Below are 71,681 nucleotides of genomic sequence, written 5' to 3'. Positions count from 1 at the left end.
TCTCCCTCACATACCATATGCTCTCCCCTGCACACCATGTAATCTTGTTCACTCACTAGAGGCCAAATAGATGGGACCACCCAATCTTAGACTTTTAACTTCCAAAACTGTTACCTAAATAAGCCTCTTTTCTTTATAAAGTATCCAACCTCAGAGATACTTTATTATAGCAAAAAAAAAAAAAGAGTATAACACTGCTCTTAATAAAATCTGTTTAAAATTCTGAAAATAGGGGCTAGCACTGTGGCACAGTGGGTTAAAGCCCTGGCCTGCAGTGCCAGCATCCCATATAGGTGCTGGTTTGAGTCCCGGCTGCTCCACTTCCAATCCAGCTCTCTGCTATGGCCTGGGAAAGCAGTAGAAGATGGCCCAAATCTTTGGGCCCCTGCACCCACTTGGGAAACCTGGAAGAAGCTCTTGGCTCCTGGCTTCGGATTGACTCAGCTTCAACCGTAGTGGCCATTTGGGGAGTGAACCAGCGGATGGAAGACCTCTTTCTTATCTCTACCTCTCTCTGTAACTCTTTCAAATAAATAAAATTTTTAAAAATTATGAAAATAAAATATGAAAATAGGATAATTAATTTACCTATTAACTACTTAGAAATACTATTCATGTCCATGCTGAACATGATTCCTCACTTTTCTAAGTGGCATTGCATGTGCTAGCCAAAGAGGGGTGCTGAAGTAGATGACACGAGTTCAGATCAGTTCTTGGTCTTGCCACTTGTAGTTGCATGATCCTGGGCCAGTTGTTTTATCTGTCTGTGACTTCTTTATTTTCACTTATAAAATGTTTCCACTTGTTATTTATGTACTACTGCATGATAAATCATTCCCCAACTTTGTGGTGTGAAACAATAAACATATTATCTCACAGTTTCTTTGCGTATTGAATTCAGAAGTGACTTAGCTGGGTGATTCTGGTTTGGGGTCTTTTATGATGATGTACTCCCGGTGTGGCTGAGCGTAACTCATCTGAAGGCTTCTCAGGGATGAGTTTCCATGGTGGCTCGCTCAGGAGGTACATGCTGTGGGCAGAAAGCCTCTCTGCCTATGCGCACGAGCTTCTTGATGGGTTGCTTGAGTGTCCTCAAACTGGCTTCCTCCAGAGTGAGAAACTCCAGACAGCAAGGTGGAAACCACAGAATTTCATATTATCTGGACTTGGAAGTCATATTCAATTGCTTGTGTGATATCCTATTGGTTAGGCACATCATTTCTCCTCACTGTGAGAGGGGATGATACAGGAGCATGAATACCAGAAGGTGGAGATAGCTGAGGCTTTCTCGAAGTCTAACTACCAAATGGGGATAATAATAATGTATGTATCTGCTAATGTGGTTTATAATATATTCACTAATCTAATTTATAGATCATGCAGGGCTTATTTAATATGTAAGGCACTCACTAACTATTACCTAGTATTGTAATTTTTACTTTCTTATTTTTCATTTTTTTAGAGCTAAGCATTTGCAGTCAGAAAACCAATTATATTTACCATTAATTAATTACAACAAAACAGTGTGCTATACTTATTATTAAATGTCATTCACTTCTGATCAAGTATCTTATTTTTTTAAGACTTTTTTTATTTGAAAGGCATAGTCATATACATACACATACACACGCAGATCCTCTATCCACTGGCTCATTCCCCAAATGGCCACTACAGCCAGAGATGGATCAGGCTGAAGCCAAGGGAGGGGAGCTCCATCCAGGTCTCCATGTAGATGGCAGGGTCCCAAGCACTTGAACTATCTTCTGCTGCCCTCCCAGGCTGATTATCAGAAGGCTGAACAGGAAGATAGGCTACCAAGTCTTGAACTAGCACTCTGGTATAGGATGCAGGCACATCCCAAGTGGTAGTTTAACCCCAGTGACCTTATTTAGCATTTCACCTTCATGTAGCAAACAAACAAACAAAAAACTGTAAACTCAGCCAAACCACACCAAGATCATGATATTTAAATCTGAAATGCCAGTGTTCCCTTTCACCAGAAAAGGGAGCACTCTCTACTGTTACACATGTGTGAAATCCAGTGTCACCTTAACTCTTTCCTCTCTCTCTGCTCCTTAGCTACCCAGAACAATGCTATCAATTCATGTAGTAAATATCTTCTACCCTGTCTTCTTCTAAACCAGTAGTAATCACCTTTGTTCAAGCAATAGTCATCTCTCTTGATTCATGCAAAGACCTTTATGTTCTGTTTCTTCTCCTGGCTCCTTCTAAGCCATTTTCCACTCTGAAACCAGATCAATATTTATGTATTTTGCATAGCCTTCCCAGATTAGGTTTAGTCTGCTTATTCTATGCTTTTATAGCACATGCTACCTACATCAATGTGTATGACTTTTAGGATAATGTCATTATGTTAGGTTTTCCAGAGAAACAGAATTTGTTGGCAGGTGTGTGTGTAAAGAAAATTGATTCACAGAATTATGGAGGCTGACAAGTTCCAAGATGAGCTGCAGACCCAGGAGGGCTAATAATACAGTTCTAGTTTAAGTCCACAAGTCTAAGACCCAGGAGAGTTGATGGTATAAGTTCCAGTTCAGCAGGCTCAAGACCCAAGAGAAGTCATTATTTCAGATCATCTAAATCCAAAGGCAAGCAAAAAACTGAATGTTTCAACACAAGTAATAAAACATGAATAAGTTCCTCTTACTCAACTTTTTGTTCTGTTCAGATCCTCAATTGATCGGTTGATGCCCAACCACATTAAGGAGAACAATTTGCTTTACTGAGTCTACTAATTTAAATGTTAATATCAAACAGAATATACTTAGAATAATGCTCCCCATTGCCAACTCAAGTTGACTCATGAAATTAATCATCAAGGTTATCTTCCATAATGTACTGCAAAACATGGCTGTGTATCCCCAGTGACCAATACAAAGTTAATACTCAAATTATACTTGGTGAATGAAGAAAAAAAAGCTTGACATTTATCATTATGATTCATATGCTCACTTTTTTATTTGATTTTAATCAAAAGGAAGATAGTTGACAACGTATTTCACCATGAAATTCCCATATGTAAACTCAAGTATTTATTGAGAAAGAAATATTCTTCTCTTAACACTGTTCCATCAAAATAATTCTGTAGTTATATATGTCTTCACTCCTGAACAAAAATCTCTGATGGATCTCTTTGCATTTCCAGGAATTTTCAAGTTGTAACATAATATCAAAAATCAAAACTCTTATCCAGTATAAAAATCTCCCTTCTCTAGCACTAAGGGCTAAGATTTGATGGATGTTTCATGGTCAACTTCTTGACCTACATTTTCTAACTACTGTTTTAAGATTATTAGCATTTGAGAAAAAAAGATAATGGACAAAATATCTTGCTAGAGATATAGCTGCCAAGTGTCATGGGGTACATCAATATAGCAAATTCCCAAAGATTATTTTTTTCTTATGGGTTGCCTTTGTGATTCTTTGAAGACACCCCCATCCCTCCTACCATCATTACTGAGTTCTCTCACTAAGAGTTCTCCTTAGGGGCTGGTGCTGTGGCATAGCAGGTAAAGCTGCTGCCTGAAGCACAAGAAACCCATGTGGAAGCCGGTTCAAATCTTGCTCCACTTCCAAACCAGAAACCTGACAGTGTGCCCGGGAAAGTGGCAGAAGGTGGCCTGAGTGACCCCTGCACCCATGTGGGAGACTCAGAAGAAGCTCCTGGCTCCTGGCTTCAGCATGACCCACCCCTGATAGTTGCATCCCTTTAGGGAGTGAAACAGTGGATGGAAGCATGCTCTCTCTCTCTTTCTCTCTCTCTCTAATTTTGCCTTTCAAATAAATAATCTTTTTTAAAACAGTTCTCTTTATCCAAAGTGTGTTGCCAAGACCTAAAGACTTGCCCTTAGCCATGCATCATCTGCTGCCTGCTTTGCCTAGTGCCTTTAGGCTCTGGCAAATAAATGACAAATCTATAATGTGTAAAGAGACACTGTATTCAAAAGGAGTATTGCACATGTGGATCATTTCAATGACTAAGATATGTTGACTCCAGACCTATACTGGAGTCAAAATCGATGTCATAGGTCAAGCTCTCGGGTTTTTCTTGAATCATCTCATCAGTTGGCTAAAAATAAGGAGACAACAACTACATCTATTGTTGGAGGAGAGGACCGACAATTTTTTTTTAAAGATTTATTTATTTGAAAGGCAAAATTACAGACAGAGAAAGAGGGAGAGAGAGAGAGAGAGAATCTTCCATCCTTTGGTTCACTTCCTAAATGGTTGAAATGGCTGGAGCTGAGCTGATCTGAAGCCAGGAGCCAGGAACTTCTTCTGGGTCTCCCAGGTAGGTACAGGGGCCCAAGTACTTGGGCTGTCATCTGCTGCTTTCTTAGGAACATTAGCAGGGAGAGGGATTGGAAGTGGAGCATCTGGGACTCAAACCGGTGCCCACATGGGATGCTGGCGCTGCACGCAGTGACTTTATTCACTATGCCACAGCGTGGGCCCCTGCAATTTGTTTTCATACCCTCAAGTTAGGTGGGTATGAATTTTCCCAGACAGCACAGTCTTGCAAGTCTGGCATAGATACTCTAGCACTTAATGCACAGGTACTTAGCACCTATTGTTCCCAACCTCAGTCAAAACTCTGAGCCAAAGGAATATTAAAGTGGATCCTGGCAGGAAAGCCATTCACTGAAAACATTTGTTCTTTTAGAGAGTGGCTTTTGATCTCAAATCATTTGGCAGCTGTTACTAAGAAGTGACTTGGGATAGGAAGTTTATACATACATACCTATATATATATATATATATACACACACACCAAGTTTTATATATATACACCAATTTATATATATATACCAATTTATATGTGTATATATATACACCAATTTCAAAAGTATGTTTATTATTGTTGTTGTTATTCAGTGAATGATCAATACTTTTCCCTGACACAAATTCCATACCTCAAATATGTCTGCTGTTAAGAAAAGAGAGTGAAGTTAGTTCTCTATTTGTCTAAGTTACATTCTAAATCTGAGTGCTTTCATAGTCATTAAATGGTAGCCTTATATATCACCCTATACGTTTTGTACATTTGTCTGAGTTGTTTGCTAAGTGCTCAACACTACATTCTTGCATTTTCAGTGTCTAAACCTGGCATTCCTCAGGTTTAAGGTATTTCACAATCTGTGACTAGTTTCATTCTCAAGATTGTATGTGAACAGAAAATTGGAAGGCAACCACTCTGAAAAAAGTGTTGCCATGTGAGAAAGCAGTATGCCACCCAAAACATGGACTGTGGAGCAGAAGGCAGTTTAAGAACAAGTAGATGCAGGGGCGCTCTCTGCCCTCCTTCTGTTTGCCTAAAAGCTGGACAAAGATTTACAAAGACAAAAGCTGTCCTGTTACTCCTTACCAGGGAGAACGAGGGTCAACCATGGAAGACAGCTGGGAACTCCTACCAGCCTGGAGGTGATCCCAGAGGGGTCCACAGGAACACGGCTACCCACCAGCCCTTGTCTGCCACTTACTTGCTTTTCCCCACTTGAGGTCCCACAGACTGAAAATGCTTTTCCTTCCTCTTGTCAGTCCTCTTTGTTGAAGATACTGTATCAACTAGAAGTGAAAGCCACCTCTTTAAGAACTACCCATTCTCTGATGTCTCCCATGTGTTTGTGAATCATCTTTTTCTCTTGTCAATTTCTTAAAATTTTATTTAAGGAATACAAACTTAATGAATTTCATACACACAAATTTAGGAACATAATGATTCTTCCCACCTCCTACCTGCTCATACTCCCACCCTTCTCCTCTTCCCTCTACCATTCCCATTCTTATTTTTTACAAGATCTCGTTTTACTTAACTTTATACTCAGAAGACTAGTCCTATGCTAACTAGAGAGTTCAACAAATAGAAACATAAACAAAGAAACAAGCAGAAATCATTGTTCTTCAACAGTCAAGACAAGGGCTGTTTAAGATCATTGCATCTTGGGGCTGGCACTGTGGGTATAGCAGGCAAATCCACTGCCTGTAGTGCTGGCATCCCTATGGGCACCGGTTCCAGGCCTGGCAGCTCCATTTCCAAAGCAGCTCTCTGCTACGACCTGGGAAAGCAGTAGAAGACGGCTCAAATCCTTGGGCCTCTGCACCTGCGTAGGAGATTCGGAAGAAGCTCCTGGCTCCTGGCTTCGGATCAGCACAGCTCTGGTGGTTGGTGGCCATCTGGGGAGTGAACCAGTGGATGGATGACCTCTCTCTCTTTGTAACTTGGCCTTCAAATAAATAAATAAATAAATCTTTAAAAAAATCATTTCACCACAAAGTATAAATTTCACTCTTTTTGTTTACATTTTAGGTACTCTGTTACTTATTACAGATCGGAGAGACCATATGGTATTTGCCGTTTTGGGACTGCTTTATTTCACTAAGTGTCATGGTTTCCAGTTGCATCCATTTTGTTGCAAATGATAGGATTTCATTTTTTTAACCACCGTGTAGTATTCTATAGTGTATATACCATAATTTCTTTACCCAGTCTTCAGTTGATGGACATCTGGGTTGGTTCCACATCTTAGCTACTGTGAATTGAGCTGTGATAAACATGGAGGTAAAGATCACTCTTTCATATGCTGATTTTATTTCCTTTGGGTACATTCCCAGGAGTTCGGGTCGGCTGGGTCGGGCTGGGTCGTATGGTAGGTCTATATTCAGGTTTCTGAGGTATCTCCATACTGTCTTCCACAGTGGCTGCACCAGTTTACATTCCCATCAACAGTGGATTAGGGTGCCCTTTACCCCACATCCTCACCAGCATTTGTTGTTTGTTGATTTCTGTATGAAAGCCATTCTAACTGGGGTGAGGTGAAACCTCCTTGTGGTTTTGATTTGCATTGTTAATCTGTCTTTTGTTACAGGGATCCATTTCAATTAAGAACCTGTGAAAGTAAAAAAAAAAAATATTTTTCTTTCCCTACACCATTCTATAAGCTTATGGCTTTGGGTTAATATCTTCTGAAATATAACACTAAAAAATTAAAAAGCTGGGGCCAGCACTGTGGCATAGCAGGTAAAGCTGCCCCCTGCAGTGCTGGCATTCCACATGGACACTTCTGATCTAGCTTCCTGCAGATGCACCTGGGAAAGCAGTGGAAGATGGCCCAAGTCCTTGGGACCCTGCACTACGTGGGAAGCCAGGAAGAAGCTCCTGGCTTCTGGCTTCAAATAGCTCCAGCTCCGGCCGTTGTGGCCATTTGGGGAGTGACCCAGCAGATGGAAGATCTGTCTCTCACACCTCTCTGTGTAACTCTGCCTTTCAAATAACTAACTAAATCTTAAAAAAAAAAAAAAGTAAAAAGCTTTGGTAAGTAACTAAAACTCTCTCCTCACCCAAACTTCAGTTGGATTCCACTAAGTCTTTCTGTGGACCAAGCTCCATCCTTGTAGATTTGCTTCCTCTGACGTCAGCAAGAATCCTATTTAGTCAGTTCAGAAGAATCTCCACCCTTGGTGTCTGATGGCCCTGGATAGCCAAGCAGTTCTCACAGTCCCTCAGGTTATGTGTGATCGCCTTGGGCTGCCTTCATCAAGAGTCCTGTCAACTTGGTTTAGTCAGAACTCCTATCCCTGATGCTTCCACTTAGGAATGTTCTATCCACTGACTTCACCCTGTTCCTGGGCTACAGACCCTCACTGACCCATGCTTACTTGGAATTGAGCCTGGTTCTGTACTGTGATCTCTTTTTTCCTATTGCAAAGGTTTATGAATAAAATCAGCGTTTATTGTTTGTTACCTCCTCCCCAACTCCACCATTCTCATGTTGACAGCTTAACACCCAGTGAGATGCTGTCAGAAAAGTGGTACCTTTGCAAGTTGATTAGGTCATGAAGGAGCCTCATGAGTAGGATTAGTGCCCTGGTAAAAGAGACCCCAGACAGCTCCTTCACCCCTTCGTCATCATAGCAAAAACAAAGAGGCAGCTGTCTATCAATCAGTACTAGCAGGCTCTCGCCAGATACTGAATTTGCTGGCATCTTGATGAGAGACCAGCCTCCAGAACTGTGAGAAATAAGTTTCTCTCTTTTATAGCATTTCTGGTATTTTGCTATAGTCATTCAAATGGATTAAAATGCCATTTGAACTTCTCTCCGATTCTGGTTTTCTTGAACAGAAGGAATTACATTTATAAAGAGTCATTAACATTGAATGTATGTCTTTTTTGTATTCTGCCAGAATCTGATAGTTTTCCTAAGTGGGATTTAATTTAATTGTGAGCTGTGATAAATAAACAAAAGGTATCTTATTTGCAAACATGCACTGTGAAGTTTGTTAAAAAGCGACTAAATTATAACCAACTCAAAACTTTGGCAAATTTAACGACTATTATTTTATTAGCTCTGTGTATGATCTTCAAATAAATTACTCATCCAGATTCTCATTCATAAATTGGCAATAATTTTTCTAAGCTCATCTGGGAGTTTTGTGAACAGAAATAATAAAACCACTATAAAATAAATTTACTGTCAGTCTTTTGGTCCCACACAAAATTAGCATTTTGGCGTATACTTCTTAAAAAGCACATGCAATCTATCATCAAGTATTTCATTTATCCAACAACATGTTCCTAAGAACCCTGGGAGTGCCAAGTACTGTTAGGTGCTGTAGGGGCAGTGTCAAATGAGAAAAACTCTGCCTGCTTGGATTTTCTTTTTAAACAGTTATTTATCTATTATTTGAATGGCAGAGTTACAGAGAGGTAGAGGCAGAGAGAAAGGTCTTCCATCGCTAGTTCAGTCCCCAAATGGACTCAGTAGCTGCCGCTGGGATGATCCAAAGCCAGGAACCTGGAGCTTCTTCCGGGTCTCCCATGTGGGTGCAGGGGCCCAAGGACCAGGGCCATCTTCCACTGCTTTCCCAGGCCATAGCAGAGAGCAGGATTGGAAGTGGAGCAGCCGGGACTCAAACCGGCACCCATATGGGATGCTGGCACTGCAGGTAGCAGCTTTACCCGCTATGCCACAGTGGCAGCCCCGCCTGCTTGGATTTTAAAGTCTCTCAAGAGAAAAAGATGTTTAACAAATAATCATACAACTAATTAATGGTTATAATGATAATAAGGGCCAAAGAAAGAAGTAATAGTAACCGCCATTTGTTGAGAGCTTCCTGTAAGCCCCACTCTGCACCACTCACATTATATACGCACTTTGTCCTTTAGCAACCCCAGAAGGTGGGGCCAGTTGTGACACTCCTTGATCCAAGACTGGCCAGGAGCCTCAGAATTCAGTGTATGTCCTTTTTTTTATTTTAAGATTTATTTATTTATTTGAATGTCAAAGTTATAGAGATAGATGGGGGAGGAGGAGGAGGAGAGAGATCTTCCATCTGCTTGTTCACTCTCCAACCAGGTTGAAGGCAGGAGCAAGGAGCTTCATCCTGGGATCCCACAGGGGTGGCAGGGCCCCAAGCACTTGGACCATTTTCTGCTGCTTTTCCCAGGTCATTAGCAGGGAGCTGGATAGGAAGTGGAGCAGCTAGATTTCAACTGTTGCCCACATGAGATGCCAATATTGCAGGCGGTGGCTTTACCTGCTATGCTACAACACAGGCCCCACCTTTGGTTCTTATCAGCCTTCATTGCTTGCTTCATCACGGATTCCACTGAGTCATATTAGAAAGAACTCCCATCCTGGGTATCTGATCAAATTCCTATTCTTTACTACCCTCTGATGATGTCTGACCACACTGGCCTGGCTGAATCCTGCTGTTAGGGCCTAGGACGCCATACCCTGAAGTGTGGCCTTGGCAGGGCGAACATGTTGGATTGAAAGACATTGGAAGGGCCTCAGAAGCAAGGTCTCTCTGACCTCCTATCTCTTGCTGTCTTTCTTATCCAAAGTGAGTCAGAGAAACCAGATTTCTCTTCCTTAAAGCAGGTCTTAGAGAGTGACTCATATCTCACATCAAAGTGCCTGGTATGAGTCCACTTCCAACCCAGCTTCCTGCTAATGCACACCCTGCAGGCAGGAGGTGGCAACAAGTGATGGCTCAGTTACTGGATCCCTGCCACCCATGTGGGAGACCATGCCTTCAGCCTACCTCTGCCCTGGCCATTTCAGGCATCTGGGGAGTGAACCAGTAGATGGAATATCTCTGTCTTATGACCTCCACTAACCTGTCTTTTGCTATAGAAAAGTCAGCCTTGACCTTTCGATGGTTGAGGAAAGTTATCACATGCATCTGACCCTACACTGTCCACTGAGTCTAACCAAATTCCTCTTCTGCCTAATATTTCCTCTCAGTACTTTTCCACCCACTAATACTACCCTGGACCTTATATATAAGTTCCCCCTTGTTGATGTGGTATTTGGAATTGAGCCCAGTTCTACCCTGAGGTCTCTACTACTGTGGTAGTTCCCATAAAAGCTGTCTTTACCACTGAAACTCCTGTCCAGCTCTGGTTCATTGAATATAGTTTGGGTTTCCATTGCTAGCTTGCTCCAGTCTCTTCTATTCTTTTTTTTTTTTTTTTTTTAATGGATGTTGGAGCTAAGGAAAGGAAACCCCGAAGTATGATCCTTTGGCATACTGAGTGCTGTAAACCAAAATCAAGGTCTCAGTGACATTGTTCCACACCCACTCCTGTTTCTTGCCTCCCTTCCCTCCCTGAAGCTTAGGAAGGAGTTTGTCTCTGAAGTTGCTCTGTCTACCTAAACGTTCTATTCTCCGCAAGATTAACTCATGGGAAGCAAAACTGGAATTGACACCATACCCAGAGTGCAAGCAAACTTGGTCCAAGGCTATTGTATGTTTTTGGGGGCCTGTTCAACTCCCATAAAATTCACTTATTCTTCCTCTAAAACTGCCTACAATTTTTACTTCCCTCTCCTCTCTGAGAATGGTATTCTTTTTTAAAAAAAACTTATTTATTTGAAAGGCAGAGTTACAGAGAGGCAAAGGTGGACAGAGAGAGGTCTTCCATCTGCTGGTTTACTCCCCAAATGGCCAGAATGGCTGGAGCTGGGCCATCCAAAGCCAGGAGTCAGGAGCTTCTTCTGCATCTCCCATGCGGGTGCAGGGGCCCAACCACATGGGCCATCTTCCACTGCTTCCCCAAGCCATAGCAGAGAGCAGGATTGGAAGTGGAGCACCTGGGACTCAAACTGGCGCCCATATGGGATACCAGCACTACAGGCGATGGCTTTACCCTCTCTGCCACAGCGTCAGCCCCATGAGAAGGGTATTTAAGCTTCAACTGTCTGGCCCTTCTTTGATTATCATAGTTTGTGTGACTCCATGTTCTTGTACATTCATAGATCTGTACACATCTTTTCTCCTGTTAATCTATTTTCAACTTTTTTATAGACTCAAATTATCAAAACTTCAGGAAGTGGAGAGAAAGTTCCTCTTCCCCTGACATAGGAAACTCATTCTCTGTGGTTTAAGTGGACTGCCCTGAGCCTAACTTCACACACATGAGTAGACACAGGATCCAACCTGGCCAGTCAGGGAACTGCATCTCCATGGTGACACTTATTCAACTCAGGCCAGTGAGAGGCTCCCCTATTGGGAAAAGTCACTGTCTCTTCTCTGAAGACAGGTGTAATACATCAGGAGGGAAACAAAAGGAGAATCCTAGGCTTCCAACAGAGCAAAGACTGTCACCTCCAAGCCTGCTCTTTAAAGACCACGGAGACCTGAATAACAGGATGTCAAAAGAAACCATGATGAGAAGAGGATGTGAGGGTTCCTGGTCTCCAGGAATGATGTTAGCTTCTCATACTTTTGTGTAAACCTACAGAAGTAACAAAAATCCCATTCTCAATAATAGTAAAAGCTTATTTTTTCCACCAATCCAGTAAGATAGAGCTAGTTTTCCACTTGATTAAAAAAAAAAAAAAAAGAAATAGGACTTTTCCTGTTCTTATATATATGATTGCTACCAGTAGGAATCTTTGATCTGCAACAGAGACTAACGGTAGGCTGAACCAGGTGTGCCAGAGACGCTTGTGTAGGAACAATATTTTCCTGAATTGCTACTTTTCTAAGTAAACAAACAGGTACTCACATAAACAGTGCCACATACTTGTTTGAAAAAATCCTCAGAGCTCATTGTTCTGGATGGTGGGCGTCATTCCTCTGACTCCAGAACGCAGCTGCCTGGCAGGATCTAGCTGCTGTGGGAAGAGCACAAACACTTTCCCTAAACAGTGACTGGAAGGCCAATGCTGTCCTTTCCTAAGGACAAACCAGACGCCCCTCCACCTTGCAGTGGATCTTTACAAGTGTTTCAATAGACCGTGTCTCCTAGGAATTTTCTCAAGTAGAGAAAAGAATGGGATGTTCATAGTTAGTCAGCAAACATTTCTTGACTACCTACTGTGTGAAAAATCACCGTTCAAGGCACTAGTAAACATAGTACAAGGATGAATAAGACAAAACATTTACATTCAAAGGAGGAGAAATAAGAAATACGGCAATTCAGGGTACAGTGGGAAATGTACTCTAAACAAGGTTGAACCCACAGAGAGGTTCCTGAACAGGATTATGTCATTTCTGATGGGATAGCTCTGAAGGTTTACTGAAGTGAGATTTTTTTTAAAAAAGGATTTTTTCATTTATTTTTATTTTTTAAAATTTATTTGACAGGTAGAGTTATAGACAGTGAGAGAGACAGAGAGAAAGGTCTTCCTTCCGTTGGTTCACTCCCCAAATGGCCACTATGGCAGGCGCACTGTGCCAATACGAAGCCAGGAGCCAGGTGCTTCCTCCTGGTCTCCTATGCGGGTGCAGGGGCCCAAGCACTTGGGCCATCCTCCACTGCCTTCCCGGGCCACAGCAGAGAGCTGGACTGGAAGAGGGGCAACTGGGACTAGAACCCGGCGCCCATATGGGATGCAGGCGCCATAGGCAGAGGATTAACCAAGTGAGCCACGACGCCGGCCCCTAAAAAAAGATTTTATTTATTTATATATTTGAAAAAGTTACAGAGAGAGAGGGAGAGACACAGAGAGAGATTTGCCATCTGTTGGCTCACTCCTCAGAATGCAGCAATGGCCAGTGCAGGGCAAGGCTGAAGCCAGGAGCCAGGAGCTTCTTCCAGGTCTCCACCATGTGGGTGGCAGGGGCCCAAGCACTTGGGCCATCTTCCGCTGCTTTTCCCAAGAGAGCTGGATCAGAAATAGAGCAGCTGGGACAAGAGCCGACACCCACATGGGGATGCTGGAGTCACAGACGGCAGCTTTATCCACTATGCCACAATGCCGGCCACAGAGATTTTTAACAAGCAGAAATAAGCAGGGGATGGGGGTGAGAAGGAAGACAATTCTTGGCAGACAGAAAAACATGAGTGAAGGCACATGGCTGAGATTGTCTGGAGATGTGGTCATCCAGCCTGGCCCTGGAAGGTATCGCGTGAGGAAGCTGGAGAAGAACGGGCTCACCCCTTGGGGAGCTTTGAATGGCAGCTCTGTGGGTGCAGGGGCCCATATACTTGGGCCACCTTCTACTGCTTTCCGAGGGGCATTAGCAGGGGGTTGGATCAGAACTGGAGCAGCTGGGACTGTAGGACGCCTGTGTCTTTGTGGGTTGTTACAAGCAGCAGCCTAATTGGTTATGCCCCACAGTTGGAGCCTAGGGAGAAGCTATGAATGGGAGGAGGCTACAGTAAGTTCACCACTGACAACAGGCACAGGCCAGCCAGCAGGCCCAGGACACTGGGCTACATCTCTAGGGCTTGTTAGGAAAATGGCGCAGTTTTATCTATGGCGTGATCTACACCCTGACACCATCCTAGGCTCTAGCCCCCGCCGCCATTGCTGGAAGCCAGGTGGCCACACGGCCCAACTGCTGTCATCAAGCCCCACCCCCATCCTAACGGGATTCACTGCTCCTGCTTCCCTGCCCGCCCTCTGGCAAAGTTTTACAAGGACCTGTTCCTGGCTCTCTCTCTAGCCTCCTCCTCTGGTCTCTTCCCTCTTCTATCTCCTGCTGGCTCTCTCTTCTCTCTGCTCTCTTCTCTCCTCGCTAGCTCCTCTCCTCTCTGTCTCTCTCCTTCTCTCTGTTACACTCTCTTTTTTCCCTCTTCTTCCCTTCCCTCCGGTCTGCTGGGTTTTCTGCAATAAACCCTTCCTTTACTCCAGTGTTTGGTGTGTTTTGTGACGGCCTAACAGGGCTGCCACAGCCAAGTACCAGGAACAGTGTGGCATATCATAACAGACACCTGTTTCACAGTTCTGGAGGCTGGAAGTACAAAATCAGGGCACAGGCCGGGCCACAGTCTCTCTCCTAGCTTCCACAGTTCTCTGTGCTCCTTGGCTTGCAGACACATTGCTCCAACACACAGGACATGAATCTTTGAGGGGACACTATTCCACCCAGGACATGTACCATACAAGGGAAATTCGAATGGATCGAGCACAGATAGCATTTGAGCCCCAGTGACCTGAAGGCAGGAGCTGCTAGCATGGGGCATTGGGAAGAGGAGGGGGTTGAACTTTGCTTACTTTACAGCTTTCTCTAGGGTCCTAGAGGGGACATTAGCGCTGACTGAGTATGTGTTTGAAATGTCAGGGTCAGGTTGGAAGCCTGCGTGCTTTGTCCCACCCACTTCACCCAGCCTTCTCAGGTCTCGGATCTTCTCTTTGACCCTCTGGAGCAGGGGAAGACGCTTAACGTAAGAAGTCAAACAGGGCTTGGAATTGGAGGGTGTCAGTCAGGAGTCAATTTCTGTCACCTTGGGCAAATCATTTGATTTCTGCGTCTTCTGAGAGACATGAAGATATGGAGGCTGATCCAGGAGGATCTCTCGCCTCTCTAAGAGCTATCTCTGGGAGGAAGTTCTGCGTGTTCCCAATATGAGTCTTGAACATCACCATCTTTTCATCAGGCACACAGTACCTCGGGTTGCAAACAACAGCAACTGATCATCTTGAGTAAAATGGGGATTTACTGAGACTGTCAGAAGCTGGCACTAGGCTAAATCCTGTGCAGGTACCCTATTAGAGGAAAGCTGAACCATTCTCTCTCATGGGATACCCCGATTGTATCACTTGCTCAACAGTAAGCTGGGCAAGAGTCTAATTAGGAGAGTCAGGGGCATGTTTTTCAGCTGTTTTGGGTACAGGAAGGGCAAAGATTTAATTTCTCCCAAAGGGAGACTTACTGCTGATGGCAAGAAGGGTTGGATGGTAGACAGCCAAGAAGAAAATACGTGTCTAAAGCCAGAAAGTGTTTGGAACTCGTCCAAGATGGAGATTTCAGTAGTATATTTAGACACTACTATCTCTACACCAAAGTTGTTTCTGCATTATTAATACTGTTATCACTCTATCTTAGTGGTTATGAGCTCATATGCCAGCTCTGCCCCACAGCACCTGTGTGATTTTGGGAAAGTGATTTGCTATTTGGAAACCTCAGTGTCTTTATCTGTAATGAGGCAATGATGATAATTCAGGCTTTATAGGATTATTGTGAATACTGATGGACATAATACCTACAAAGACCCCTTGTATGCCCATATATTGTAAATGCAATGCTTGGCTCATAAAATATACATCACTTAATAATCTTTGTAGAGAAGGCCCCAAGTGTTTTTTATGCATCAACTAATGTCATCCTCACAATTATTCAACATAGTTAATATTAGAACCCATTCACTCCCCTCTCAAGTATAAATTGAGCTTACAACTGAGAAAGCAGCTACATGAGCTGTCAAAGCTATGATGCCGGTCCAGCTCTGCCAGACTCAGAAGCCCAAAATGTTGACCATGCATTCAGAAGTCTGAGGAGTGAGTTCAGCCCCGTGCTGAGGAGCCAAGCTATGACTGCACAATCTTGTTTATTGTCTTTTTGAGAGCAAACAAGGAAACACTGGCATCACAACATGATGAGATTGAAAAGTTTGCTTCTTTCATTTATTTTTACAAATTATGTATTTATATTTCCAAGGCAGCCTGGCTCATTCTTCAGATGCCTGCAGCAGACTGGGGCTGGGCCAAAGCTGGGAGCCTAGAACTCAATCCAGGTCTCCCCCTGGGTGTTAGGAACCCAAGTGCTTCAGCTGTCACTGCTGCCTCCCAGGGTCTGCGTTGGTTTCTCTTCTAGTGACTGTGCCCCATCACCACTAACTTCTCTGACAGTTCTGTTTGAATCTGCATTTTGCCATGACTAGACGTTGCAATTAAATCAGGCTAACAATGATAGCTTATTAATTATTCACGGAAAAAATGAAGACGATGGCCATTAATCAGGTTAATAACACACCAGAAATGACATCAGCTTTGTGTATGCCATTCAGTTACAGAAAACGACCCAATCACTGGAGAAAATTTCCTGTTGTTAATCCCGATTTTGTGTTGACTCAGTGTTTAAGTTAGTGTTGCATATCAAACACTTTTAGAAGTTAAACTCAATGATTTGAACTTTTTATAAATGCACAGCTTTAGGGGGGATGTAATTCTGGTACAAGTTCACACCTTAACAACTTTGAAGACTTTGTTTTCCTAGCCTTATTTCTTTATACCTTCAATTTTTCTTTTAAAAAGCTTCACACTATTGAAGAACCAACTCTGACAAGTGCACCTTCTTAAGCTGGATCTCAGTAATACCCTCTCTCCCACACCCACCTTCTGAAGGTACTGATGATTGTTTCTAATCCTTTTTCTTGTAGATTCTCACGCACAAAAAGCACATAGCACCATTCTGCACTCACGGGGGTGGGGGGGCGTGAACACCCGACCTTACTTCACACCACCCGGGAGTCCGGGCACAGACGACCCTCAGTCCCTGTAGGCCCACTCGCGAAAGCGGACGGCTGGAAATATTACTTTGTAAAGCAGTTTCCCTGACTGAGCCACGGGAGGCGCGGGACGAGCGGCTCCACTTGTGGCTCCGCGGGGCGCGTGCACGGCTGTCCTCGCTCGCCCCCTCAGGCCGGCGGCCCAGGCCCGCTTCCGCGCGGCGTTCGCCGGGGCCACGCACGGGGCTGCGGGGCGCACGCGGACACGGCCCGCGCGGGGCGCACGCGGACACGGCCCGCGCGGGGCGCCCGGCGGGCCGCCCACGCCCCCAGCCCGCTCGCCCCGCCCACCCCGCGGCCGCCCCGCCCACCCCGCGGCCGCCCCGCCCCGCGAGCCCGGAGGCCCCGCCTGCGCCGCGGGCCCGAGTCGTGGGCGCGGGGCGGCCCGTCTGCTCCTCCGCACCCGCTCCGCGTCCGGGCCGAGGCGCTGCGGTGCGCGCCGCTCCAGCAGCAGCAGCAGGAGGAAGCCGGCGGGAGGAGGAGTTGCCGGAGGAGGGGACGAGCGAGCAGTCGCGCCGGCGCTGGGCGAGGAAGCGGAGCCGGGCCGCCGCCGGGTGAGAGTCTGCGGAGCCCCGGGAGGTGGGGGAAGGCAGGGTCGGGGGCTCCCTCCCGCAGCCCCGGACTCCGGCCGCGGGGTCCGTCTGCTCCCTGGGGCGCGGGGGGCGGATCCGACGCGGCGCTGCGCCGGGGAGGCCGCCGGGCGCGGGGCTGCCGAGAGGGGCCGGGTCGGCGGGTCCGCTGGCGAGGCCGGGAGGCGGCGGTCGGGGCGCAGGGCCGAGGCCTGCGCGGCCGCCGGGCTGCGCCTCCCGACCCACCCCTGGGCCTCGGCGCGCCGGGCCCCGGCCGCCGCCTTTGTTGCCCGCAACTCGCCGGGAGGAGGCCCGGGGCCCGGCGAGGCCTGCGCGGCGGCGGCGGCGGCGGCGGCGGCCGGGGCCTAGGCGACTCGGCGGCCCCGCCTCGGTCCCCGCGCGGGCCACCCCTGCCGGGCTCGGGGCTCGGCGGCGCGGGGAGGCCGCCCGCGCGGGGGCGCGCCCGGGGCGGCGACCCGGGAACCGCGGCCCGCGCCCGCCGGGCTCGGCCGGGGCCGCGGAGGGCACCGGGCCGTGTTGGGAGTGGCGGCCGGTGCCTGCGGGCCGTGAGTGGCCGGCTGCGGGCGCCGGCACGGGCCTGCCCCGCGAGTTGGCAACTTCGGGTGCTCGGGCACTGCGGAGGGAGCCCCGCCGTGGACGCCCCCGGGCGCGGGGCCTGGCGTCCAAACTTGGGACGCGTGCGGTCATTGTGCGCCGTGGGAGGTGAGACCCGCGCTCTGGGGAAGGAAGGGCCCGGGGTGCGCCGCAGAGCCCGGCGGCCGCGCCGGGTCGGTGCTGCCGGCTGCCCCGGTTCGCCGCGCTGCGTGGCATAACGATGCTGTTGCATGAAGAACCTCCGTCAACTTGTGTTTGCTGCAGGGTGAGCTGGCTGACATGCTCGCGGCACTTCGTCTGGACTTCTCCCACGTCGCCCTCAGCTCCCGCAACGTGAACTCCTGGAATCCACTTGCTTGAATGAATGGATCTTACACGGACTGTTTAGTGCAGTGCAGAGTCCGTGCCGCTTAAACGCGCGAATGGCGTTGTTGACTACAAAACTCCAGAAAAGTAGGCTTGTGGTCCTTCCCTGGGCTTTCTGGTTTCTCCTCAGGCCTGCATGGGAGGGTTCCGGGTCCTGGCCTGCTATAAACAAAATGGGCCGCCTTAATTAACCCTTTGGTTCCAGCACCTTCTCTCATCTGTCTGCGTGCGTCGCCTTGGAGGATGCTGGCACCTGGACAGGCGGTTCCATGAGGAGTCTTGCTGTTGGCAAGTGCCTTCCTCTTTGTGGCCTGGGACCCACCAGGCAGGTCACGCACCTGAGCCTGCTCCTCTTGTAGGACTCTCTGCTTTCTCTTTTTGCCTGTATTACCTTTCTGAATACCCTCTCAATTGGTAGGACACCTCTCAATTGAATACCCTCTCAATTGGTAGCAAGTGTCCTCCTGCTCCCGTTTTGTTGTGGGAGACAGGTAGGCCTTGGACACTGCCTCCCACCCAGGGGCGCACCCTCAGGCTGCCACCTGACCCTCCTCTCTTGGCAGGCCACCGGCAGGGAGTGGCAGGGAAGGGATTTGGGTGCCAATGCTGGGCGGAAGAGCTCTGCTGCCCTGACTGGATTCCGCGTGGCGTCATTTCGCTTAGCCTCAGCCTGTGTCTGCGGTCGCGCTTCAGAACTGAAAGGGTGTTCTTTCTGTTGGAACAGCAGGCACCTGTGTCTTCATAGGACTGCCTCGTGTAATCCACTCCTCAGAGAAGACCCTACTCGGTATCCGCTGTGACTAGTCTTAAGGGAACTTGGTGATGGCATCTTTTGTTTTGCTGGTAGAGGTAGTCTTGTGTAAAAGTCATAATGCTCATATTCTCTGAGAAAGGGAGAAAAGTTATATCCATTTCTGAATTTGAAGCAATTACTGTTCTCTCTCATACAAATAGGGAATCCTGGGAAACGGGATGACATACACATACTTCTGTTGAGAGAGTGAGGTCAGATACCCTGACTTATTTATAATACATAGGCTGGCTAGTGGATGTGCACGTGTCTTTCTGTTACTTAGGAAAGGTGGGCTTCGGAGATCACCTTCTGCTGTTTTCTTTATTTTTTTTTGCATCCTTTAAAGGAAGAGCAGTGGATTTTAGTTCTCTGCCCTCATCCCTGGCCTCTTCCAGTTCTAGAAGTGGCACTTAGATCTGTGATGCCCTTTAGAAAGGGCAGATTTCTAATACTAGTATGTCTTAAAATTTCTTATGTGGCTGAATTGATGAAGATTATTGTCAGGTGTTAAAGGAGAAATAGCAATGGGTTATGTTTCATATTTTATTGAGAGTGAAATTGTTATTCATGTTTAATGGGTAATTTATTATGGCATTCATTGTGTTGGTTTAGTTAATAAGTAGTGAAGGCTCTAGGGCCGAGAGCACAGTTTACTTAAACCGACTTCAGGGTCTTCATTGATCTTCGACACAAACATCGAATTTTACCTAGCTGGGACTGCTTTTAGGTGACTGTTGTTTGTGCTGATGTTTCAAGAATAGACACTTAGATGTAATCATTTAAGATTTCAGTTCTCCCATTGCACACACAAATTTCTGGAGGTGTTAGAGCATACATTTATTAGCAGTATGACTTTGAACAAGTTTTATGTCACATTTGAGTCTTATTTTTCACAAGAGGTTAAGGTGGGAATAATAATTCATCTTACAGAGGTATCCTGATTATGTATTTTGTTTAAAGAAAAATCCAGATTCTTTACTTTTGGCTACAAGAGTTCTGTACCTCATCTTGAGCAGCCCTGTCTGCCTTGTGAGTTAGGGGCTAACCTTTCTTTTCTCTCCCGGTCTTTGCACACCTGTTCTGTTTGCCTACAGTGTCCTTTACTCAGATCTCATTGCCAGCATCACCACCTCAAAGAAACCATTCTCTTATGGCTCTCTTTAGTAATTGATCATATGGTTTCTTCATCACAGTGATTGCTGTTTGTATTTATTTTGTTTGCTTGTTTCTGGACTGGGCCCATATAGGTTTCCTGAGGCAGGGGTACCTACTGAGGTCTGTCCTTCTCTTTGGTGTCCTTAACACATCCCATGGGACCTGGCCACTTAGTCACTGTGGGGTAAACAGAAAGTGATATATTGATCTCAGAAAGCCATTGGTGTTTGTGTTGTTTGTTTATCCTTGTCTGTGCTGATCTGCTGAGCTAAATACATCGCAGTACTAATAAAACCAAAGTCCGGGTAACGACATGGCCGGAATAGCCCCACAGAGGGAAAACTGCCTCTGCCTGCAGAGTGACAATGTGTGTTTGAGTTGGTCCTGTACCAAAGGCGCCTGTAGAGTAGATGCACAGATCTTCATTGCTGTCAGAAGTGTAGTTATTTAGAAAGCACCTTTCCCTGCATGGTCTGGAAAAGTAAGACCTCGGTTATCCACAACCTCCTGGCTGCCTCAGATTTCTGAGACAGGCTTGAGCACGAAGAAAGGACACAGTTGCCTTTAAACAGGCCTGAGACCTGGAAGGTTTGTTTTGCACCCGATGAAGGCAGCCTCCCAAGGGGGATGCAGGTTCAGGTTTGAATTTCAGCACTTACACTTCCTAGGGCTGGGTTTTTCTTTCAGATCTGTTTGTTTTAGTTGATTATCTGAAAAATAATAATGGTCTGTTTCTCAGAGTGTATGTGAAGAATAAATGAGGTAGTGTGTGTAAACATCCTAGTTTGGTGCTTGGAACAAATGCAAATAGTAATAATTAGCTTAAAATAAGGAAGAGAGTGCTTTATAGAGACTGTGGTTTAAAAGATAAGTATATTTTGGTGCCAGAAACTTTTAGATTTGTAGTTACTTATTTTTTATTTATTTGCAAATCAGAGGGAGAGATGGGGGAAAGAGAGCATGTGTGTGAGCTTCCATCCTCTGATTCACACCCCAAATGGCCACAAAGCCAGGACTGGGCCAGGTGGAAGCCAGAAGCCAAGAACTCTATCCGGTCTCCCATGTGGGTGGCAGGGACCCATAGACTTGGGTTGTCTCATGTTGCTTTCCCAGGCCGTTAGCAGCAAGCTGGATTGGAAGTGGAGCAGCTGGGCCATGAACTGGAGCCCATATGGGATGCTGGAGTTGAAAGTGGTGGCTTTACCCCCTACGCCACGATGCTGGCTGCCCCGTGCTGCTTCCTTTTTTTCTTTTAATAAGGAGTATGAAATCCATGCATATTTAGTCATAGAGAATATTCTGATTAATCATCAGTAGCTGTGTAAGATTTTTTGTTTGTTTGTTTTGTTCTGTTTTGTAGGAACCCAGTCTGGGAAAAGGTGTGAGAGCAAAGGGCAAGGAAAGCGGCAGTCAAAGGAGGGAAGTGATGGAGTCCACCGAAGCGTTAGCGGTAGTGCAGGCTGCCGGAGTGATGAGCCGTACACATGGTCAGAGTGCAGTTGCTTGGCAGTAGGGCACTGCAGATGGTTGGTGGGAGACCTGGAGCACAGAAGTACTGCACTTTGCCTTCTCTGCAGAACTTTCTGCTCTGGGGATGGATGTCTGTCCCAGTGTTGCTTTATAGTGTTCACAGCCATCACATTTTGTTACGAAAAGAGCGACGCACTTGGAGACTGCTGGGGAGTGGAGATTATCCCATTTTCCCTAGGAGCAGACTCTTTAGTAGAGACGAAAAGAAGCACCGGCTCTATCTGAAGCCTGGGGAGGCAGACAGTGAGACGAGTGGATGTTGATGGTCTGACTGTGCCATCTGAACCAACAGGAAAATTTGGTCACCTGGAGAAGCATCTGTATAGACCCAGTGATTTTTGGCAGCATGAGTGTGTTTCCTAGACACACTTGGGCTTAAAATACTGCTTGAAGAAGCCAGAGGAATATATGGCTCTTACAAGGTTTACATAAACAATTTTTTTTAGTTTAGTGTTAATCTTGAGAATATCTAGACAGGGTATATTGACCAAGCGCTCTAGGCAGCCAGTTATTTGATGCTGCCTACAGTTGTGCTTAAATGATTTTTATGATAATGTTCTGACCACACCAGTAACATGCCGGCTGGCTGAAACAGCACACTTTCAAAGTAAGATGAGGTCTGACCGATAGACCTACTATCTTGGATGTATGTTATTTTCCTTGTGTAAATTTTGTTTTGATGCTTATAGTAATAAAAGTGTTTGGTTTCAAAACAGTTTTCATTTTAAACAAAATATTACCATTCCTCTGACAATAGTAATGTTTTTCTGTTGATATTGCTTTTAAAGCAAAAGTGTACGTAAATGTATATACAGACACACACACACACACACCTAGGGAATAACGTTATTACCAAATACTACAGACTGAAAGAATATGTAGAATACGTAATAAGTATCTGTGATAGAATTGTGCTGGGGTTTCAGTGGTTTTATACACTTGGCAGAATTCGTGCATTTTAGTGTTGGAAGGAACCTTACTAATTATATCTGATCTTTGGCCAGAGTCACATAGCCTGATACTGGCACAGGTGTATCAGAGTGTGATAGGTCACACACCTTGGCCAGAGGACTCTGGCCCTCTGAGGATGCCAGGAACTGGGGAGAGCACAGGGAGCGCCATTAAGCTATTAAATGCCCTCATTGTGGAAAATAAATTTTCTTCTGGAAGTTTGAAGCTTCTTTCCCTCGTCTTCTGGCTTTTAGTGTTGTTCGTTCAGTTGCCACCTGTTTCCCAGGCATTCATGTGCCACTTTTTTCTAGAAGCTTCTTGGGACCTTAGTATTGTCTCTTTCACACTGAATTGTCAATGTGGTATGTTCAGTGATCACCCTTTGCTTCTCTGTGGTATGGAATGATCCATGGGGCTTTTCATTCTGTGCACCTGTGTTCTTCAGGTCTAGGAATATTTTAAAAATTTCTTATATAATTTCTTTCATTCTTTTTTTTCCTTTTTTTTTTTTTTTTTTTTTGACAGGCAGAGTGGATAGTGAGAGAGAGAGACAGAGAGAAAGGTCTTCCTTTTGCCGTTGGTTCACCCTCCAATGGCCGCCACGGCTGGCCCGCTGCAGCCGGCACACCGCGCTGATCCGAAGGCAGGAGCGAGGTGCCTCTCCTGGTCTCCCATGTGGGTGCAGGGCCCAAGCACTTGGGCCATCCTCCACTGCACTCCTGGGCCACAGCAGAGAGCTGGCCTGGAAGAGGGGCAACCGGGAAAGAATCCGGCGCTCCTACTGGGACTAGAACCTGGTGTGCTGGCGCTGCAAGGTGGAGGATTAGCCTAGTGAGCCGCGGTGCCAGCCTATAATTTCTTTTTTGTACTTTTCTAGTTTTTTTTTTTTTTTTTTTCCTTTTCCCTGTCTGAATCTTCTGGATACAGGAATTCCTCTAGTGATCTGTTATTGTCTTAGCTTTCCTCTCAATTTACATGTTGGTTTTGTTTCTTTTGGGGGTCAGTGAGGGAGGCTTCAATTTTTATTTTGTTGAACTTTCAGTGTTGGCCTTAGGAGTTTTGCTTTCTCTTTTAAGACATAGCATCTGACTTTTGCTGGCCTGTGATCCCTTTTCTCTATACCCTGCAGCTTGTCAGAGCCTAGTCACTGCTGTCATTCAGTTTCCCATCACATTGGCCAGTGAAGAGGAAGACATATATGTTTTTGCTTGCATCAGTGAATATTAAATTCTTTACTTGGGGGGAACCACATGCAATTTTAAGTGTAAGTATTATGTTTTTGGTTAGAGCTCTTAGGAAGATGTATCTGTCCCTGAGTTCTGAGTAACTGAATTTATGCAATGCCTACTGATTTGTAGTGAGTAACATGAATTGCTTTTTTAAAAAAAATTTTGTTTATTAGAATGATGGGGTGGTGAGTGAAGATCTTCCATCTGCTGATTTACTCCCCAACTGACTGCAACAACCAGGGCAGGGCCAGGCTGAAGCCAGGAGCCCAGAACTCCATCCTGGTCTCCACTGTGGGAGGCAGGGACCCACCTACTTGAGTCATCACACACTGCCTCCTAATATCACGTTAGCAGGAAGCTAGTTTGGAGGTGGAGCAGCTGTGGAACACCAACCAGTAGCTCTGATGTGGGATGCAGGCATCCCAAGCAGTAACTTAACCCAGTGCGCCATAGCATCTAGCCACATAAACTTTTTTTTTTTTTAATATTTATTTATTTTTTTGAGAGAGAGAGTTACAGACAGAATGAGGGAGAGGCAGAGAAAGATCTTCCTTCCATCTGCTGGTTCTTTGCCCAAAGGTTGCAAGGGCCAGAGCTGAGCCAATCAGGAGCCAGGAGCTTCTTCCGGGTCTCCTATGAGGGTGCAGGGGCCCACGCACTTGGACGTCTTCCACTTCCAATGACATGAGTTAGTGTGGGACTGCTAGACAGCCAGCCACAGGATGGGGGTGGTCACCAGAAAGACCAAGTGTTCAGTGTGAGAACCTTCAGCCCCACCCCCATCCTTGTGCCCTCACAGGAGAGGGAAGGAGATGGGAGACTGAGTTGTAGAAAAACTCTTTAAAAAGCAGATTCAGGGAACTTCTTGGACACATGGAAGTGCTAGGAAGGCAGGGCACCGAAGAGGGTGTGAAGGGCCACTTCGCCCTGCCCATGTCTTGCCCCGTGCATTCCTCTGGCTGCTCTGGAGTTAGGTTTCCTGGGCCATAAGCAGAGGGCTGGATTGGAAGATGAGTGGCTAGGACATGAACTGGCGCCCATAGGGGATGCCAGCACCCATATGCCACAGAGTCCAATCCACATAAATTCTTCTAAGTTGGATAATTTTAAGTGTCAAGAGAACTTATCTTTAGGAACCTATATATTTTGTTAAATCATTTTATAATGCAGATAATCATTTCCATTTGTAAGATTTTTTGTATTTGCTTATTAGGGCTGTTTTAATTATTTTGAATAATTGCTCTGTGAGATCCTTTAGCTCTAATGATCAGTGAGGATTTTGTTGACACTTAATATACGTTTAATAACCTTATATGGATTGCTTTTTGTGTCTCAAATCTGCTATTCTAAAACCCCATACTTAATTTATGTATACTTTTAGGAAGTGAGGAAAAGATTGATATTATTAACTGAAAACTCATTCGGTAATGCAAACTAAATGGAGAAATACTTCTATTGAAAGGCATTTGAAGCTGGCGCCGCGGCTCACTAGGCTAATCCTCCACCTTGCGGTGCCGGCACCCTGGGTTCTAGTCCCGGTTGGGGCACCGGATTCTGTCCCAGTTGCCCCTCTTCCAGGCCAGCTCTCTGCTGTGGCCAGGGAGTGCAGTGGAGGATGGCCCAAGTGCTTGGGCCCTGCACCCCATGGGAGACCAGGAGAAGCACCTGGCTCCTGCCATCAGATCAGCGCAGTGCGCCGGCCGCAGTGCGTCAGCCACAGCGGCCATTGGAGGGTGAACCAACGGCAAAGGAAGACCTTTCTCTCTGTCTCTCTCTCTCACTGTCCACTCTGCCTGTCAAAAAAAAAAAAAAAGGCATTTGAATAATTGACCAATTATTATTTTTTTTTTTTAAGATTTATTTATTTTTTGAAAGGCAGAGTTACAAAGAGTCAGAGAGAGAAAGAGAAGTCTTCCATCTGCCGGTTCACTCCCCAGATGGCCACAATGGCTAGAGCTGTGCTGATCCGAAGCCAGGAGCCAGAAACTTCTTTCAGGTCTCCCATGCGGGTGCAGGGGCCCAGGGACTTGTGCCATCCTCTACTGCTTTCGTAGGCTAGACCATAGCAGAGAGTTGGATTGGAAGTGGAGCAGCTGGGACTTGTATGGGATACAGGCATTGCAGGTGGCAGCTTTACTCGCGACGCCACAGCGCTAGCCCCTGACAAATTACTTTTACAATTGGAGCTTTTATGTTAAGATCTAAGCCTCTGAGAACAGTCAAAGCGATTTTGTTACTGTTCTTTTTTACATATGTATATTTATTTTAGTTGAGACAATGGTTTTACAATGGTTTCTTTTTATATATATATATATTTTTAAGATTTTATTTATTTGAGAGGCAGAGTTACAGAGAGGGAGAGACGTAGAGAAAGGTCTTCCATCTGGTCGTTCACTCCCCAAATGCCACAATGGCTGGATCTGGGCTTATCAGAAACCAGGAGCCACGAATTTCTTCCGAGTCTCCCAAGTGAGTGCAGGGGCCCAAGGGCTTGGGCCATCTTCTGCTTTCCCAGGCCATAGCAGAGAGCTGGATTGAAAGAGGAGCAGGCAGGACACAAACCGGTGCCGATTGGGATGCCGATGTTGTAGGCGAACGCTTAGCCCACTGTGCCACAACAGCCCTGATTTGACATATTTCTGAGATACAGTGTGACATTTCAGTACATGTACAATGATCAGGTCAAGATACTTGGCACATTGTCACCTCAAATATTTATCGTTTCTTTGTGTTGAATGTCTCTACTAGGTATTTCGCAGTTTTGTGCATGTTAACTTTTAGAAGTCTCAGAAGTTTTGTTTTAGTGGTTCAGTATTTAAGAAAATTTTATACATAAACAAATTAAATTTTATATATATATTTAAAGATTTATTAGAGGGGAGGGAGGGACGGAGGGGGGGAGAGAGAGGGAGGGAGGGAGGGGGGGAAGAGAGAGAGAGAGGGAGGGAGGGGTCGGTCTTCCATCCGATGGTTCACTCCCCAGTTGGCCACAACGGCCGGAACTGCGCAGATCTGAGGCCAGGAACCAGGAGATTCTTCTGGGTCTCCCATGCGGGTACAGAGACCCAAGGACTTGGGCCATCTTGTACTGCTTTCCCAGGCCATAGCAGGGAGCTGGATTGGAAGTGGAACAGCCGGGTTTCGAACCAGCGCCCATATGGGATGCCTGCGCTTCAGGCCAGGGTGTTAACCCACTGCGCCATAGTGTTGGCCCCACAACTTAAATCTTAAAATTGATGATGGAATTTCATCCTACTACTGTTTGCTAAAGTACCCCTGTACCGAAATAAAAACAAACAGCAAACAGGTCTTTGGACCCTACTTCATTGTTCATAGTTTGTCAAAAATTCTCAAAGGATCTTACCTAATTGTGGGTTAATAAGTGAAGGCATTTACACTTTAATACAGACATAAAAGTAGTCAGATTTTTGGCCAGTGCCAAAAATCTCACTTGGTTAATCCTTCGCCTGCGGCACTGGCCTTCCATATGGGTGCCGGGTTCTAGTCCCGGCTGCCCCTCTTCCAGGCCAGCTCTCTGCTGTGGCCCGGGAGGGCAGTGGAGGATGGCCCAAGTGTTTGGGCCCCCGCACTCGCATGGGAGACCAGGAAGAAGCACCTGGTTCCTGGCTTTGGATCGGCACAGTGCCTGCTGTGGTGGCCATTTGGGGAAGTGAACCAACGGAAGGAAGACCTTTCTCTCTGTCTCTCTCTCTCTCTGTCTATAACTCTACCTGTCAAATAAAAAAAAAGTAGTCAGGTTTTTAGGGAATTTGCTAAATTTGTGGCCAAAATAATTCTATTGACATTGAAATATTAAATAATGGATTTCAACTTAAAATTGTGATCATATGGGTGAATCATATTAAAATAACTACAATTAAAATAGTTTTTTACATTATGTAATATATAATAATGTGGATGTTTGCATTATAACAAAGTATTACAATTGATATTTCACATTATGTAATTATGCCTTGGCTAATGAGGTGGGGGTATAGGGATCACTGAGGATCTCAGTATTAAATTGCTGGGCTGGCTCTGTGACTCACTTGGTTAGTTCTTTGCCTGTGGTGCTGGCATCCCATATGGTCACCGGGTTCTAGTCCCAGTTGCCCCTCTTCCAGTATAGCTCTGTGCTGTGGCCCGGAAGGGCAGTGGAAGATGGCCCAAGTGCTTAGGCCCCTGAACCTGCATGGGAGACTGGGAGGAGGCACCTGGCTCTTGGCTTCGGATCAGTGCAGCGCCGGCCGTGGTGGCCATTTGGGGAAATGAACCAACGGAAGGAAGACTTTTCTTTCTGTCTCTCTCTCTCTCTCACTGTCTATAACTCTACCTGTAAATAAAAAAAAAAAAAGTAAGTTGTGCTGCTATATTTTCAGCATGTCCAAGTCTGCACTGATTTTGGGTGGAGATCACTGTATTAATTGTTCAAATGTAAACTGGCTGTTTTATAGAAGACCCAGGCCAGGTACACAGAGTGAAGATATAAGGCTGATTTATTTATTGTTGTGTGTTTCCAATACTAATGGTCAGCTCTTCAACCTGGAAATTGAATGTCCAAGAATTCTGAAATTTTGTTGCCTACCCTGAAATATCACAGACCCCACAGGTTAAGGACTCAGTCCCACAAGGAGGCCTTCCCTTCAGATACCAGACACAAGTCCTAGCTAGGCTACTTATTGTTCTCACAAACTGGCTATAAATTAGGGGTTCCCATACCCTCCTCCTCATGTTAAATAACTTGCTAGAACAGCTAGAACAGCTCATAGAACCCAGAAAAACAGTTTGCTTGTTTCTTATAAAACTCTTGAGACTGAGGGACCTATGAAATAATACATGTACAAGCCAGATGAGTGACCAATACCTGGGACAAGTTTCCAGAACTACCAGCAGCAAGGCTGGATAACAAATAGTCAGAAAGATGGTTCACTAGACCTAGAGCTAAGAGTATTTGTATAAGGAAAAAAAAACGAGGGGAAGGAAAACCTGAGTTGTTTGCATTGGGTCTACACTGGCTATAGATAAGAGCAGCAGGATAAGGGAAGCTTTGGGATTGGGAGGACCTAGAAGTAGCTGTTTGTTTTGTGGTGCTTGGTGCTACCAGTCTGGGAGTCTGGGAAGTCTGTGTGTAAACAGGGTGCATGCAGTGCCTTTGGGATTTCAGTCAAGGTTTCAACATAAACTTAGGAATGTGAAACAGTCTTTTATTGGGTTCTCTGTCTCCTGCTCCTTCCATCCTCTGGCCCTTGTAATTAAATTTAAGATATATTAAAATTTTGATGTTGGGGCCAGCGTTGTGGTGTAACCAGTAAAGCCACTGCATGTGATGCCAGCATCCCATATGGGTGTCAGTTCATGTCCTGGGTGCTCTGCTGCTGCCTTTTTTTTTTTTTTTTTTTTTTAAGATTTGTTTATTTGAAAGAGTTACAGAGGGAGAGGCAGAGAGAGTTCTTTCATTTACTGGTTTATTTCCCAAATGGCTGTAATGCCCAGAGCTGGGCCAGGCTTAAGCCAATAGCTTCATCTGGCACTCCCAAGTGGGTGGAAGGTCTCAAGGACTTGGGCCATCTTCTGCTGCTTTCCCAGGTGCATTAGCAGGGAGCGGGGTCAGAAGCGGAGCAAACTGGCTGCAGGCTGCAGCTTTATCCGATACGCCATAGTGCTCGCCCCCTGTATCTGCTTTTTTAAAGAGTTTTTCTACAACTCAGTCTTCCATCTCCTTCCCTCTCCTGCGAGGGCATGGGGATGAGAGTGGGGCTGAAGGTTATCACACTGAACACTTGGTCTTTCTGGTGACCACCCCCATCCTGTGGCTGGCTGTCTAGCAGTCCCACACTAACTCATGTCATTAGCATGAAATTAGGTGTAATTTCAGGAAGAAGAATTAGGTGTGATTATGGAAAAGAAACGATAACTCTGACATTAAGAATGTCAAGAGTTAGGAGCTCTGGGCCTGGAACTGTAGACAAAGATCAGATATTATTAAAGCGGTTTTCTTTCATTTGATGAGTGCTCAGACAGGTGTAAAAATGAATGGAAATTTAATAAGTATATATAAAGTACATATTGATATTTAATAAATATATACATAAAAACAGTGATGAGTTGATTTATAGATAAACTCCTTTTTCAACAAAATTTTTTTATTCATTTGAAAGACAAAGCAATGCCACATGGCAAATCTGTGGCTCTCCCTCTCTATAACTCTGCCTTTCGAATAAATAAATCTTTAAAATAAAAAAAGAGGAAACTTAGCTGCATGATGAGAAGTAGGTGTGCTGATTGTTCAGCCATGTTGAATCAGCATGGAAGGTGATGAGATTTAGTGGTACATATGGCTTGAATGTTGAAGTTCTTAGCTCCTTGTCCTTACCAACTCCCTGCCTGGCCCACATTGTGTTGAACTCAAGTTAAAGTGAAGAATGCTTAGAAATGCTCTTGTGAGAGTTGTGTTTTCTGCAGGTTAAACATTACCGTCTTGGTGCATGTTTTTATTATTTTCATTGACTCAACGCTTAGAACTCTGCATGCTTTACAGATTAGCCCCCACCCCCCTTTATTTTGTGTGGCAAGATAGAGCGAAAGCTCTTCCATCAGCTGGTTCACTTCCCAGAGGGCTGCATCTGATGGGGCTGGGCCAGGCTGAAGCCAGAAGCCAGGAGCTTTATCCAGGCTCTCATGTGGGTGCAGGGGCCCAAGCACTTGGACCATCTTCCTTTGCTTTCCAAGGCACATTAGCAGAGAGCTGGATTGGAAGTGGAGTAGCTGGGACTCAAACTGGCTCCCATGTGGGATGCTGGAGCTGAAGGCAGCAGATTAAACCACTGAGACACAGCACTGGCTCCTATATTTGAATTTTTAATGCACTTTTGTAGCCATGCAAATAGTCCTATTGTTTTTTAAAGTAGCACTTGCTATGGTAAGATCTAGCAGCCCTGAAAGAAGTCACTGCAGTTTATTATGCTTATTCTGTTTCAGTTACTTTCATTGGTGTATAGCTGTCAGGAACTATGAGGAGTCTGATTTTTTTACCCTTCAGGCAAGCTAATGCCATAGCCTGCTATGGCTTTATGGGTGCTGGCAGGGGAATGAGACTCTTGGATCAGAGATAAAGTCTTATTACTCAGACTCAGAGCAGTAGCCAGACTGGCAGCATCTGCCCCAGTGACATGTGGAGAAAAGACTAGGAAACCAAAGGAGAAAGCAGGGAATAAATTGGGAGGCTGTTGCAGTATTGCAGATGAGAGAAGATGGAAGCTTGGACGAATATAAGGTGAAAAATGGTTGGATTCTTTATATATATTTTGAGGACAGCTGAGTTTGCGATTTTGTGACATGTTAATTGTGGGTTATCGAAGAAAGAAGGACCAAAGATGATTCTGAAGGTTTAGACCTGAGTAGTTGGAAGAATAGAGTAGTCATATACAGGTGGGAGATCCTACAGGTAGCACAGGTTGGGAGGTGGAATGGAACAGACCCAGAGGTTAGTAAGTTCCTGATGTCTGTGAGCCATCAATGACAGGTAGGGGGTTGGATATAGTCTCTAAACGAAGAGAGAGAAATCTGGGAGTGGTTGGCACCCAGAGGCTGTTTAGTGACCTGAGAACTGAATGAAATCATTGAGACACATGTTTGCAAATGGAAAAGAGGTGACCAAAGCCAGACTGCCTGGGGACTCCACTGTTAAGAGGCTGGAACCAGCAAGAGTCTGAGAAAGAGTGACTCAGTGTAGTGTTCTTATATATAAAAAAGTGCTTATATCACGATCAGCCATGTCAAATAGAGCATCCAAGATGAGGACCTAGAATTGGCATGGAGCAAGTGTATGATGGTGGTAGAGAAGGTGCTGGTGTGGGGATGAAGAAGGGCATTGCAGGCATAGAGTGTACAGAGTGGTTTTCTTTCTTTCTTTCTTTCTTTCGTTCTTTCGTTCTTTCGTTCTTTCGTTCTTTCGTTCTTTTGTTCTTTCTTTCTTTCATTCTTTTTTGACAGGCAGAGTGGACAGTGAGAGAGAGAGACAGAGAGAAAGGTCTTCCTTTGCCGTTGGTTCACCCTCCAATGGCTGCTGCGGCCGGCGCACCGCGCTGATCTGATGGCAGGAGCCAGGTACTTCTCCTGGTCTCCCATGGGGTGCAGGGCCCAAGGACTTGGGCCATCCTCCACTGCACTCCCTGGCCACAGCAGAGAGCTGGCCTGGAAGAGGGGCAACCGGGACAGAATCCGGCGCCCCGACCGGGACTAGAACCCGGTGTGCCGGCGCCGCAAGGCAGAGGATTAGCCTAGTGAGCCATGGCGCCGGCTTCTTTCTTTCTTTTTAATATTTTTTTTGAAAGGTAAGAGTTACAGAGAGAGGGAGAGACAAAGGTCTTCCATCTGCTGGTTCACTCCCCAAATGGCCACAACGACTGGAATTGGGCTGTTCTGAAGCCAGGATCCCGGAACTTCTTCCAGGTCTCCCACGTGGGTGCAGGGGCCCAAGGGCTTGGGCCATCTTCTACTGCTTTTCCAGGCCATAAGCAGGGAGCTAGATCTGGTGCCCATATGGGATGCCAGCACCATATACAGAGGTTTAGCCTACTGTGTTGCAGTGCTGACCCTGAGTGTACACAGTTTTGAGGTGCTTTGCTGCAAAAGGGATTGGAGAGATGAGACCTTAGCTGGTGAGGGAAGAGGAAGATTACTTATTACTTGTGTATGAGGAGTACCATTTTTAGGAATGATTGCATGGTGAAGGGAAATTGTTGACAGGTGAAGGAGGTGAAGTGTGCAGGTGGAATGTGGGACACCCGTGGAAAGGTAACCAGAGGGCAGTAATGTGGACACTGCTGTTGCTTAGTAGGTAGATGCGGTGATGGAGTCTGAAGAGTCCTTCCGCTGTCCTTGGTGTTTTTTCAGTGAAATAGGAAGCTGTGCCAACAGCTGAGATAGAAGGTAAAGGGAGCTGGTATTACACGTGTGAGGAAAGGTGGTGGTTGGCAAGGAAGGAGAGAAGGACTGGACCAGGGAGATGTAGTTTTACTTCCAGGCTGCGTTTAAGGTTCCACCTGCGGTTCATGGTCATGAATGGGAAGAGAGGAGGCACAGTGGTTCTGGTTTTCTTCAGCCACATTGAGTTGTATAGGTGCAGGTGTGGCACATGCAGCCAGATTTAACCTCTGTGATTTCGCCATAAGAGTTTTGCAAAGGGAGAGTAGAGGAAGGGAATTGAGGTACAGTATATGCAAAGGAACGATTATAGTGAATTATGAAATAAAAATGAATAAGGAGATGGCTGGTGCCACGGCTCACTAGGGGTTATAGTCCCGGTTGGTGTGCTGGATTCTGTCCCGGTTGCTCCTCTTCCAGGCCAGCTCTCTGCTGTGGCCTGAGAGTGCAGTGGAGGATAGCCCAAGTCCTTGGGCCCTGCACCCACATGGGAGACCAGGAGGAAGCACCTGGCTCCTGGCTTCAGATCGGCCCAGCGCGCCAGCTGCAGTGCGCTGGCCATAGCGGCCATTTGGCGGGCTGCACCAACAGAAGGAAGACCTTTCTTTCTGTCTCTCTGACTCTGCCTGTCAAAAATAAAAAAAAAAAAAAAAGAATAAGGAGGGAAGAGGGTCCTTCCAAAATTGGTACATTTGTCTTTCTGGTCTCCTAGACTTTGACTATTTAAGGCCAGTCCCTGATTACTCATATATACAACAGTACAAAAATTGTTATGTCAGATTGGCAGAATGTTACTTTGCACAGGTAGGGGAGAAGGAGGAGGCTGTTGAGGTTCCATAGTAATAGTATTGTCTGCTAGTTTGTTTTTTATTTGGTATTTGTGATATAACTCAAAGGAAAAGGCCTCGATTGATGGCATCTGATTTATTTACTCAGATATTCCCTTTATAAAAGCAGTTTTAGGAACGAACAAGATCATATACCTTATTCTTGTAAACACTCTGCATGCTTGTTATAGAATATTTTGAAAATGAAGTATCGAAAATAACATTTACAGAGAATTCTGCTGTCCATTTAACAGTTCTGTACTTCTTTCAGGTCCAGTTTTCCTCCCTATTCTTTATACAGAATTGAAACCACACTTTACGTATAATTTTGTTTCCTGTGTTTCTGCGCTTAACAAATGAACAATATGAACTTTTCCCCTGTGTTATTTATAACTCTGCATGAATGTCAGTTTCAGTGGCTCCCTAAGGTAGCATTGTGTAGATGTGCCACGATTACTGTTCTCATACTGTTGGAAATTAGGATATTTCTGATTTTTTAAATGTAAATTTTTAAACATAAATAATGATGTAGGGGCATTGTTTTGCTTTGGCATCATATTGTTAAAGATTTATAAAAACTACATTATTGGGTCAAAGGGTAATTATTTCTAAGAGTTGCATGTTGCCAAATTATTTTTTTAAAGATTTTATTTATTTATTTGAGAGGTAGAGTTACAGACATTGAGAGGGAGAGACAGAGATAAAGGTCTTCTTTCCATTGGTTCACTCCCCAGATGGCCGCAATGGCCAGAGCTGCGCCGATCTGAAGCCAGGTGCTTCCCAGCCAAAGTACTTGGGCCATCTTCTTCTGCTTCCCCAGGCCATAGCAAAGAGCTGGGTTGGAAGAGGGGCAGTTGGGACTTGAACCGGTGCCCATATGGGATGCCAGCACTGCAAGCGGAGGATTAACCTGCACCATGGCGCCGGCCCCTGCAAATATTTTTTTTAGAAGATTTATTTATTGGAAAGGCAGAGTTACAGAAAGGCAGAGGTGGGGGTGGTTGGAAAAAGAGAGAGAGGTTGGTCTTTCATCCGCTGGTTCACTCCGCAGATGGCTGCAATGGCTGGAGCTGTGCCACAAAGCCAAGAGCTTGGAGCTTCCTCTGGGTTTCCCTTGCGAGTGCAGGGGCCCAAGGACTTTGGCCATCTTCTGCTGCTTTCCCAGGCCATAGCAGAGAGTTGGATCAGAAGTGGACGGAGCAGCCGTGACTGGAACTGGCGTCCATATAGGATGCTGACACTGTAGGCAGCAGCTGTAGCCACTATGCCACAGTGCCAGCCCTGCCAAATTTTTTTTAAAAACCAATTAAGATACTCAAGTGTGAATGTCATCATCCAGAAAAATCTTGGCAGATTTGATATGTGACAAATCAATGTCATTACTATTTTAGCTTGCATTTCTTTTAATTCCTACCAGGAGCAATATTTTTCTATGAATGTATTGAATCAGTAGATTTTCCATGTGGGAAAATAGAAATCCGTTCCTACTTCACAGAAATCCAATACCAGATTAATCTAGGACTAAAATAAAATGAGAAATAGCTGTTTTTCGGTTCCTCAAAAAAAAAAAAAAAAAAAAAAGACACAAACAATTATGCAGCTGAAATAAAAGTTAAAGAAGTCTGTCTATATGGAATGATATGGTCTGAAATACACATGTCCTGTCATAAATTCTTTTCTGTGTATTTCGTAATACATTTTTAAAAATTTTTATTTTATTTTTTTGACAGGCAGGCAGAGTGGACAGTGAGAGAGAGAGACAGAGAGAAAGGTCTTCCTTTGCCGTTGGTTCACCCTACAATGGCCGCCGTGGCCAGCACGCTGCGGCCGGTGCACTGCGCTGATCCGATGGCAGGAGCCAGGTACTTATCCTGGTCTCCCATGGGGTGTAGGGCCCAAGGGCTTGGGCCATCCTCCACTGCACTCCCTGGCCACAGCAGAGAGCTGGCCTGGAAGAGGAGCAACTGGGACAGAATCCGGTGCCCTGACTGGGACTAGAACCCGGTGTGCCGGCGCCGCAAGGCGGAGGATTAGCCTAGTGAGCTGCGGTGCTGGCCTCATAATACATTTTAATCTCAACTTTCCCACCTAGGAAAGAAGAAACATTTTGTTTAAAAGCATTCCTGTTTCATAGTCCTGTGGACAGTGTGTGAGATTTGCAGTTGCTCTGCATTCTCGCTCTGACTTGGTGTTTGTTGTTCTGGTCAGTGTGTATTGGTGTCTCTTGGTGGTTTAACAGCTTTTCAATGTGCTTATTAGCCATTTCTGTATCATCTTTGCAAAATCATCTGTGTCAGTCTCCTAGTCTGTGACTTGTCCATTTCTTAAAGACTTGTTTTGAAACACAAAGGGTTTTAATGTTTGTTTTAGTTCTCAAAATTTTAGTGAGGTCTAATTTGTGTGTCTTTCTTTTATGTTTTTATGTATTGTGCCTTGGAACCCTTTACCTAAACCAGCGCCACAAAGACTTTCTCTAGAAGTTTTCTGCTTGTGGTTTCAACTCTTAGAGTTAGGTTATGATCCTTTCTGTGTTAATCTTACTTCTGGTGTGAGGTAGGGGCTTAACTTGTTGTTGTTATCTATCCAGTTGTCCTAATATTTATTAAAAATATCATTTCCTCATTAATTTGCCTAGAGCCTTTCTTGCATATCAATTGACAGTAAATGTAAGAGTTTATTTTTGAACTCTTTTAATTATGTTATATTGATGCACGTGCCAGTTTCAACGCAGTGTCACACTATCTTCATTACTGTGGCTTTTATGCAAAAGGACCTACTGAACTTGTGATTTTGTTTGAATTTCTAGATTTTTTTTTTTTTAAAGATTTATTCATTTATTTGAAAGTCAGAGTTAAACAGAGAAAAGGAGACAGAGAGAGAGAGAGAGGGAGGTCTTCCATCTGTTGGTTCACTCGCCAACTGGCCTCAATGGCTGGAGCTTCGCTGATCCAGAGCCAGGAGCCAGGAACTTCTTCCGGTCTTCCATATGGGTACAGGGGCCCAAGGACCTGGGCCATCCTCTAGCTGCTTTGCCAGGCCTTAGCAGAGAGTTGAATTGGAAGTGGAGCAGCTGGGACTTGAACCTCTGCCCATATGGTATGTGTGGCTTTACCTGCTACGCCACAGTGCAGGCCCCTGTAGATCAGTTTTGAGAGGATTGCCATATTAAGTAACATTTGAACATTTGAATCTTCCAGTCCATGAACATGGAATCTGTAATTATTTAACATCCTACTTTCTGTATCTGCTAGTAACTTAACTGTTGCTGAGAAGTTTTGTAGACTTGTAGGTTTTTTGTGTGTGATTTACTTCAATTGCTGTGTTTACAAGATTGTATCAGCTGTGAGTAGTTTTTTTTTTTTTTTTTTTTTTTTTTTTTTTTTTTTGACAGAGTGGACAGTGAGAGAGAGAGACAGAGAGAAAGGTCTTCCTTTGCCGTTGGTTCACCCTCCAGTGGCCGCCGCGGCCGGTGCATCGCGCTGATCCGAAGCCAGGAGCCAGGTGCTTCTCCTGGTCTCCCATGTGGGTGCAGGGCCCAAGCACTTGGGCCATCCTCCACTGCACTCCCTGGCCACAGCAGAGAGCTGGACTGGAAGAGGGGCAACCGGGACAGAATCCGGTGCCCTGACCGGGAAGTAGTTTTATTTTTCTTTTCCAAATTGGATGCACTTTTCCTTGTTGCACTGGCTCAACCATTCATCACAGTGTTGAGTAGACATGGTAAGAGCAGACATCTTTCCTTGTTCTCAGCCCTAGGGATGGAGCACTTAGTCTCACACCATTAATAGGTATGATGTTTGCTGAAGATTTTTTGTCGTTGTTCTTTATCAGATTAAGGAAGTTCCATTAGGGTGTTGTCTTTGGTCTTATGCTTTTCTGCAACTATCAAGATGATCGTGTACTTTTTTTTCCTCCTGTAGTGTATTGGTTACTAATGATTTGCTGATTTTTTTTTTTTTAAGAGTTATTTGTTTGAAAGACTGAGTTACAGAGAGGGAGAGGCAGAGGCAGAGAGAAAGACTTCCTTCTGCTTGTTCACTCCCCAAGTGGCTGCAACAGCCAGAGCTGGGTCAGTCCAAAACCAGGAGCCAGAAGCTTCATCCAGGTCTCCCAAGAAGGTGCAAGGGCACAAGGACTTGGGCCATCTTCTGCTGCTTTCCTAGGCCATAGCAGGGAGCTGGATTGAAAGTAGAGCAGCTAGGACCCAAACTGGCACCCATATGGAATATTGACGTTGCAGGCCACGGCTTTATCTGCTGCGTCACAGTCACAGTGCTAGCCCCTGCTGATTTCTTTCCTTTTTTGTTTTTTTTTGTTTTTTTTTTTTTTAAAGATTTTATTTATTTGAGAGGTAGAGTTACAGACAGTGAGAGGGAGAGACAGAAGAAAGGTCCTCCTTCCGTCGGTTCACTCCAGATGGCCGCAACAGCTGGAGCTGCGCTAATCCAGAGCCAGGAGCCAGGAGCTTCTTCCAGGTCTCCCATGTGAGTGCAGGGGCCCAAGGGCTTGGGCCATCTGCTGCTGCTTTCCTAGGCCATACCAGAGAGCTGGATTGGAAGAGGAGCAGCCAGGCCTAGAACCAGCGCCCATATGGGATGCCGGCGCTGCAGGTGGAGAGTTAACCTACTGCACCACATCGCTGGCCCGGCCCCTGCTGATTTCTTAAGGTTGAAAACCCAGGTTATTGATTTGAAGCCTTTTCTGATGTAGGTACATTTTAAAATTACACATTTTCTTCTAAGTACTACTTTTTTAAAAATATTTATTTATTTGAAAGGCAGTGTTACAGAGATTCAGAGGCAGAGAGAGAGAGAGGTCTTCATCCGCTAGTTCACTCCCCAAATGGCGGCAACAGCTGGAGCTGGACTGATCCGAAGCTAGGAGCTTCTTCTGGGTCTCCCATGCGGGTGCGGGGTCCCAAGATTTGGGGCATCTGATTTCCCAGGACATAGCAGAGAGTTTGATCGGAAGTGGAGCAGGAGGGATCAAACCGGTGCCCATGTGGGGTTGCGGGGTTGCCAGCACTGCTGGTGGTGGCTTTACCCACTGTGCCACAGTGCCAGCCCCCCAAGTACTACTTTTAACTGCATCCCGTAAGTTGATATATGTTTTATTTTTATTCTATTCAAAATGCATTTTTTAACTTCTCCTGTGATTGTTGTTATTCATTAGCTCATGGGTTATTTAGAAGTTTTTGTTTAATTTTCAAATATTTGGTGTTTTTCCAGGTTTACTTTTATGGGTAATTTGGCTCCCTTGTGGTCAGAGAACATACTTTATTAAAGTCTGTCTGAGTTTATCAGGTTTTATTTTGGTCTATACTAAAGAATGAAACTTTGGGTCAACTTTGTCGAAAATGTTTAAGTCTTAACATAGCCTTCCTACTTCTTCCAGCTTGTTCAGTCAATTACAGGTTGAGTATCCCTTATCAAATTCTTGGAACTGAAAATTTTTGGGGTTTTAGATTTTCAAGAAACTCTTTTGCTATTTGAGTATATATGAGATAACTTGGAATGGGACCCACGTCTAAACATGAAATGCATTTGTTTCATATACACGTTATACATGTAGCCCAAGATAATTGCTGTGGTTTGAGTGTCCCCTTGGGTCCGTTGTGATTAGAAACTTGGTCCCCAGGGTAGTAGTATTGGGAGATGTTAGAATATATAAGAGGCCGGCGCCGCGGCTCACTAGGCTGATCCTCCACCTTGCGGCGCCGGCACACTGGGTTCTAGTCCTGGTCGGGGCACCAGATTCTTTCCCGGTTGCCCCTCCTTCAGGCCAGCTCTCTGCTATGGCCCGGGAGTGCAGTGGAGGATGGCCCAAGTTCTTGGGCCCTCCACCCGCATGGAAGACCAGGAGAAGCACCTGGCTCCCAGCTTCGGATCAGCACGATGCGCTGGCTGCAGTGCGCCGGCCGCAGCGGCCATTGGAGGGTGAACCAACGGCAAAAAGGAAGACCTTTCTCTCTGTCTCTCTCTCTCTCACTATCCACTCTGCCTGTTAAAAAAACAAAACAAAGCAAAACAAAACAAAAAGAATATATAAGAGATGGGGCCTGGTGGAAGGTCCCAGGGAATACTGGACATGCCTTTGAAAGGGATTGTGGGATCCCAGTTGTCTTCTGCTCATAGTTTGACATGTGATCACGTCTGCCTCTGCTGTCATCTATCATATATGAGATTATCAGTGGAACTGAACTGGTATGGCCACCATGCCGTGAGAGCTAAATACACTTCTTACCTTTATAAAGCCAAGTGTGAGGTACTTCATTGCAGTGATGAAAAGCTAACAAGTAATATAATTTTACACAATATTTTTAAAGTGCCTACTTTTGACTGCAGCCCATCACATGAGGTCAGATGTGGAATTTTCCACTTAGAGATTATGCTGGATCTCAGATTTCAGGATTGAGGATGCTCAACCTGCTTTTGAAATCTTGAGTATTATTGTTCAGTTGTCAGTTTCTCTTTTCAATTCTGTCAGCTTTGCTTTATGTATTTTGGGGTTTTGTTAGTAAGTGCATGGACATTTATACTTCATGATGTATTAATTATCTTTTCACTTTGAAGTCTACGCTTCTACCTCTAGTAATGCTTCTTGTTTAAAGTATATTTTGTTTTGATATTAAAGTGGGTATTCTAGTTGTCATGATTACTGTTTACGTGGTGTAGTCTTTTCTGACCTATTCAAGTGATTTGTATCTTACCATGTTAGGGGAGTCTTTTGTAGACAGCACCATCCTGTTAGGTGTTGCATGCCATATGGCTTCTTACTCAACAACACAACTTGGGAGCAGGCATCGAGCCTAGTGATTAAAACACTGCACCCTACTTGGTAGTACCTGAGTTTGAGTCTTGGTTCTGGCTCCTGGCTCCAGCCTCCTGTTAATTCAGATGCTAAGAGGCACCAGTAATGGCTCAAGTATTTGGGTTCTTGTCACCCATAGAAGAGACCTGGATTGTGTTTCCAGCTTCTAGCTTTGACTCCAGGCTTCACAGCCTTTTGTGGAGTAAATCAGTGGATGGGAACTCTTTCTCTTCCTATCCCCCTACCTCTCTCCCTCTCTCTCTCTGCCTCTTAAATGAATAGATAAAATTTAAACCACTTTTAGTTCATGAGCCATGCAAAAAGGATGATGGGCTGGATTTTGCCTATAGTGTATAGCTAGCTGGCTAACTCCCAGAGTAAAAGGTTAGTGCATTCACACTTAATGTAACTGTTGTTATATTGCATTTTCATATATCACTTTGCTATTTGTGTTTTTAGTTTTTTCATTTTTATTTGTTTCTGTGTTATTGGTTTCTTTTTTGTTAAATGTATGCATATTTTTAGTTGTTCCAATTTAATTTCTGTTGACTTAAAAAATAATAACTTGAATAATTTTAAAGCTATTTTAAAATAAGATTTATTTACTTATTTGAAAGGCAGAGTGATAGTGAGAAAACAAGGATAGAGATCCTCCATTATGTGGTTCACTCCCCAAATGGCCACAACAGCTTGGTTTGGGCCAGTCTGAAGCCAGGAGACAGGAGCTCTGTCCGGGTCTCTCACATGAGTGGCAGGGTTCCAAGTACTTGGGCCATCCTTTACTGTCTTCCCAGGTGCATTAGGAAGCTGGATCAGAAGCTGAGCAGCCAGGACTTGAATTGGCATTCCAATATAGGATGGTACAAGTGATGGCTTAACTTTGCTGTGCCACAGTACTGACTGCCTGAGTGACCTTAATGATCACTCCGTGGATAACTATTTGTTTATCACAGTCTAGTTGAAAATAGCAAATCTGATAAAATAGAGACTTAGCTTCTAAGGTCTTTTTATTTCCTCTCGTTCTGTTGTGCAGTTACTTATATCGTATCTATATGTGTTACATGTTATAACCTCAACAGCAGTGTTACACACACACACACACAATCTCAAATCCTCTGAAGAGAAGGAATGTGAAAAAATTTTTTGTGTTAACCTAAATATTTTTCATTTCCATTCACTATCAGGTATTCCTCTTTTTGAATTAGAGGAGCTTCTTTGTGGTATTTTTGCAAGATAGGTCTGCTAGCAGCATGGCTAGCAGTGTTTTCTTGTGTGGGGATGGCTTTATTTCCTGGCTGTTCTTGAGCATTGTTTTGCGTATGAAATTCCTGGTTAATAGTTTCTTCTTTTTTTTTTTTTTGACAGGCAGAGTGGACAGTGAGAGAGAGAGACAGAGAGAAAGGTCTTCCTTTACCGTTGGTTCACCCTCCAATGGCTGCCGCGGCCAGCGCGCTGCGGCCGGCGCACCGTGCTGATCCGATGGCAGGAGCCAGGAGCCAGGTGCTTTTCCTGGTCTCCCATGGGGTGCAGGGCCCAAGCACCTGGGCCATCCTCCACTGCACTCCCTGGCCACAGCAGAGAGCTGGCCTGGAAGAGGGGCAACCGGGACAGAATCTGGCACCCCGACCGGGACTAGAACCCGGTGTGCCGGCGCCGCAAGGCAGAGGATTAGCCTAGTGAGCCGCGGCGCCGGCCCCTGGTTAATAGTTTCTTTCAGCACTTTGACTCTCAGTGTTGCTTGCATTCTTCGTTTCCCATGTTTGTGATGTGTCTTTTCTTTCTTGCTCCCAGTCACTTCAGCCCCCTAGGCAAGACCACCACAGTGAAGTTCAGTAGTCTCCATGAAAAAGTGTCTTCTCTGGTAAGCTGTTCATCTCCAAAGTGCTGAAATGGTTGCTTTTTACAGTTTAGGGGCTGGCATTGTGGCATAGTGAGTAAAGCTGCTGCCTGCCACACCTGCTTCCCATATGGGCACTGGTTTGTATCCCAGCCGCTCCATTTCTGATCCAGTTCCCTGCAAATGACCTGGGAAAAGCAGCGGAAGATAGCCCAGGTGTTTGGGCCCCTGCCACTCATTTGGGAGACCTGGAAGAAGCTCCTGGATCCTGGCTTCGGCCTAGCCCAGCTTTGGCTGTTGAGGCCATCTGGGGAATTACCAAGTATGGAAGTTTCTGTGTGTGTGTGTGTGTGTGTAAATCTTTGAAATAAATAAGTTAAAAAACACAACAGTGTAGTCCAGTCTTCTAGTTGCTTTTGGGAGAGGAATTCTCAACCTCATTGTATCTTGCTAGAGGTGAATTCCCTGGGTATACCTGATTTTCTTTGCATTTTCAAATAAAGAAACTGAGGCAGAGATACCCAAGGTCCTTGTAAAATAGACTCAGGGCAGCTCCAGGGGGAGCTGTCAATCACTGGGCTACACCTTGACACCTTGGTGTTATGTGAGACAAGGTGGTAGTTTCTGAATCATTTACCAAGGATTCCGCACTTGCATCTGTTGTTCAGCAACTTCTTTTGTGGCTTTTGGCAAATTGTTAAACTGGCTAAGATTTACTTTGCTCTTTTGTAAAATGGAGATAAAGATTTTAGCTTCAGAGTCCTTGTGAGAGTCGAGAAGATACATCTACATTTTCTAGTGCAAAATGGTTGCAGTAATAGCAGTAACAGTAGTTTAGCAAACTCCCTGGTCTGAGTTGGGTATTTTTCTAGGCAATGATAGTATCTTAAATATGTTTCTTTCTCAGAACTTCTAAGTCTGCTATTAATGTTTGCTAATAGTCTAAGATCCTTGAGGGCAATATCTTTCATCCAGGAAGTATAGTGTTTTGTTGGTGTCAAGGTAAAGATGTGACCTGGAGTGATGAAATAAGGGAGGCGCAGAAGTGGGCATAAGCCAGAGACATTTATAGACGTCACAGTGAATGATGAGAGGTGTTAGGTGTCAGGGAGTTGGCCGGAGTGGTTTGTTCTTGGTGGCCATAGGGAACCAAGCCCCTGGAAGAGTCTGTGCTGTGGTGAAATAGGGAAGCAGAAGTTCGAAGTTGGGGGAGAATTAGACAGAGTGGTTCACACCATGAGAGAGCCAGGAGGAACGCGGAGCAGTTTGGACTGAAGAAGCTGTGGGCACCAAGCCTGGCTTTTCATGACAGCGGTGGCTAAGCATGCAGACATGATCTTTCACCTGGTCTGCTTGTTTTCTTTTGTAAGTGCAGTGGGAGTTGATTGTTGTATGGTAATGTACGACCTGCTCAGTGGCCGCAGGAAGTGTAACACGGTTAAGAAGTCAGCTGGCTTCCTGATCTCTCTTCCTATTACTAGTGTTTTGATCACTGTCATTTGTATATCCTTTGATACAACTACTGTGCATATGTAGGCATATAAATCTATTTATATTGAAACAGGACCATGTTCACATTTTGTTTTATTGCTTGCTTTTTTTCCTCAGTAATATTATCTTGGACATCTTTTTTTTAGTGTATATTTATTTTTATCTACTTGAAAGGCAGAACAGCACAGAGAGAGACAGACAAAATCAATAGTGATATCAATTTTCTATCTGCTGGTTCACTCCCCAAATGTCTGAGCCAGGCAGAAGCCAGGAAGCCAGAGCGCCATCCAGGTCTCAGTGTTGGTGGCAGGAGACCAAACATTTGAGCTGTCTTCTGCTGCCTCCCAGAATGCCCTAGCCGGAAACTGTGTCCGAGGCGCAGAAGCTGGGACTCACACCAGCGCTGCAGTATGGATGCTGGCATCCCAGGTGGAGACTTAACTCACTGTACCAGAATGTTCTCTCTCTGCATTTTTTTGGTTATCTGTATAATATTCCACTGTAGTGAAAATAATTTATTAAACTAGTCCACCAACTTTTTTATGTGCATTGTTCCCTGACATTTAGGCTAATTTTACATTTTTGCTAAAATTAATTATGCAATAAAAGTCTTTGGTAGTGATTAAGTGGGTTCTAAAATCAGTGGTGTGATTTTAGGCATGCACCTTAATCTGTCTGTGCCTTAGCTTTTCCATCTATACAATGGGATTATTACAACTACTGTTAGTACAAACACCTAAACAGCCTGATATGGACTAGGTATTTTTTTTTTTTTTTTTGACAGGCAGGCAGAGTGGACAGTGAGAGAGAGAGACAGAGAGAAAGGTCTTCCTTTTGCTGTTGGTTCACCCTCCAATGGCCGCCGCGGCCAGCGCGCTGTGGCCGGCGCACCGTGCTGATCCGATGGCAGGAGCCAGGAGCCAGGTGCTTTTCCTGGTCTCCCATGGGGTGCAGGGCCCAAGCACCTGGGCCATCCTCCACTGCACTCCCTGGCCACAGCAGAGAGCTGGCCTGGAAGAGGGGCAACCGGGACAGAATCCGGCGCCCTGACCGGGACTAGAACCCGGTGTGCCGGCGCCGCTAGGCGGAGGATTAGCCTAGTGAGCCGCGGCGCCGGCCGACTAGGTATTTTTTTTTTTTAAGATTTATTTATTTATTTGAAAAGCAGAGAAGGAGAGAAGGAGAGAAAGAGAAAGAGAGATTTTCCATCTGCTGGTTCACTCCCAAGTTAGTCGCAATGGCCGGAGCTGTGCCGATCTGAAGCCGGGATCCAGGAGCTGCTTCTGAGTCTCCCACATGGGTGCAGGGGCCCAAGGACTTGGCCCTCTTCTACTGCTTTCCCAGGCCATAGCAGAGAGCTGGATCGGAAGTGGAGCAGCCGAGCAGCTGGGATTCGAACCGGCACCCGTATGGGATGCCGGCACTGCAGGCAGCAGCTTACCTGCTGCGTCACAGTGCTGGTCCCTAAGTGTTGTTTTAAGGATGTCCCATATATTAACATATTTAAACCTTACCACCTACAAGAGTGATGGGTGCTATTGCTTCTAGAATCACACAGCTATTAAATAAAGCAGAGATAGGCATGAATTCATGTGGTCTGGATCCACAGTGTCACGCTGGTTTTTGCGTAATACCAAATTTATAGGATTATAAAGATAAATGAGACATGATATATTCACAAGGCTGAAACTAAACCCTGACATATGTAGTCTATATTTTCTTTTTCTTTTTTTTAACATTTATTTATTTATTTATTTTTATTTGAAAGGCAGAGTTACAGAGAGAGGAAGAGGGACAAGAGATATCTTCTGTTTAATGATTCACTCCCCCAAATGGCCATAATGGCTGGGGCTGGGCCAGTCTGAAGCCAGGAGCCCAAAGCTGCTTTCTGGTCTCCCACATGGATGCAGGGGCCCAAGGACTTGGGCCATCTTCCACCACTTTCCCATGCCATAGCGAAGAGCTGGATCCAAAGCGGGCAGCCAGGACTCAAACCAGGGCCCATATGGAATGTTGACACTGCAGACAGAGGCTTAACCTTCTACACCACATGGCTGGCTTCCATATTTTCCAACATTAGGTAAATGATCAAGTAATGTTAGCTTTTTTTTTTTAAATTAATGCTATAGAAAATAGTTTTCCATATGTCTTTGTTTTTGGCATGAGTATATATTCAAAAAGCAGTTTTATAATAATGTAATTACTTGTATACAGCATCTGGCAGTTTAGAATTTTGATCAATATTTTCAAATAATTCTTTTCAGTGTTGTACCACTTTATACTTCAGTGTTGATCATGAGTGTCCACGTTGGGATTCCCTTCGCAGTGTTAGGTAATACTGATTTAACTTTCTCAAGCTCGTAAGTGAAGATGTTGTATTGTTTTGGTTTGAGTTTCCTATCACCCCCAAATTCCTTGAATTTCTATGTGATGAACAAATTGAGAATATTTTTGGTTGTGATTGCCCACTTGAATTTGTTTTTTCTCTTTTGTGTTTGCTTCATTTCATTCTTTCTTGCTTTTCTTCTGTCATTCTTTTTGTGTGGGTGGTTTATTTGTATTTTCTTTCCATTTGATTATAGGACTATTTGCCTTTCTCCTACTGATTCCTATTTTTTAAAGATACATTTATTTTTAAAGAGTTATGGAGAGGGAGAGAGATGGAGAGAAAGGGAGAGGGAGGGAGGGAGGAAGAGTGAGAGGAAGAGAGAGAGAGAGATCGATTGATCTTCCATCCACTGGCTCACTCCCCTGATGACTGCAGTGGCTGGGGCTAGGCCAGAGCCAGGAGCTTTATCCAGACCTCCCACAGGTGGCAGGGGACCAAACACCTAGACCATCCTCTGCTGCTTTTCTCAGGCCATCAGCAGGGAGCTGGATCGAAAGTGGAGCAGCTGGTACGTGAACCCTAGCCCATATGGGATGCTGTTGTTGCAGTCAATGACTTTACCCACTACTCCACAAAGCCAACCCCTCACCTGCTGATTGCTAACAGCACAGTCTGTGTTGCAGAAATTAATCCTGTCATGTATATTTGCTGTTTTTAAAACAAGATTTATTTATTTATTTGAAAGGCAGAGTTACAGAGTGAGAGAAGGGGAGAGACAGAGAGATCTTCCATCTGCTGGTTTGCTTCCCAAATGGCTGCAATGGTTGGAGTAGGGCTGATCTGAAGCCAGGAGCTTGGAGCTTCTTCTAGGACTCCCACTTGGTATAGGGGCTTTACCTGCTATGCCACAGCACTGGCCCCGTGATGTGTTTTAATATCTTGTTTAGTTTATTTACTTATTTAATCTTGGAGAATTTTTCTGACTCATTGTTTATATAACAAGGGTAACTTCATTATCATTTTGCCAAGTTTCTCTTAGAAACATTCATAGGTTCCTGCGATCCTGAGTTTAAGCTTTCATAGGATTGAATTGTTTTATCTAGGAATAAGTTGTATCTTTCTGGATATCAAATCTAATATAATACTCTGAAGAGTTTTTCCTATTCATCTTTATTGACTATATTATAAATAGGATCTAGTTTTCCATTGTGTTTCTTACCAGCTTCTTAACATTATAGAATGACTAGTGATTTTTTATTTTTACCTGTAAGTATTACCAGTCTTTGACTGAGTTCTTGTTTTTGTTTTTTTTTTTTTTTTTGTTTTGTTTTTCCCACTCCCTAGTAGTTGTTCAGCTGCATCTTTTGATGTTTTCTTTCCCAGGATATGCAGTCATGTCATAGTAAATAATGAAATCTTGTCTCTTCTTCTCCAGTATATACAGTTATTTCTTATACTTATTTAATTCACTGAGCTAATGTTTTGAAAATGATGCTATTTAATGATATTGGTAATTGATGTCCTTGTAGCTGGCTTTCAGTATTTCTTCATTATTTGTCTTAGCTCTATTTTGTTATGTGTATCATGGGAAATTCACATGTTCCTGTTTTACAGATGGTTTTTTAGAGGGAAGGTCAGAAATTAATGTTGATTTTTTTTCACATTTTTGTAGCTATGATCATATGATTTTACTCCTTTGATCTATTCCTCCTTTGTGAGTTCTATTAACAGATTTCCAAATACAGAACCATGTTAGTAATTCAGGGATATACGTTACCTCATTGAATTATTTCCCCTACCACTCCCAGTGTTTACTGTTGAGATTTGTACTTCAGAGTTCCTAAAATTTTTTTTTTCTGATGTTCTGTCTTTGCCAAATGTTGGTATCATTTTTCTTTTAACTTCATAAATAAATTTGGGATTTTTTCTCTTTGTTCTGAAGTTGAGTAGCAAAGTTTTTTTTTTTTTTTCTTTTCTTTTTTTTTGAGAGGCAGACAGATTCTGTCTACTGGTTCACTCCCCAAATGCCCTCAACACCTGGGGCTGAGCTGAAACAGGTGCCAAGAGCTGGGAATGCAGTACAGGTGTCCTATGTGGGTGATAGGAAACTGTTTACTTGAACCATTACTTGCTGCCTCCTAGGGTGCACATAAGTAGGAAGCTGACGCCAGGAGCTGGAGCCAGGAATGGAACCCATGTACCCATGTGTGTCAGACACTAGGTAAATACCCATTGTGAATATTGGGCTTAGTCTTTAATGATCTGCCAGTTTTCCTCCCCAGGAGAAGAGGGCCATGGTAGCTATTTGGTAACTTTTAGTTTCTTTGACAATTACTAGTCTCTCTTGGATTTTTACCTCCTCTGATGCAAATTTTAGTCATATATATATATATATATATATATTTTTACTATAGAATTATCCATTTCTTCTGAGTTTCACATGAATTTTCATAGTTTTCCAAGTACTCACATATTTTTGTTTTATGAATCTGTGTAGCACTCTGCATCTCTAGTTTTATATAAATACATGGTCCTTTTTTCTTATGTTTTCTGGTTGAATTTTCTGTTGTTAGAGAATCAACTCTTACAGCATTGTTATTACTGCATTTCATTTTCTAACTCATTAATATGTGCTGTTTATTTTTCTCCTGAATTTTCTTTTTCTTTCATTTTGATTATAGCTATTGACTTCTCAAATGGAATTGGTTTCTTTTAGTTCCTTGCTCTTTAGTTTTGAGTTTAGATTTTCCTGTGAGCCCAGTTACAGGGTTTTGTGAACTTGCATAGATTTTGATGTGTTACGTTTTCATATGCTTGTTTTAAAGCAGTATACTCTTTGTTTGCCTTGAGACTTTCTCTTTCACTCAGTAGGTATCTAACGCTGTGTTGGACATTTGAGTTAATTCTTACCCTTTTCTGTTGTTGTTTTTCCTATTTAGTTTATTGTGTGTGGCTAATGAGGGAAGTCGTTCTGATGTTCAGGTTTTCATTGTAGAGGCTATGATACGGATGTGGCTTTCGTTTTGGAAGCATGGGCCTCAGGGCCGGTGTTTGGAGATGATGGGGACCCCTCAGGGGTGCTTAGTAGAAAATGATTATCTTTGTGGGCACTGCACTTGGGAGGAACCAGTGCAGTTTGGGAACAGTTTAACTATTGTGAGAAGATTGATATAAAAAGAGTGGGCCTGGCTGCTCAACTCCTGGCTTCCTGTCTGCTGATGTGATCTGGGCCTCTCCTACAAGCGTCCACTGTGGTACCGTGGTGTGACACAGCCAGCACCATGTTGTCTGGAGGTCTCAGCCTCCAAAGCTCAACCAGACCAGCCTCTTTTCTTTATAAAGTATCTTTACAAAGTCTCCCAGGTATTTCATTACAAGAAGCAAACTAACATATTGTCACGTTTAGTCATTAGTCTGTAAGTTCTAAAAAGGCTCTGTGTTCTCAGTTTTCTGGGTATAGGATCCATATGTCTTGTGTATGAGTTATGTAACTTAAACCTGCTTTATTTTTCACTTTTCTTAAGTTGAAAGAGACATTTTATTGCTATTCCATTTTGTGTGTAAATATTTTTGTAAATTGTTACCTTCATTGTGGATTACGCCTTTTTTTTAAGATTTATTTATTTATTTGAAAGAATTATGCGAGAGAGGAGAAGCAGAGAGAGAGAGAGAGAGAGAGAGAGGTCTTTCATCTGATGGTTCACTCCCCAATTGGCCACAACGGCCGGAGCTGCACCGATCTGGAGCCAGGAGCTTCCCCCGCGCCTCCCACACAGGTGCAGGGACCTAAGGACTTGGGCCATCTTGTACTGCTTTCCCAGGCCATAGCAGAGAGCTGGATTGGGAGTGGAGCAGCCAGTTATCGAACCAGCGGCCATATGGGATACCGGCGTTTCAGGCCAGGGCGTTAACCTGCTGCGCCACAGCGCTGGCCCCCATTACGCCTTTTATATAAAGGCAGTGGCACCAACTTTCATCATGTATCCCTTTGTATTTTGTTTGATAGTTTTCTCTGAGTATAATACCATCTCCTGTTATTACTCTAGTTTTCTTATTGCTAGCATATAGCTTTTCCTATACTTTTCTGTTGTGATCTTCAAAATTATTCAGGATTGATAATTGTGTGTTAGTGGAAAGACTTCATTAGCTAGGGAGTCATGTAGTTCAAGTATTTAATATTAAACCGAAACAAGTAAATAATACACCTTAATTCCTAAATGAAGGACTAATGTATTTTCCTTATTCATTGAGCTATTAGCCTTATATAATGCATTGTTTAGGATTTTTAGTTTAGCACTTTTTAAAAGTAAAATTAAAAAATAATCACATTTGCAAAGCAGTCTTTCTGCAAAGGCCTCGTTTTAAAAAAATAATGTTTTCCCCGTAGAGTTAGAAACGTGCCAGGGGATTCCAATTCAGTCCCATCAAGGTGACATGCACCAATACCATCTCACTAGTCCAAGTATCATTTTCACTTCATAATTGATTATAATGATAGGATTAAGAGTCAAAGGGATCACATAAACAAGACTAGTGTCTGCTAATACTAACTGATAGAATTAAAAAGGAGAGAACGATCCAACGTGGGAAGTGGGATACACAGCAGACCCATAGAATGGCAGATGTCCTAAACAGCACTCTGGCCTCAGAATCAGCCCTTAAGGCATTCAGATCTGGCTAAAATGCCCATGAGAGTATTTCAGGCATGGAAAGACAAGACACTCTGGCAAAAAAAAAAAAAAAAAAAAAAAAAAAAAAAAAAAAAAACACCTAAATGCAAGATCTCTGTGAGTGAGATCCCAGCGGAAAGAACAGGCCATCAAAGAAGGAAGTACCTTTCTCTGAAGGGAGGAGAGAACTTCCACTTTGACTATGGCCTTGTCTAAATAAGATCAGAGTCAGCGAACTCAAAAGGCTTCCATAGCCTTGGCAACTCATGACAAGAGCCTAGGGGGATTACTGACACCATAAACAAGAGTGTCAATTTGTTAAGTCAACAACAGGAGTCACTGTGCATTTACTCCTCATGTAGGTTCTCTGTCCTTAATGTGTTGTACTATGTAAATTAGCGATATAACTAGTACTCAAACAGTACTTTATACTTTGTTTCTGTGTGGGTGCAAACTGTTGAAATCTTTACTTAATATATGCTAAATTGATCTTCTGTATATAAAGATAATTGAAAATGAATCTTGATGTGAATGGAAGGGGAGAGGGGAAGGTTGCGGGTGGGAGGGAAGTTATGGGGGGGGGGGAAACCACTGTAATCCAAAAGCTGTACTTTGGAAGTTTATATTTATTAAATAAAAGTTAAAAAAAAAATAATGTTTTCCTTGGGGTGGGTGTTGTGGCACAATGGTTAGACACCCACATCTTATATCGGAGTGTCTACTCCAAGTCCCAGCTCTACTTTGATGTAACTTCCTGCTAATGTACACCCCAGGAAGCAGCAAATGATGGCTTAAACATATGGGTCCCTGCCACCCACATGGGAGACCTGTGTGGAGTTCTAGACACCTGATTTGCTCCTGACCCAGCCCTACTGTTAGAAGCATTTGGGAACTAAACCAGCAAATGGAAGATTTCATTCTCTGTGCTCTGCCTTTCAAATAATTTTTTTAAAGATTTATTTTATTTATTTTAAAGAGTTACAGAGAGAGGTAGAGACAGAGAGAAAGGTCTTCCATCTGCTGGTTCACTCCCCAGATGACCACAACACTGGAGCTGTGCCAATCCAAAGCCAGGAGCCAGTAGCTTCTTCTGGGTCTCCCCTGTGGGTACAGGGGCCCAAGGGCTTGGGCCATCTTCTACTGCTTTCCCAGGCCATAGCAGAGAGCTGGATCGGAAGTGGAACAGCTAGGACTAGAACCAGCACCCGTATGGGATGCCAGCGCTTCAGGCCACGGCTTTAACCCGCTGTACCACAGTGCCAGCTCCTAAAATAAATTTTAAAAATTTATTTAAAAACATGTAAAGAAAATATTTTGCTGCCTTTTTTAAAAAAGATTTATTTATTTATTTGAAAAGCAGAGTTACAGAGGGGCAGTGGCAGAGAGAGAGAGAGAGAGATCTTCTATCCATTGGTTCACTCCCTAGATGGCCTTATCGGCCAGAGCAGGGCTGATCCGAATCCAGGATCTAGGAGCTTCTTTAGTCTTCCATGTGGGTGCAAGGGCCCAAGGACTTGGACCATCTTCCACTGCCTCCTCAGGTGCATCAGCAGGGAGCTGGATCAGAAGTGGAGCATATATGGGATGCTGCCATTGCAGGCAGTGGCTTTACCTGCTTTACCACAGCACTAGCCCCAAGAATAGATTTTAAGTGTTAAAAACTGAAAAATGTTTACTTAACTTTTTAGAATGCTTTGCTTATACCTAATTTGACAGAAAATTTTTCTAGCTGTTTTCATTTATTTAGTGCTTAAAAGTCAGTGGGGCTGGCATTATGGCACAGTGGGGAAAGCTGCTGCCTATGATGCTGGCATCCCATATGGGTGCCATCTGTGTCTTGGCTGCTCCACTTCCAATCCAGCTCCCTGCTAATGGCCTAGCAAAAGCAGCAGAAGATGGTCCAAATACTTAGGCCCCTGCAACCCACATGGGAGACCATGAAAATGTTCCTGGCTCCTGGCTTCAGCCTGGCCCATTGCAGCCATCTGTTGAGTAAACCAGCAAGTGGAAGATCTGTCTTTCTCTCTCCTTCCCTCTCTGCAGCTCTTACTTTTAAATAAATAATTTTTTTAAAAAAGGCAGTTCTTCTTTTGTAGCAATAATTTTTTTAACTTTTATTTAATAAATATAAATTTACAAAGCTTATGGATTACAATGGCTTCCCCACCCCCCATAACCTCCCTCCCACCCGCAACCTTCCCCTCTCCTGTACCCTCTCCCCTTCCATTCACATCAAGATTCATTTTCAGTTGTCTTTATATACAGAAGATCAATTCAGCATATATTAAGTAAAGATTTCAATAGTTTGTACCCACACAGAAACACAAAGTGTAAAATACTGTTTGAGTACTAGTTATAGCATTAAATCATGATGTACAGCACATTAAGGACAGAGATCCTACATGAGGAGTAAGTGCAACAACTCCTGTTGTTGACTTAACAAATTGACACTCTTGTTTATGGTGTCAGTAATCCCCCTAGGCTCTTGTCATGAGTTGCCAAGGCTATGGAAGCCTTTTGAGTTCGCTGACTCTGATCTTATTTAGACAAGGCCATAGTCAAAGTGGAAGTTCTCTCCTCCCTTCAGAGAAAGGTACTTCCTTCTTTGATGGCCTGTTCTTTCCGCTGGGATCTCACTCACAGAGATCTTGCATTTAGCTTTTTTTGTTTGTTTGTTTGTTTTTTTTTGCCAGAGTGTCTTGTCTTTCCATGCCTGAAATACTCTCATGGGCATTTTAGCCAGATCTGAATGCCTTAAGGGCTGATTCTGAGGCCAGAGTGCTGTTTAGGACATCTGCCATTCTATGAGTCTTGTAGCAGTAATTTTTAAAAATTTTTTTATTTGTTTATTTGAAAGAGTTACAGAGGGCCGGCGCCATGGCTCACTAGGCTAATCTTCCACCTGCGGCACTGGCACTTCAGGTTCTAGTCCCGTTTGGGGCGTGGGTTCTGTCCCGGTTGCCCCTCTTCCAGTCCAGCCTCTCTGCCGTGGCCCGGGAATGCAGTGGAGGATGGCCCAAGTGCTTGGGTCCTGCACCCGCGTGAGGGACCAAGAGGAAGCACCTGGCTCCTGGCTTCGCATTGGCCCAGCGCCCCGGCCATAGTGGCCATTTGGGGGCTGAACCAATGGAAGGAAGACCTTTCTCTCTCTCTCTCTCTCTCTCTCTCTCTCTCTCTCTCTCTCTCTCTCTCACTATCTAACTCTGCCAGTGAAAAAACAAAAACAAAACAAAAAAAAGAGTCACAGAGAGACAGAGATCTTCCATCGGCTTGTTCACTCTCCAGTTGGCTGCAATGGCCGAAGCTGTACCAATCCGAAGCCAGGAGCTTCTTCCTGTCTCTCACATGGATGCAGAGGCCCAAGGACCCGGACCATCTTCTGCTACTTTCCCAGGCTATAGCAGAGAGCTGGATTAGAAGTGGAGCAGCCAGGACTTGAACCAGCGCCCATATGGGATGCTGGCACTGCAGGCAGTGGCTTTACCCACTACACCACAGCACTGGCTCCTGTAGCACTAATTTTTAAAATGCATACTTTTTATTTATATGGTTAAATCATGTAATTAATTTAAATTCAAAGTTTGAATCTAAGCATTAGCCATGCCCAAGAAATACTTTAGGTACCAGGGGTGTAACAGTAGCTGATACTGCCAGAGTTCCTGATCTGAAGTGGAATACAATACAGTTAAGCTGGAATAAGATGACCACAGTCACAGGGAAGAAGCGGAGAGTTGGAAAGTTGATCAATGGAAAGTTTACCATGTTTTGAAGTTTTCTGAGACATTATTCTAGTATGTTATTTTTATATAACATGGAATTTTCTTTTTTTGGGGGGGAGGTTTTATTTATTTGAAGGCAGAGAGGGAGAGAGGTCTTCCATCGGCTGGTTTATTCCCCAGATGTCTGCAATGGCTGGAGCTGGGCCCATCCGAAGCCAGGAGCCTGGAGCTTCTTCCAGGTCTCCCATGTGAGTGCAGGGGCCCAAGGACTTGGGCCATCCTCTGCTGCTTTCCCAGGCTATAACGGAGAGCTGGATCAGAAGAGGAGCGCAGCCAGGACTAGAACTGGCGCCCGTATGGGAAGGTGGCACTGCAGGTGACAGCTTTACCCACCAAGCCACCGTGCAGGCCCCCATGATGGGGTTTCCTAAGCCACATCTGAAGATCTTTTTCTTCTAATAGCTGAGTTTAACCCAGCTGTGTCTCTTGGAACCTATATTCCAGTTATGTTTGCTGTTGCCATCAATTTCCTTTTTATTATACGGCATGTTTTCTTCCTCCTTTTACTACTCCCTTTCTAGATAGACTTTAGTATTCTTTGTTTTTTAACCAAGGAAATGGCAAATAGTGTACTCACAGATTGAGAAACACTGGGGCAGAATCTAAGAAACTGAAATGGAATAATAGCACAAACTGGTAAATGCTTAGTGTTAATGCACCCTTTGGTGCAGAGATGTTTACAGTAATATTAACTTGTCATCTTGCTAACTTTCTGTGGGATGCTTTGTTTTACATTAAAAGCCTTTTTCTTTGTTATTTTATACTTTTTGTTTTGCATTTTTTAAACAAATTCCTTTTTGTGCTTTTAAGATTTATTTATTTATTTGAAAGTCAGAGTTACACAGAGAGAGGAAGAGACAGAGAGAGAGAGAGAGAAAACCATCCACTGGTTCACTCCCCAAATGGCTGCAATAGCTGAGGCTAGGCCAGGCCAAAGCCAGGAGTCAGGAGTTTCTTCGAACTCCTATGTGGGTGTGAAGCCCAAGCCTTTGGGCCATCTTCAACTGTTTTCTCAAGCACATTAGCAGGGAGAACTGGAAGTGGAGAAGCTGAGTCTCAAACCAGCGCCCATATGGGATGCTAGCATCACAAGTGGGGACTTTATCCACTGTCCCACAACACTGGTCCCCAAGAATTCTTTTTATTTTATGCTGCCTTCAAATTGTGGTCTGTGGTGCCTTTTAATAATAATGCTATAAAGCATTATCTGCCAGGGGCTGGCGCTGTGATGTAGCAGGTAGGGCTGCCGCCTGCAGTACTGGCATCCCATGTGGGCGCTGGTTTGAGTCCTGGCTGCTCCACTTTTGATCCAGTTCTCTGCCGTGGCCTGGGAAAGCAGTGGAGGATTGTCCAGGTCCTTGGGCCCCTGCACCTGCATGGGAGACCTGGAGGAGGTTCCTGGCTTCTGGCTTTGGATCGGCACAGCTGTGGCTGTTGTGGCCGATTGGGGAGTGAGCCCGCCGGTGGAAGACCTCTCTCTTTCTGCCTCTCCTCTTTCTGTAACTCTGACTTTCAGATAAATAAATAAATCTTAAAAAAAATAAAACATTATTTGCCAATTTCACTGTATTAACATTTTTATTGATAGCACAAAGCAATGGTGGGTATATTCCTGATGCAAAGCTGTAACAGTGGTAAACTCTAATACTGTGTTTTCTACTGGTGGGTACTTTAGTACAAAAGAACATTCCAGTTACATTAAAGCGTGCTGCCGATGAAGCTGTAATGACAGTTTTAGTTCTTGCCCTAAGTATACATCTTTGTAAAATCTTCATCATGAAATGGGTGTTTTTAGAAAGCACACACTGAAGAAGGAAGGGTACCTGGGAGGATGCCCTTGTTGCTGTGGCTTGAGATGCACCTTTTCTCCCGAACCCACTTCTACCCAGGACAGTTGACAGACACATTATGGCTATTGAACATAGGTGTAGTAGTAGTAGGAATTTTCCTGTGAATGATTTTCCTATGAATGATGATAATGAGCTTGTCACTTTAGTGAAAACAACTGGTCACATTGGTTTTGCTAATGATAAAATTCTAGCTTTCAAGAAATGCTATAGTTGTGGAAAACTTGTATCTACCACTGTTGTATTTACTGCTTCCCAGTGTTAAAGGACTTTTCTCAATGAAATCAGTTGGGGATATTCACAGACTAATGTTGTGTAATGTAGTAAAAATAGAGGCTGTTACCAAAAACAGGCATACATAACAGATTCATTCAAAACGTAGGATTGGAGTGTTAGAGAACAATAACATTTCTCAGTGTAGTGTCAGATTTTACAGTGCACTCTCACTTTTTGAGAAACTCAAGGAGATGGGCGTTTGGCCCAGCAGTTAAGATGCTGCTTAGGATGCCCACATCTCACCCGGAGTTCCTGTATTTCAGACCCAGCTCTCCCGTGTGGCAGCAGGTTCTTGAATCCCTGCCCCCAGATGGGAAGCCTGGAGTGAATTTCTGGCTTCTGGCGTTAGCCTGGCCTGGCTCCACTTCTGTGGGCATTTTCAGGGAGCACATTAGCAGGAAGCTGGATTCAGGAATGGAGCTGGAACTTGAACCCAGGCCCTTCGGTAAGTGAAGTGGGTGTTCCAAATGACATGTTAACTGCTGCACCAAACACCTTCCCCATTGTCATTTTACAGTGCATTAAATGAAATATTTAAACATTTCAACTTCAGTGACTGGTAGGGTAGATTTCACTGGCTGTAACACACCTAAACAAAGCTTTTTGCAGTCTTCAGTATTGTTTAAGATAGCAAAGTGTGTTGAGATCAGAAAGTATGAGAACTGCTCGTTGAAGTGGTAGAACCACAAGCAGGGCAGTTTCAGAGAAAGAATGTGCTGTACAGAGTGGCCACGCTCATAGATGGGCTCTACATTTCCTAGTAGCAATGGTTTCCGTCCCTTGGAAATCCAGTAACATGAGGCTGACAGTCGAGCTGTTTTGTTCATTGAAGGTTAAATAGTTGCATGATGTCATGTTTTTAATTTTTTCATTAGATGGTATCATGAATGACAGGCGAAACTACCTCAAATCATTCCTTAGAAGAGAGGTGAACTTATTTGAAGATGCTATCTTCTCCCTCATCTGGATAAAGTGCTCTTTACTTTAAATGTCTGAAACTTTTTCCCTTAAACCTTTAAACACATTTTCAAGTGTGTGTCTAAGCCTAAAATTTTACAATTAGAAAAGCAGTAAATCTGATTCGGAACATTTACTTAGGCATGAGACAGATGGTAATTCTATAAAAAGATGGCATGTATTTTTGGAAGTGCAAACAGAAAAACAGATACTCTTAAAAATTCCAGGGTAATCTTTGCCTAGAAAATGTTGGGGAGAGATAAAATACCATATGGTCTAATAGACGTTTTATAGTTTGTAATATCTAGGATTGCATTTTGTTTCTTTAATATTAGTTCTGAGCTGTACATGGATTGATAGTTGAAAAAATAATACTTTTGAAGTAGACAATTGCCAGGTACTTTTACTGGGATTGCCAGTTTTTGTTTTGCAGGAAGCAAAACTATTTGAACCCCAAATTTGGTGGAGTTGATTGAGTTCTCGCCAGCTCAGAGTCAGTGACTGATTCTGCTCTCAGCGCATTGTATACATCTTTTGACTTGGGTGGAAGACATGGTGCTTAGACAGTGAGTTCATCTGTTTAGCAACTTAGTGTTTAAAGTAACTGGTACTCCAAATAAAAGTATTTTTTTTTTTTACAATTTCAATACTATAGTAACGGTAAGACTTTTGAAAATCATTTTTCTTTGACTCCTGTCTTGTATTACCATGGTATTACCAATGGGTTTGTCTTGCAGCTTATCCATTTATGTATCTGTCTCTCTCACTGGATTGAGACCCTATGTAATTTATGAATCCATATATTCCCACCCAGTGCTGAGCATGTTGCAAACCCCTAGTAAGTCCACACTGACTATGACCAAAGCTAGAGCTGTGATTTTCTGCCAAGACATGGAGCGGCACTAACCTGTTGGGGAAGTAGAATTTTTCCCAAGTTGATGGTCTTGGTGTGGCAGGATATGACCATAGAGGAATGAAACATTATTCGTAGTTTAGTCAAAATGTTTTTGTAAGGCAGTATTGCTATGATCAGCTAATGGGACTTGTAGGACCACATTTTTGTTCTATGACATAATGCAGAAAGACTATAGAATTGAAATCCTACCATTGCAACATGAGATAGTGTACTACAAAAGTTTAGAAAGTTTGTTTCTGGGTACAGAAGTAAAAATTTGATACGGAATATTGTAAAAAGAAGAAGAATGAAAAGCAGTGATTTTAGAAATACTCTTCCTAATCATAATCTTCATCTCCTTGCACATAGATCTGAGTTTAAAAAAGGAAGTTTTGTGCATGTCCTCTACACACGGATGGCTTTCAGCCTGCACACGCTGTGCTTCTAACCTCTGTGGCACTGGGAGGTGACTCAGAGGAGCCGTGTTCTCAAAGAACTCTCAAGCATAGAGGGATGTTTAAAGATGTTTAAGAGTGTTGAAGTGGCCTGGTTGGTGATGAATCAAGGGACTGTTACTCTGCCAGGTCTACGCAGAACTTCATTGTTGAGTGCTTTGCTGGGACACAGACGGGTGCACGTCAGAGGAGGGAAGCCATGAGAACTGATGATCAAGATAACTGTGCATTGGTAGAGTGGGAAGACATGAACCCTGGCCAGCTCATTAGGGATGGAACAAAAAAGCAAGGTGCAGAAAGGAAGGAAGGTCAGTGGAAGGCTCATTCTTCGCTTATTACCAAATCCTTGCCAGCTGCCCATTCTGTAGTAGGCACTCTGCTAGCTGAAATAGAAATCCCCGTTTTGTCAGAGTCGACTCTTGTTCACAGGTTGAAGGATTAACATAGAGTAAAATAAAACTTGTGAAAATATTTTAATGTGACTCTTTGTTTCTTTTCTTTTCTTTTTTTTTTTAGAAAATGGCTTCACAGTTTAAATGAAGCTGGAAAAATGCATCGATGCAGCATTGCAGCCTCTCCAAATGTTTGGGAATAATATTCCAGAGAGAAATTGATCCCCTTGGATTAGATAACTCGTCATAATGAAGAAAATTAGTCTCAAAACCTTTCGGAAGTCTTTCAACTTGAATAAAAGTAAAGAAGAATCTGAGTTCATGGTAGTACAACAGCCGTCCCTAGCCGGTGACTTTGGAAAAGATGATTCCTTGTTTGGTAGCTGCTATGGTAAAGAGATGGCCAGCTGTGATATCAACAGTGAAGACGAAAAAGGTGGGAAAAGCAGATCGAAAAGTGAAAGCCTGATGGGCACATTAAAAAGACGTCTTTCTGCCAAGCAGAAGCCCAAAGGCAAGGGCAGCGCGCCCACAGGGGGCTCTGCCGACGAGGACACCTTCTCCTCCTCCTCCGCACCCATCGTCTTCAAGGACGTGAGAGCTCAGAGGCCCATCAGGTCCACTTCCCTCCGCAGTCACCACTACAGCCCCACGCCTTGGCCTCTTCGGCCTACAAACTCTGAGGAGACGTGCATCAAAATGGAGGTGAGAGTCAAAGCGCTGGTCCACTCTTCCAGCCCAAGTCCGGCGCTGAATGGTGTTCGAAAGGATTTTCAGGACCTTCAGTCTGAAACCGTGTGCCAGGAGCAGAGTAACTCGCTGAAGGGTTCGGACTCTCCGAACGGGGACTTGCATCTTCACCTGGATGAACATGTGCCTGTAGTTATTGGACTTATGCCTCAGGACTACATTCAGTACACCGTGCCTTTAGACGAGGGGATGTATCCTCTGGAAGGATCACGCAGCTATTGCCTGGACAGTTCTTCCCCCATGGAAGTCTCTGCAGTTCCTCCTCCTGGGGGAGGGAGCTCTTTTCCTGAAGACGAAAATCAGGTAGACCAGGATCTGGTGGTTGCCCCGGAGATCTTTGTGGATCAGTCTGTGAGTGGCTTGTTGATCAGCACCACAGGAGTCATGTTGCAGAGCCCAAGAGCAGGTCATGATGATGTCCCTCCACTCTCACCATTGCTACCTCCAATGCAGAATAATCAAATCCAAAGGAGCTTCAGTGGACTCGCTGGCACAGATGCCCATGTGGCCGAGAGCGTGCGCTGTCATTTGAATTTTGATCCCAACTCCGCTCCTGGAGTTGCAAGAGTTTATGACTCAGTCCAGAGTAGTGGTCCCATGGTTGTGACAAGCCTTACAGAGGAACTGAAAAAACTTGCAAAACAAGGATGGTACTGGGGGCCAATCACCCGCTGGGAGGCCGAGGGGAAGCTAGCAAATGTGCCCGATGGTTCTTTTCTTGTTCGGGATAGTTCTGATGACCGTTATCTTTTAAGCTTGAGCTTTCGCTCCCATGGTAAAACACTTCACACTAGAATTGAGCACTCAAATGGTAGGTTTAGCTTTTATGAACAACCAGATGTGGAAGGACATACGTCTATAGTTGATCTAATTGAGCATTCAATCAGGGACTCTGAAAATGGAGCTTTTTGTTATTCAAGGTCTCGGTTGCCTGGGTCTGCTACTTACCCTGTCAGACTGACAAATCCAGTGTCACGGTTCATGCAGGTGCGTTCTTTGCAGTACCTGTGTCGTTTTGTTATACGTCAGTATACCAGAATAGACTTAATTCAGAAACTGCCTTTGCCCAACAAAATGAAGGATTATTTGCAGGAGAAGCACTACTGAGAGAATGAGAACCCTGCATCTTGCACTTTGGGAGTAAGAAAAAGAGATTGAAATACAGTTTACAAACCCATTGCCATCAGAATCTTTTGCTGCCATAACTGTTTTTTTTTTTTTTTTAATTTTTTGTATGTATAACAGTCATCAGTTTGTTTAGGGGTGGGGAAGTGTTTGCAAGGTGTCCTGAATTTATTTTGGTTCTTTAAAAAGGGAAGTCTTGAGGTTGTAGAAGTATGAATTCTCTTTCATCAGTGTGCAGAATGATCACAATGTGAATTATAAGATCCTCTTTAACGACCCCCTCCCCAGTCCTTTGCTGCTATCCACTGTGATTTTTATGCATTAAAAGCACATTTCATGTGTATTCAGCCCTAAGTAAAGTAGAATGAAACTTATAGAATGAAAATTGCTGTCTTTTTAAGTGACCCATCTTCAAAAGATAGTACTAAGTAAACATACCTGTGTGATGAAACACAGAATTTACATATACACTGAAGACGATTTTTAAATCTCATACTTTGAAAGGATTTATTTGGAATTATGAGTTGACATAATCTTGGTAATGGAATGCAGATCTGCAACATATCTTTTATAACACTTTTCTAAATTATTTTAAGGTTGTGCTAATTTTTTCGGTTGTGAAAAGTTGAATTTTTCTGTTGCCTTCTTTCCCATCTTGTAATTTGTCTGTTTTAATAAATGGCCTTACATTAAAAAATTGTTAAGAAATGTATACCACCAGTTTAGAAATTGTTGCCTTTTCTATCATTAAACTCGGGTACAGATTGGCATCAGTTATAAAGACCTATGGATCTAGAACCATATTAAAGAAATATTAATGATCGTAGTTTCCTGTGATAGCTCTCTGGTGTTACATATACTTTCCTTTGGTAAGATGTTTTACCTATGACTTCTTCAGCTTAGCCGCCACTTTCTTGGGTGAACTTGATTGTAAACTAATTTTTATAAATGGACTGAATTCCCATTCAACATTAAAGCTTATTCTATAAAGTTTTAAATTGATTTGGATGGAAAGAAAACCGTGTTTTAAAGTTGAATTTATATTTTTATTTTATATAGTCATTATTCAAATGTACTAGGTTTGACTACTCCTTCCCCCACTAAAAGCAACCCTCAATGACTTTAGTTGAAAAATTGTGGAAATCGTGGAGTGTCATGTGAGAAAACTATTAAAACCATATCAGATATGCCTACCATATATCCTGCTATTTAAATTAGATTTCTTGTTTCTTTTTTAATTTAGCTAAATAATTTGGCCTCAGTAGTTATTTTATCTCTTTGAGTAATATGTTGGGGGAAATGGGGATGTTATACCCAATAATTTTTAGTTGTTTTGAAATGCAGAATGTTTATTCTTTTCACAGTTCTGCAACATAGTAATTTTAGAATTGCCCCTTCCAGGAAATGTTCCTAGCTACAGAGCTTTAAAGGAAGATATTTCTGTCTCAGATGTGAGATACGTAATTTGAGATGTTTCTTCCTTTTTCCTACTTCCTACTCCTTTAAACACAAGGGTAAGGGTCTTGGATCAAACTTACTAGGTGTCATTTGAACATATGTGTATCCTCAGTTGTTACTCTGTTTGTGTTTTAGAGTTAGAACTGAGATAATACCAAGAAAAGGCACATTGCCATAATATGGTGTTATGGTATTTTGACTAAAAAGGGGAAAAGGTACTTACTTTTGGTGGAATGTTGATTGTACCTTGTTACAATGACTCCTTTCATTTTCTGATGTTTTCACTTACCATGGGATATGGAGTATACTGTAATAATATAATTTAAGTGTTCACTATAAGCTATTTGGATTAAAACTATCAAACTAATGGAAGACATTTAAACTATTTTTTTGCAAAACTATTTATTTTTAAACAACTTAAAAAATATATCTAGGGTGAGTTAAAAGTCCCTGTGCATCTATATTAGATGGCGGGTATTGTTGCAGAGTCACTGTGTATGAATAATAAATGTTGAGCTGGCTTCTCCGTGTCTGCAGAAGCGTGTCCATGTCCTTCCGTGAGATCCCGGTGCACAGACGTCTTTGGACTGCCCTAACCCTGTCTCATGTGGACAGAGCCTATTCCCTTCATTTTCTCATGGTGCCATGTGTTTAAGATCTACCCATCTAGTCTCAAGATTATTCTGATTTTCATCTCAATGTTTTCAATATTGTATTTTGCCTTTTTTGAAGGGCAAGTCTTGATACCATTGTAATTCCAAAAGCCAATTTTTGATGTGCTTTTCTGCGTTTGTAAAATATTTGAAGTCATATGGCTTTTTCTGTTCCAATTTGAAATTGTGAGGTTCTGTTAGTACTTGGATAAAAATCAGAATATTTGCCAAGATGTGAAACAGAAAGGTATATTGCATTAGTTTTTTTTTTTTTTTTTAATGTAGAGAGAGATCCATTTGGCATAGGTAGCATAACATGATATAAAAGATTGTTGTATGTGATACTAGAACAGTCTGGCTAAGAGTGGAAGCAGAAGAAAGAGCGATAAATCTTCATCCTGTAGCTTGGATAAATTTTTGGACTCAGTTGAAAGGTAACTTAGGTCGAATAGACACAATCTGAGTGATTTCCAAATTGTGCTTCTAAAAATCTGAGCTCAAGGCGAGAAAAACACAACAAAGGAGTTGAATCTATTTGTTATAATGAATGAGTCAGCTTTTTTTTTTTTAATCAGCTATTTCGTCACAAAACATGATAGAGGCCTGGAGCTTATTTTCAGGCTTTTACACTATTATGTATTTTTATAAATAATAAGAAAGCTGTAGAAAGTACTTGAAAAATAATTTGCTCTTGCTCTTTCTGTCTAGCGAAAACTGGTCTCTTTCTACTTGGTGCAATAATCTGAAGATGTGGAAGGTCAAAAACATTATATCACAGGAAATGATCAAAGAACTAAAAATAGTTTTTAAGGAAACCAGCTACACAGGGCAACCATCTTGCTGTTGAAGAAAATCATGTGCCAAAAGCCTAAATCATTGGCAATAGGAAATTAAACAAGAATATTTTATGATTTCTGAGCCAGTGTTATTGAAACAGGATAAAAATCACTAAAATTTTAAATAGGTTTATGCAATGTCTCTGCTAGCACTACAAGTCTAAATATCTTTCTAACAGTGCTTTCAGAAATTCCAGTTTTAATTACTGTACATTTCACATTGTATATGAGATTGCTTTATGAATGATTCAAAAATAATATATTTTCATTTAAATCTTCATTGATTTTCATCAAATGTGAAGTCTTAATTTGAAAATGAAATCACACTGCCAGCATAGACAGTTTTGCTGAAATCACTAATAAGGAACAATAGCCAGTTCCGTAAGTAATTCTAAAATTCTAAAATTGTTGGTACGCTAGTAATTACACATTTGGTTTCTTTTTAATACTTTTTTAATCCTGCAAGGAGGTTTTTATAAATACCCTTTTTATTAATCGTAACATGGCCAAATGCATAGATGCTGTTTCTGAGAAGTGATTGAGACATCCAGAGATGATGACTAAAAATTTCTGCAGAATTTTATAAGTACACGTGTTGGGTTACAGATATTTCCTAGTCATTGGAGTGCCATGAAATTATACTTGCAATCCAGATTGCTGTAGTTTACACTTTTTCTGTATGTTTCAAATCAGGTGTGTACCATTTGTACTGAACACCACAGAATGAATTATCCAAAGTCCATTGATTTTAATACGTGTTTTGGTTTGTAAACAAATTATAGTAATTTCTTGCACATTTTTGGAAATTAATTGTATAAGAATTTATGTATCTACTTCTAGATACAGTGTGTAAATAAAAATTTCGTTCGCAAGATCTTCTTGTAGTCTATTTAATGTCCTGATGCAGTGTCTGATTTTACTTAGTGTGTGGTTGGCCAGATAAGCTTCAGGATGTCCCCAGGAACTGGGCAGAACTGGAGGGTTGGAGCCAGTAACTTTCAGTAAAAAAGGATAAGTGAATTCATTCACTAATGGAAGAAAGCAAACCGACTGGAAGCCAACCAGTTGTGCTAATGTAAAGAAACTTTTGACACAGGGCTGGAAGTAGGGGGATTATCTACTAAATAAATGAATGAATGAAGGATGATATGGTAGAGAAACCCCACTAAAAGAAAGGTAAGCCAAGGGATGAGATGTTTGGATTGTGACTTGTTTTTAAAAAGTGTCCTCAAGATGATTAAAGCACATCTGTGTAGAGGTTTTTTAGAAACCCTTTCATAAATGAGAAGAATTTCTAGTTACAGCCACTGAATTTTAATTGCTCTAAGTTCTTAAATTATCACATTGGGTTAAGCAATTGTTTTAGAATTTTATTCTATTTTTCCAACATCCTTTTTTCCTTTCATGGCTGACTCGGTGCTGCTGCTGTCCCAGGTGAATTAGGGAGCTGAATTGGAAGCAGAGCAGTTGGGACACGAACCCCGGGCCCATATGGGATGCCATTCACTTTGATTTGTAACTTAAATTTCTAGTTTTAGGAGTTAACCTAGCCAGAACTGTCATGTAAAAGAAGTTTGGGGGCTGGTGTTTGGCCAAGCTGATTGGGATGCTGCATCCCCTGTCAGAGTAGCGGGTTGAGTCCCTGCTCTGCTTTTGCTGATGCACACCCTGGGAGGCAGCAGGTAATGAGTAAGTAGTTGGCTCCCTGTGAGAGCTGCGTGGAGTTCCCTGCTGCCAGCATTTGTGAAGTGAGCCAGTGGCTGGGAGATTGATCTCACTGTATCTGTCTCCCCCTCACATACAAATCTTTAAGGAACAAAGGTATTTGATTCTTTCTCTTGTAGCATGACTCGCCTTGCTGTGAGGTGTAGAGAGATTCTGGTACTTGTTGCTTTATGCCCTACCCCTCCCCTCTGGAACTTTCCCAGGGTGCTTTTCCCAGACCTTCCCAGCTCCACAGGGTCTGTCTCTTTTTATGGAGAGAGCAGGTTTGCTGTAGTGGGAGTATTGGTTTATGCCGTGTAAACAATTTAGTCTTAGAAATTCAGTTGTGAACCCCACTTAACAACCGTTGGATTTAAGGGGCTGTGTACTTTCTGCATGTTAGGATTTGGTTATGGGAGAAGACGAATCCAAGGATCTCTGGGAATGATGTTGGCAACCCATAGTGAGCCAGATTCCCAGGACTACTCTGCACCAAGCTGTGTTTTCCCCTGCTCTGTGCCAGGCTGACCACTTGAAGGTTCATAGGAAAGTCCTTCTAAAAGAGTCTCCCCTGGATTGTAAAAGCCAGGGAGAAGCAGTGTACAGCAGGGATTGTTGTAATAGGGTTTATGAATAGGGCCGGCTGCCTTGCCTAGAGGAATTTTGAGCTAGAAAGTCCTATCTCTCGTAACTTTTGCTTGCAAATAAGGTAAATCTTAAATAGAAAACGGCTTTTTGATCTTGAACTATGGATTTCCTCACATGAGAAAGTGTAAATCTGTTTTAAGGAGGCTTTTTTCTCATCTCCACCTTGGTCTAGCAGGGAGCCATCTGCAGCTCTGGCATTCCATAAGGGCACCAGTTTGACACCAGGCTGCTCTAGTTCCGATCCAGCTCCCTGCTAATGAGCCTGGGAAAGCAACAGCAAATGGCCCACATACTTTTTTTCCCTGCACCCAGGTTGCTGTAGGTGACATCTTAACCCCCTACGCCATTACACCTGCCCTCAATGTAACTTTTTCAAAAAATGTAGTCTAGCTTAGCTTGAGGTAAACATTTATGGAAATCAGGCTGGTAGCATAGCTGATGGGTTTTGTCTGCTGTTTTTCCTTTATGGCCTTGTAAAAAAATGTCTAAGACTAATATGGGGAACAAGACTTGGTGAGTTCAATCCAAAATAACTTGAAGTTGGATCTTATTTGGAGAAAGATTTTTTTTCCCACATGATTGGTTCATAGGGAGCGGTGTTAATTCTGCTCTTTTGTTCATGTATTTATGGTCAATTGCCTGAAACATTCACTGCCCTATTTTATGAGGAGCCAAGGGTTTATTCTTTGTATAAAACCAAAGACTCCACCCCTTATCACTTTCTTGTACTCTGTTCAGCCGAAAGTCCCTGTCATTTTGTAATAAGCATACCTGTGGCAAACAGCTTTCAGAAACAGCTTTCAGAAACAGTTCTAGCTATATCCTGTGTTCGGCTTTGTCTGCACCTAAGTAGGTGGGAGAAGTAACCCCTTACGTTCATATGGCCTCTTGTTACGATAAATCTTTCAAATAAATAACATCTTTGAAAAAAAATCTAAGGGAAATTTCCTCTCCACTTCTATTCTGGGAAATAGAAATTTATATACATCATGTATAGACATTATGGTATATATCAAAGATGTGTTTATTTAAAAGGCAGAGTTAGAAAGTGTTGGCCGGCGCCGCGGCTCACTAGGCTAATCCTCCGCCTAGCGGCGCTGGCACACCGGGTTCTAGTCCCGGTTGGGGCAACAGATTCTGTCCCGGTTGCCTCTCTTCCAGGCCAGCTCTCTGCTGTGGCCAGGGAGTGCAGTGGAGGATGGCCCAGGTGCTTGGGCCCTGCACCCCATGGGAGACCAGGACAAGCACCTGGCTCCTGGCTCCTGCCATCGGATCAGCGTGGTGCGCCGGCCGCAGCGGCCATTGGGGAGTGAACCAACGGCAAAGGAAGACCTTTCTCTCTGTCTCTCTCTCTCACTGTCCACTCTGCCTGTCAAAAAAAAAAAAAAAAAAGTGCTTCCATTTGCTGGTTCACCCCTCCTACCCCCCCAACTCCCCACCCCGCACAAATGGCTGCAACAGCCAGGACTGAGCCAGGCCCAAACCAGGAGTCTGGAATTTCATCTGGGTCTCATCTGGGTGGCAGGGGCTCAAGTACTTGGGACACCTTCTGTTGCTTTCCCAGTTACATTAGCAGGGAGCTGGATCGGCAATAAGTAACTCAAATGGACTCATATGGGGTGTTGGTGGCACAGGCATTGGTGTAACCACCACAACACAGGCCCCAGAAATTTATACTGTACTCAGCTCAACATCGCTAGAAATGATCTCCTCACTATGCATCCTGGAATGAGTTGTCCCTACCATCTTGGGATTAGCTTGGAACATGACTGGGAATTAGGATGATTAAGGGTTAGAGTTAGGGTTAGGGTTAGGGTAACTAAATAGTGTTTAAGATACATTGTCATGTTTCTTGTAGTGCAAATCTACTGGCAAATGAATCTGCCTTGAGAAGTCTGTCGCTCCCCCTCTTCGTGGAGGAACGACACTAAGCCCTGCCTAGGCTTCATATCCGAGTCACGGCACCACTTGCTGCTCCTCCGCACGCGGAGGAGCCGCACCGGACCGGGCGCTTGTTGTTCCCTTTTTTTACAAGTCCTTTCTGTAGTAAAGTAAGAATAAGTAAACAGCAAACTCCCAAAGCAAGAATGAGTAGAGAGAAATGAGAAAGAACGAAGTAACGAACTTCCCCGCGAACTCTCCAACGCACTCTCCAACCAACCCACACCACTATGCCGTCTCTCTCCTCCTATATAGTCCTCCTCCGCCAATCCCAACTCGGCTGCCCATACGCCGAGCACGCCGCTCTCCTCCAATCAGGAGCAGCTCCTGCAGCTTGTCAAGTTGGTGAGAGGCAGCTGGGTAGAAGCTGTTTACTCCTCTCCCAGCACCATATTGTGGGAGAGCAGATGCATAGAATAAGTCTTAATTCCAGTAACAGTCTAGTCCGAGTTGCTCCCCACAAAGTCCTTATATTTTTAGGGTTTATTTATTTGTTTGAAAGATTTACAGAGAGAGCTTCCATCTGCTGGTTCACTCTCCTGATGGCTGGAGCTAGGCCAGGCCGAAGCCAGGAGTCAGGAATTCATCTGGGTCTCCTATGTGGGTGGCAGGGACCCAAGTATATGGGCTGTCTTCCACTACTTTTCTCAGGCCATTAGCAGGGAGCTGGATGGGAAGAAGAGCAGATGGGATGGGAACCAATGCACATATGGGATGCTGTCATTGCAGATGGTAGCTTTACTCACTAAGTCATACACCAGCCCTGTTATTTTATGTTTTTAAAAGATACCTCTGGGGCCAGCACTGTGGTGCAGCAGGTTAAAGCCTGCAGTGCCAGCATCCCATATGGGCATCAGTTTGATTCTCTGCTGCTCCACTTCCAATCCAGCTCTCTGCTATGGCCTGGGAAAGCAGTAGAAGATGGTCCAAGTCCTTGGGTCCCTGTACCCACTTGGGAGACTCAGAAGAAGCTTCTGGCTTTGGATCAGCTCAGCTCCAGCCTTTGCAGTGACCTGGGTAGTGAACCAGTGGATGGAAAACCAACCTCTCTCTCTGGCTCTCCCTATCTCTATAACTCTGTCTTTCAAATCATAAATAAAATAAATCTTTTTTTTAAAGATACTCTCCAGGTTGAAATTCTTTTCGTTTTTAAGCATTTGAAGACATTCCATTTTTTTTCACTCCATTATTTCTGGTGAGAAATTAGCCGTCATTTGTATCGTCCCTCTGTAAATTCCATGTGATCCTCTCAACTGTAGAAACTTGGAAGATTTTTCTTCTTATTTTCTGATTGTGATGTGCCTGGGTGTGGGTCTCTTTGTATGTATCCTGCTTGAGGTATGTTGTGCTTTTTGGATATGTAAATTATGTGTGTTTTTTTTGTTTCCTTTTTTCTCCACCAAGTTTATGAAAGCTTTAATCATTATTTCTCAAATACTATATTTTTCTTGCTGCTCCCTCCCTGTAAGGCTCTAATATCATGTATATTAGACTGTTTAATATTTTCTTAAATATCACCAAGGCTCATCATTTTTGGGGAACCATTTTCCTCCCAGTTCTTCCCATCATATAATTTGCATTAACCTGGCCCCAAGTTCAATAACCCTCACATCTGCAGTGATGTGTTTTGATCGTTGAGTTTCCATTTCTGAGCTGAGATTTCCCATCTGGGTCCACTTCTCTTGTCTCCTTTTGCCCTGTTCTGTGGCTTGGCATCTGTTGTCCCTGTTTTTTGGCATTATTGGTCATTTTTGGTTGGATGCTAAACATTGTGGATGACAAAATTCAGAAGGTGTGGACTGTCACCACCCTCCTCCGAAGGGCGTTGCGTTCCTCCTGGGAGGCGCTCGCAACTGGCTGTCAGATGGCTGTGAGGCTTTGTTGTCAGCACTGTCTGATTGTTTTCCTGGTGGTTCTGGCTAGTCCTGCCTCAAAGCTGTGGTCACCCCGGGGGCTCATATTCAAGCTGGGATGTTGATCAAGATCACTCTCCTTGAATTCTACCATCTGTCTCCCTCGTACTTCATGGCTGCTAAAATCTGTTTTGCTCTATTTTTTAAAACTTTTTTTTTCTCCCAAGATTCTTGGGTCCAACTCTGTGTTTGAGAATTTAAAGAGTCAGACAGTGATCTGGGAAGAATTATATCAAGTTCTTTGGGTTCTTTGTGATCCTCTCCATTTCTGGGCTTTTGCTCCTTGAGCCCAAGATACTTTAATAGCTCTAAACTTTGATGGTTGTCTCTTGCCTTGGCAAGTCTGCCATTTTCAGCTTGGATCTTTTCCTATGTGCTGACATTTGGGTAATGCCTTCAAGGCCAACAGCTGGTGGCATAAATACCGAGCTCACATCTTGTATTCTCCTGTCGTGAGCCTCAACCCCATCTAGTCTTGCCTGCCCGAGTTTTGCTCTCCAGTGCTTACTCCAGTATTCTAATCTCAGTTGTTTTCGGGGGGGAATTGTTAATCAGATATGAGGTGGTTTTTCACAGAAGTCACCATCTGGCATGCTACGGGTGCTTGCTTATATGTTTATGTCTTTATGTCCCCCTCCCCCCAGCTCCCTTCAACCCCAGTAGAATGTGAACTCCATGGGTTGAGCTGCTGCCTGAAGTGCTGGCTCTATACATGGGCATCTGTTTAACTCCCAGCTGCTCCACTTCTGATCCAACTCCCTGTTACCGTGTCTGGGAAAGCAGCAGAAGATGGCCCAAGTGCTTGAGCCTCTGCCACTCATGTGGGAGACTGGAATGAAATTCTAGGCTCCTGGCTTTGCCTGGCTCAGCCCTGGCCTTTGTGGCCATTTGGAGAGTGGACCAGCAGATGGAAGCTCTCTCTCTTTGACTCTCCCTTTCTCTGTGTAACTCTTTCAGATAAGTAAAGCTTCCACAAGAATATGAACTCTACAAGGACAGGAATTTCATCGAATTCAATGTCCTCTGACATAGACAGGAACAATAACAATAACATAAAATGTGTTCAAAAATGCTTATTGTATTTAACAATTACTGAACCTCAGAGCAAGGGGGTGGGAGGGGCCGCCTATTGATACTAGAAAAGTCACAGGCAAATAAAATTCAGAATGACAAGATGGTCTCTACTTTA

At 43.8% G+C, this 71,681-nt stretch overlaps 1 protein-coding gene across 8 annotated transcripts; it reads left to right on the top strand.

Annotated features, from left to right (window-relative positions):
- The first annotated feature begins 17,090 nt into the window (after positions 1-17,090).
- Positions 17,091-65,160, top strand: SOCS6 (suppressor of cytokine signaling 6). Of its 8 annotated transcripts, none has more exons than XR_016213878.1 (6): positions 17,091-17,320; positions 18,215-18,403; positions 42,328-42,397; positions 45,633-45,944; positions 46,129-46,196; positions 48,336-48,470. XR_016213878.1 is itself a non-coding variant. In XM_089304984.1 (6 exons), the coding sequence occupies exon 6, from the start codon at positions 59,714-59,716 to the stop codon at positions 61,319-61,321; it is 1,608 nt and encodes a 535-aa protein (XP_089161110.1). In that variant the 5' UTR covers positions 17,102-17,320; positions 18,215-18,403; positions 42,328-42,397; positions 45,633-45,944; positions 46,129-46,196; positions 59,589-59,713; the 3' UTR covers positions 61,322-65,160. The 8 variants fall into 8 exon arrangements, 6 of the variants coding, with proteins under 6 accessions (XP_089161110.1, XP_051707073.3, XP_051707075.3 ...); XM_089304984.1 differs by lacking the exon at positions 48,336-48,470 and adding an exon at positions 59,589-65,160 and having other exon boundaries at positions 17,102-17,320; XM_051851113.3 differs by lacking the exons at positions 45,633-45,944; positions 48,336-48,470 and adding an exon at positions 59,589-65,160 and having other exon boundaries at positions 17,102-17,320.
- Positions 65,161-71,681: the final 6,521 nt, after the last annotated feature.

The sequence above is a fragment of the Oryctolagus cuniculus genome, chromosome 10 (genome assembly GCF_051225735.1).
Source record: "Oryctolagus cuniculus isolate XC-2025 breed Fujian yellow rabbit chromosome 10, ASM5122573v1, whole genome shotgun sequence".
Taxonomy (NCBI): domain Eukaryota; kingdom Metazoa; phylum Chordata; class Mammalia; order Lagomorpha; family Leporidae; genus Oryctolagus; species Oryctolagus cuniculus.
Note: the sequence above shows the minus strand (reverse complement) of the source record. Positions and strands in the feature narration are given on the sequence as shown.

What these genes read in the sequence shown, in the direction of transcription:
- SOCS6 (XM_051851112.3), top strand. Translation starts at nt 59,714, where the DNA reads ATGAAGAAAATTAGTCTCAAAACCTTTCGGAAGTCTTTCAACTTGAAT.